Below are 61,329 nucleotides of genomic sequence, written 5' to 3' on the forward strand. Positions count from 1 at the left end.
CAATTATGCTAACCCAAGTTATAAGTCTAAAATAATAACTTTTACAGCGCCCAATGCGTATCTAAGCATGTCATGTACTTCCACATTAAATATATATCAAGAAATTATATTAACAAATTATCCAAGACAATTGGGCTCGGAGTTATACACGTTTAAAAATGCCTCTGAGAAAAGTCCGAAATTTCGAAGGTTCAAAATCCTGAACTGTATTGGAATTTTGAATTTACAAAATTGAATTTGGCAGTCAACAGTAGTGGGTAATCAATCTGTCGTTCGAAAGACTCAACTTTTTTTAATGGTATTTCAATTGTACATTATTTTTATCCAGAAATATTAAGTTTAGACCGCATCCTTCATACAATATCTGTTTTATCATGTACTCTTTCAGCTTATCTGACGATGAATTAAAACTTGAATTACACAGATTTATCGAAAAATAATGATCTTTAAGAGGATGTCATTAGGAAATTATTCTTGGAGAGCTGCTCGGAAATGAATTTCTCGTTATCGAATCTTCCGCCTGTTTGCCACTACATCTAGGCTGTCATACCGGAAATAAATGCTTTATCATGATATGACAGAGTTTAATGGGGATGGGTTGAGGGTACATGCGGTTATCTTTACTATCAATGACTGTCATTTATTATACTTCAACCTTTTTATTGTGCGTCTGACAATTTGAAGAGGGCACTCGTTGGAATCTCAAAGCCACTTTTAAGCTAACATCACGATATCTTTAAAGAGAAGTATGGGTATTTTTTGAAAAACAATGACACTAACTTCGCAATACTACCCCAATTTTTATTTTTTTTAATTACTTAAATTTGTTTGGGTTTTTTGCTAATGGTCGCATGCAAGATTATTTTCCCCTACGAGGGTGAGCGATTAATTATTGAATTAAACTGAATATGCCCTATGAATTGCTAAAAATTGAATAGTTCATGTACTATGTATTGCTAATATGAAATGTTGAGAAGCTCTCCAACGCTTGATTTTAGAGTAATGTATGGTTTGAATATAAACTACTTTATATATATGAACTTCATTAGTTTACCATTATGATAAGATCGAATATTGAAATGTGCAAATTGACTTATCTAATCGCTAGGCTAAATCGCATACAAGGAACGAAAATGTCAATTTTTAAAGTGGGAAATTTCTTGTTCGGTCGCGTATACGCGCCCTGCATAAACATGATAAAAGCAGCTTTCATCATTTGAGGGAAGTCGACATTTCATCCACCTTCTCTTTACCAGACTGTATTCTGTATTATAATGCCAAGTTTCAGAGTTTAAATTTTCTGCTCGGTCGCTACCCTGCCTCGCATGAATATGAATAACATCCATTTAAAGAAGTCGAAGTAACAGCCACTCTGCTCTCTCTCCCTCTCTCTCTGTTATACCAAAGTTGTCCTGTATCCATATGCATGCTTACAACAGGTAAATCAGTAAACTAAACAAATAAACCAAATTGTTTCAGTTCGCGCGTTTCCATTTCGATTGATTTATTTCAGTTTATGAGACATGTCCCGAAGAGATGTGCATCGTCTTATGGATTTTAAAACGTGCTTAGAATAACCTTGGATCGCTTTCGCACAATATCTTTAGCGGGACTCTTGTCTTGCTCATGAATTTCTGCAAATTTCTTTTAAATCGTACTCTGTATTCCTACTTTCCGTTCTTGATTGTTTTAAAGTCGCATGAATTCATCAACATTTTCGGTTGTCAGATTTGACAATTGTCCCTGATTTTGATTGATTGGGAGGCACTATTACGGTGATAACTGTCGATATAAGCAGACATTGTCGGATAAAACGTCAGACTATAGTGACTTCATGAAATGCTTTCCAGAATGATTCCCCTCTCACGTGCACACACCCTCTCGCACGTACGCAATGTAGCTCCCCCTAACTCAATTTTGTCTAATCCCCCCCTCATAGCCTGTTAATCGTTGAACCTTAAAAAAAACAAGGTGGGAGAGAAATTATTTTAGTCTACTTCATATCATTAACCTATTACAACACCTACCCTGAAAAAAACTAAACATGTTTTCGATATTTATATGCAGAGAAAGGGCGGCTCCACAGAAGAGGGGGGTGTACCCTAATTTTTTCAAGTAAAGACAAATAGGGGAAGAGTAAAAAGAAAAAAAGAGAAGCGAAAGGACGACAATGAAATAGTGTAAAAGAGATAGATGTGCCTCGTGTAATTCAACTAATAACAAAAATACGTCATCTTTAATTCGTCTTACATCCCCACCCTATGATCTTCATAGGTAAATAATCAATTTAATATAATACTTGGGTAAGCTTGCTGGGTAAACCATTTCTTTTTTTTAGAATAGTGGCCTAGTAAACTTGCACCCTATTATTAACGCCCCCGGCTTTGACTTGCTTTGTTGAAGCTAACTTTCAACAAGTAGTATTTGTGCTTGACATTATCAAGACTTATTTATTGAGTAAAAAATTCATTGATGGTATGTACGCGTCTGCAGACTATACAGCATATAATAATTATATACAAATTATCCCGACCAACTCGAACAGGAAATGGAATAATCGCAAATCAAATCATTATTGGTATTTGCTTTTATTTTTTATTTAAAGAATTACTGCAGAAATTATTCTGTTTAAATGATCAAATTTATTGTCAATGCAATATTTTCTTTAAAATAACTTTTCCATTCAATGGTAACTTCTATATTTCCATGACCAATCCTTGATTTTAATTAACTAATGAGCTATACTAGCATTGCAGTACCATTGGATGAAATCGTTGTCAAACAACTTTAATGCAAATAGGGCTTTAATATTTTCCAAATTGCTATATCAATCATAAATGTAAATTTAAAGCAAATCAGAGAATTTTAAAGTAAAATGAATATATAAAGAATATTTACAATACTTACCATAACACTGTATTTTAAAAGATAATAAATCAATTTCCTTCGAAAATCTAACGAATACTATTAGTTATAGCTTTCAGAAATAGAATTAGTAATAACTAAACACTGCATTAATATGTAGGTAGTTCTTTCTTTGAGTAAAAGTTCATAAAATATCAGAAACATAATCTCCGTTAATTAATTTGTTGAATTTTCAATCTTTATAGTTTTTAAAATCCAAATTTTCTTTTTGAAAAGATTCAAGTAGCGATGACTCACAGCAGTGAAATTAAAAAATCATATCTTGTTTGTTATATCGGAGAGAAAATATAGAATAGGCCGTTATACTCTTTTTGGTTATCAAGTTCGAAATTTCTTCAGCTTAATTCATTATTTTGCGAATATTCGTTTTATTTTTATATAATAATAATAATAGTGAATTATATGTGAATACAACGTTGAATTGAAGTGAAAGGGCAGAGAAGTTAAACTTAAAAAAAAAATCTTTAATGAATGAATATAGAATAAACGAATCATTTTGAAAATGATGTGTTCTTTCATTTGTCATTTATTGTTATGACGATAATTGGCGTTTTTACTGCATGTTTGACGCAAAAAACTTTAACCGACTAAACACTGACTAGTCTTCATGATTTCAAGATACTTGAAAACTTAATTTAGTTTGTTATTAAATGGCAATATTCTCTGCATATGCATCTGAGTCTCAAATAGCATGTTCAATTGAAATAAGGCAAAAGGCATATAACTTCAAATGTGTTTTTAAAAGTTATATTGAAAAAAGTGAAAAGAGGAAACCATTTGATATCTCTTGAAATACAGTGTTTGTCTACATCACCCTCTCGAGCTCGTCGACTGGTAGGTCGGCAAAGATGGGTGTTCTGCCGACAGATGTTCCCTATAGCGGTGAGATCGGCGGTGTTCGCACGATCTCCCATCAGGGTCAACAGACGGCCGAACTGGAACAAGTCGCTCGAGACAGAGATCTGATGGTAATCGAGGGCGCATTCTGGGGCAATGTGGGCATAAGATCTCCTGTATAAATTTAAAATATAAAAAAGTATAAATTAATAACACGATTATATAATTTATTTACAAAATCATCTCATTACAGTTTGGCTTATGTTTAATCAAATTAGACAGAAAACAATGCAAAAATTTGTATTGAATTAGATAAATAAAGAGATTACTAGTATCAATAAAACACCATCAATGTTTCGATGAATTTTAAGGTTACCGACATGATGAACTTACCTTTCGTTGGTACTTCTCCTTATCCTCGATGGAAAAGGAGAAGGGTTCGGTTCGAGTACAAGCCAGCCCAAAGTCTACTATAACTGCTTGCCATCGTCCAGTTGTAGCCTTACGAAGCAAGCAGTTGTCTTCCTTGAGGTCGTTCATCAATAAGCCTCTCTCGTGAATCACCCCAAATGACTTGGCAATGTCGAGAGCCAGACTGAACCTACAAGAAACGAAAAGACCGGGAGAAAGGAAAGATATAAGTAATAAAACATGAAAACATCCAAATGAATATCTATAAAGGCCTTATGTTGAAAAGTTGGAATAAATCATCCCACTTACCATTCTTGTTGACTCAGTACTAACTCTCTCATGCCACGGCTGAGTGTCCAGGTCTCTCCCGTAGTCGTGTCTCCGATGAAATCCATCGCAAGGCCAATCGTACCTGTGCTGATCTCCAATCATCCAAGGAAAGTCGGGAAGCACTCCTCTCTGCCAAGAACGTCGAGGATGAAAGCTTCGGACTGGATGACTTTGACCTACGAAAATGCAAAACATTGCAAAGATCACATTTAAATTACATTATTTTTCTAGTAGAATAAAAACATATTCTTTGAGCACGTTTTTTTTTTAATGATTGCATTGTATGGCCCTATAAATTATGACCCTGTCTAATGCAATCCTTTAGCTATTTTATGGGTTTAACCAACCTTCTTAGTCATCTCCTCAAAGTCGTTAGGGAGCTCGAATGTCTTCAAAGCGATGGGATGGTCGGTCACACCATGGTAATAGGTCCATGGTCTCACGATGACGGAAGAGATGCACTGTTCCGTTTACTCCACTGCCCAGGAAGACGTCCCCACCCCCTGGAAGGAAGGACTGCAGATCGCCCATTGCCTGGAACAAGGAAGATGCCTGGACAAGGGCAGGGCCAGTTGAACCGCTGGAAGGAGGTGTGGCAACACCAACAGCTGTGCTCACTGACACTGATATAGGTCTACAAAAATGGGATAACAATTATGATTTTTGAATATACGATTTGAATTTCCTAATGATCTTTCGAAGGGGAGTGGATACGACCTTTGAACTATTCTGTACAATACGTTACCCTCCAAACCATGAGGCACTGTTTATTATTATTGTTATTATTATTATTATTGTGATTATTATTATTATTGTGATTATTATTATTATCATCATCATCATCATCAGTGGCGGACCGTGACCCGGAGGAGACAAAGCATTGGAGGGGCACAGCATTGTTCACAAAGAATACAGTGCCCCTCCAATCATTTGTCTCATTCGGGTCACTGTCCGCTACTGATCATCATCATTATTATCATTATCTTCGTTTTATTTACGATTTATATTCAGGGTACCTATATTTCAACCAGAAAATGAAAAGTAAGCAGCATATACCAGTGATCGGATAGTTATATGCCTGTTCAATATTGTCCTACCACTTATGTTTCAGTGAGGTTTCATCTACTTACCGTGAGGTTGTATTCGGTGTATGATGGTCAACCACTGAAGGGGCTTGAGCAGATAGTGGTACTGTTGGAGGGGTACCAACTGCTTCAGAACCACTGGTCAGATGGCTAGGTGTTGGTTGTCTACAATTGACAAATTGTGAAGAATGGAATGTTAAATATTCATTCCCTCTAAGTCTTGTTTTTTATTAGGTTCGAGTGGTTATTACAGAGTTTAAGAGAGAAAAAAAAATATGTTATATGATACATGTATAACTGATTTATGTTTTTTTTTTTTTTGGGGGGGGAGGGTTAATCTTTTACAATATTTTAATTTATAAAAGTTTAGTATAACTTTATGCTTACGCAAGGGGTAATAACATGGTGTCAACAGGGGCTGTGTCTGGTGTAGACGGGTTGTATGGTGCTGTGTCTGGTGTAGATGGGTTGTAAGGTGCTGCGTCTGGTGTCGATGGGTTGTAAGGTGCTGTGTCTGGTGTCGATGGGTTGTAAGGTGATGTGTCTGGTGTAGATGGGTTGAACAAAAGGATGGGTGCTACTTCATGGTCTAATGGTGCTGAAGACAGTGGCTGGGGGTTGTCTCCAGAAAACCTATACAGGCAACAACATTACAACAATACTTAACTTTAATCTAAATGTTTAAGTATCATTAGTGTAATAAACAAATCTGTATACGTCTGTCAGCTTTAAAATGATATGATTCTTAAAGTAGTAGGCCCTATACAGTGCGTCCCAGAAAAAAACGAAACCGAGTTTTATCGATGATTTATCATAACTTAATCACAAATACAATAAACACATGACCTACCATCGTAAAGCTTAGAATTTCCTCTTTCATCTGAAATTACTTAGATTATTTCTCATTTACGCATGAGTGAGCAAAAACAATTTGAAGAGGGGATACCAAAAAGTCATTTGGCGGGCTGTATCTGGGTTTCAAAAAGAAAACCACATTTTTAAAAAGTTCAATATCTGCTCTTTAATTTGCTACCTCAATTACAGAAATGGTCAAGAATTAAGAAAGTTCTGGTTATTTGAAATAAGGCTTGAATTTCAATAATTTCATAAGATTAAGAGGTTCTACAGGCTAGCGTTCAAACTCACTCGACGCTCCGCTTTGTTGACGATCAGCCATGCATTAAGTATTTTGTTAACCATGCGATAGCTTCTGTGGGAAACCGGTGAAAACACGTTTATTTAATGAAATTATGGAAATACAAGCATTGTTTCGAGGGAAAATAACTTTTTTACTTCTTGACCATTTTTTGTGATTAAGGTATCAAATAAAAGAGCAGATATTGAACTTTTTAGGCATGTGATTTTCTTTTTGAAATTCAGATACCCCCCGCCAAATGAGTTTTTGGTATCCTTTCTTCAAATTGTTTTTGCTCATTCATGCGTGAATGAGGAATAATCTAAGTGATTTCAGATTAAAGAGGAGATTCTAAGCTTTACACTGGTAGGTCATTTGTCTATTGTATTTGTGATAAGTTATGATAAATCATCGCTTAATCTCGGTTTCGTTTTTTCTGGGACGCACTGTATATTTCGTGTACTTTTCATTGTTTGAAAAAATAGATGAAAGAATAATTTTTTCACCGCGCGATAAAGTAAATAAATACACATTTTTGCAATAACTTTAATTTCCTTATATTCATATCGCTTTGTTTGAATTTGATATTAAAAGCTTTTATCAACTTATTTGACATTTACCAAGAGCCTCCGGTAGCTGCTCCATCGGCAGGAGAAGAGCTCTCAACTGGCTCCCAAGTCAAATCCTTGGAAAAGAAAATAAAATTCTTAACAAAATTAATCACTGGATAGATTCTCATTTATAAATTGTTTGATGAAAATCGAAAATTTGAAAATTTTGTGATTTTATTCTGCGCTAAGCATTATACCATTACAGTAAGGTTGCTGTACAACAAAATATGAAAGACATTCTATCCAAATATCGTAAGTCCATTAAAACTTTACATCCCTTCAGGTAAAGTCTTTTTTTTTTAAAGGAAGATATTTACTTGAAGATTCTTTAAAGCAGCATCTCTCTGCTTTCTGGTCTCTGCCAGTTCCATCTTCAAGACCTGGACTTCGGTGGCCGAGTCCAGGAACCGATCTTGGAAAGCCTTGGCCTTCTTCTCTGCCTGTTGCCTCCTTCTCTCTGATTCTGTCACCAGAGAGTTGATCTTAGCGAGGAGGTCTGCGCTGTCTCCATCAGGCCCAACACCAAGCTGGGAAGCCAGGTTCTGTGATTTGAATGAAAGAAATTAATTCTTTTTTTCACGTTGCAAGAATAAAACAAGAAATATATCATTATAAGTATAGTATATTCCTTGTAACTTGTTTGTTTTATGTCATGTAGTTCTTAGGCATAATCAAACAATGATGAATTCTCCACAATTCGTAGAAATATGCCAATATATATTTTTGTTCAAAATATTATTTCTCAAGTTTATTTTTTTGTATGTATATATGCTTTGGATATTAAATTTTGAAAAATTTCCTCCTGAAATTTGAAAAGGACAAGTGAAAATGTACTTGAGAGAATGTAAATAGACGTACAACAATCTTTTCCCGAAGTTGTTGTTTATCAAGGGAATGTTGCAAGAACTGCAGAAGCAGCTTGCCCAACATGTTGCCAGCTGATGTGTTAGGAGAGATGGTGGATGTGGAGAAAGTTGGATCCCGGTGAGACCAACACAGCTCCTGTTTAGAATTGATCAGTTATTTATTTTTTTCTGGGGGGTCGACAATACTACTTTTTCAATTTAGACATTTTTTTTAATGTGAATTTTCCCTATAGATCTAATCTGACAATGAATTCAATCTTTGAAAATAAATATTTGTATATCTACCCAATCTAAATGAAAGCTATAACAACATTTTAGAAATCTCTTTCTGTTTGAAAATTGTTATAATTGTTCTGTTATATGAATAACAATTTGCTAAGTGATCATTTATTCCAGAATATGGTGACACTAAAATTTCATCATTGTTCACTAATAATCTGCGTACAGTTAGATTTATATGATACTTGTTTCGATATTTTTGCTTTGTTTCATTTAATTTTATTTCATTTGGATATTCTAACTGCATATAATTTGCTTACATCCATGGAATTAACCATCGGTGATCTGATGGCAGGAGAAGCTGACCCAGTACGGGGAAGAGGTCTCAGGACCCAGGGGGTATATAGGGGGTGTACAAGTCGATTGCAATACATCGCCAAAATGTTTCCCGTGATCAAACTAAAAGAAACGGTGTTCTAATCAGAGTGAAATTGAAAAGAGTAGAATTAAAAAGGAAAAAGAGAAATAGAAATCACAGGTGTGCTCCGGTCACTAGAATGGCCGTGGGGTAGATGTCTCAAACTAACGTTAAAGAAAAATATTTCTTTTGGGGGTTAGATTTGTCAAAATTTAACCTATGTATCAAATATTAGATTCTCTACAGATATTAAAATTTGACATGTTGTCAGACATTACTCAACAATTTATGAAATATCACTTGCACATTCTTGAAATATATTTCAGACGTCGATCTACAGACTACACACTGATCGATTAAGCATGACGGTTACCGAAAACGTGAAATTTGACATTTTTATCACGTCACATTTTTGTTCATTGTGTTTAGAATATTCGTCATTTCTTCTCCAAACTTGCTCTAGTTATCAAGAAATATCTAATGATATGATACTGACCTGACAATTGGCAAAAGTGACTTGAAAGTGCAAGCAGAATTGGTCAAAAACTGTCAAAAATTGGCAGTGGGTTCTCAAGATAGCAAATTTGCAAAGAGAATGGGGTTTGTTTACAAACACTGTTACCAGGGCGTGGTCACTTCGATTGCGCATGTATTTTAAGGCGCTGCGCGCGCAGTTATTCAGCAGTCGGTTGGCTTTGTACTTTTTGCAACAGGTTGACTTTTTATTATTACGTCATCTTCGTCAGACGTAATAATATAAATGACCCATATCATCTTATCCAATGTAACTTTGGTTCAACTTCAATTCAATCATACATCCTTAAAATGTTGGGCAACACATATACTATCCACACAACAATTGGTTACAAAAATTATCCAACTCTGGGTAGTTTTCAACCAATTCTCACCCAAAGCACGCAGACGTAATTGGTTCAAAACTAGCCAGCATTGAAGTTTTAACCGAAAAGTTGTGTGGACTATGTTGCCCAACATTTTTTAAGAGTGTACAGTACTTTCAAAACTGTCACATCTGCCTCCTTTTAAAAGGGGAAAATCGGGGGGGGGGGGGGAGTATTCAATTAATATTTTCATCCGACAAGTTGTCAAATCTGAAAATTTTCCTTGATTTGATTGGCTGAAAAGCACTGTTACTATGGTAACTGCCGAATAAAACGTCTGACAAGCCCTTTAATGGAAAGCTCCACTGGCTACATGGAATAAGCTATATCACAATCTCATAGTGTGATATTTGAAAAAGGATAAAAGCAGTTGTGAATCTACCTAGAACTTATTGTTATTATATTTTTCCTTTCTTTTCTTTACTTTCCTTTCTCTTTCTTTTCCTTTCCTTTGTTTTGTTTAAATTTCTTGTCTTTTCCCCTTTCTTTTCTTTTCTGTTCTGTTTTTTTTCTTTTCTCTATTTCTCTTTTTTTTAAGTTGGTCCCAATGGAATACGAGTTTCACACATTGGTGCGGCTGATAATGGGCTTTCCAACCGTCTTTTCTCTTTAGCCTTTTGTCTTTTCTTTTTTAGATCATTAATTGTGTACAATTGTCAATGTCAAACATTTTCCTTTTTAGGTCTGATATTAATCAGTTTTAAAGCACGCGCATCGATTCGCGCTCCCATTAGGCCGATTTGACGTACCCTTTTTCAGCAATTCCCACATCAGTCCTTGAAGGACAAGTCTACCCCAACAAAGAGTTGATTTGAAAAAAAGGAGAAAATCCAACAAGCAAAACACTGAAAATTTCATAAAAATCGGATGTAAAATAAGAAAGTTTCGCTTCATTTCACAAAACAATTATATGCACATCCTGGTCGGCATGGTCGGTGTGCAAATTGGCAGACTGATGACGTCACCCACTCACTATTTCTTTTGTATTTTATTATATGAAATATGAATTATTCTAATTTTCTCCTCTTTGTCAAGTGAAACAAATTTTTATTTCTCCCTGAACATGTGCAATTACCATTATTTTAACAGTTTATGGTTAAGTTAAGTTGGTCCTTATTGTCAAATCTGTAAAAATTGAAATATTGTCTTATTCAAACAATAACAAACAAAAGAAATAGTGAGTGATGGACATCATCGACTCTCTCATTTGCACATCGCTGAGTTGCGCATTGAACTGTTTTGTGAAAAATAAGCGAAATTTAAAAATGTCATAACTTTCTAGACTTATTTTACATCCGATTTCGATTAAATTTGCAGCGTTGTGTTTGTTTGATTTTTCTCTATCGATTCAAATCAACAATTTTCTGGGGTGGAGTTGACCTTTAAAGGTGTACTCCGGGCTGAAAAATAATTGCACTAAATAAATGGAGGGAAATTTACTAAACAAAATGCTGAAGATTTAATGAAAATCGGATATAAAATAAAAAAGATATTGAACATGTTAAATATTAGATTTTAAGCAATATTTTGTGAAAAAAAAAATTCTACAAAATAGTCCTAAAAGTGTCCACTTTTCAGTTCAGTTGATAACTTAATTTACTCGCTGTTCGCGCTTGCTCTATTTGTTGATTGAAATTTTTATCCTGTTCGTGAAATCAAACGGTGCTTAAAATTTTCCCTCTTATAGGGACGCAAATAGGAAATTTGGAAATAGAGCTAGGGGCGCAAATTACCATTTTCATAGATTTAGCTATATTAACATGCAAGTTTAATGGGCAATTCTTATAGGACAAGTCCCCCCAACAATAATTTGATTTGAATAAAAAGAGAAAAAGTCAAAAAGCATAACACTGAAAATTTCATCGAAATCGGATGTAAAATAAGAAAGTTATGACATTTAAAACTTTCGCTTAATTTAAAGAAACATCCTGATCGGTATGCAAATGAGGAGACTGATGACGTCATCCATTATGTATTTCTTTATTCAATTAAAACAAAATTACCAAATGACGTCACATTTGATTCATTTTGTCTCCCTATCAAAATACAGTGATTTCATACCACATGAGATATATACATCATTGTAATCATCTCTGATTGAAGAAAATTATTCAAACGCTTGCACAAAACAATAGAAAACGTGCAAAAAGTTACGTGCAAAACAAAGGGGTGCAAAAGCTAGCTGCTTTGCATAATACGTGATACAAATGTACGTTCATAAATTTCTGTCAAATTCCAACGGAGCAACGTCATTGGTAAACACGTTTGAGTTTATAACAGAACAAGTCAGAGGTTGTGGATGGAGCTATTTTTTTCTTCTTCTCTCTGTCTGTTCCCCGTGAGAGACAGGCACTTCGACCTCCGTTCATTTTAAAACTGTCAGTGTGCCCTTGAAAAACATGCGCATCAATTTATTTCGGGCGGAGAATGCGTGGTTTATCACCCCTATGTCAAGTGGAGTGATGAATGATGATCTCTCCTCTTGTTTTTCGCCCTGGCGTAGCGGCGTAGATTTCTAGGAATTAGGGGGCGGGGTAACATATCCCAAATTTACTGAAACCTTATTATCTTTTATTGAAAATTCGTAGTTGCAGTTGCATGTTTATCATCATGAAGTACGCGTATCATTAATTGTATCTAAAATAAGCTAATGGATATTTGGATGATTGCCTGAATCGGTCAACAAGCATTAAGAAGAAGAGGTACCTGTTGGATACCTTTCTGTTAAACATCGGAGTAGATGAATAGTTCATACCCTGTATGATATTGAAACTGGTAGTAAATTGAATGAAGTGACGATGCCTTTCTGCTATAATGATGATCAGCATGTTTACGGTCATCCGCGACCACACGACATTCGCCCATGCACCTTCAACATTTTCCGGGACATATGCATGATTATAGTAGCCATAATTTTAGCATAAATTATTGACATCATGCACATCCTCTTTACCCCTTACGCCTTTAAGTTATCCTAACGAGCATGTTTTCAATTTCTTTGACAACCCAACACACTATACTTTCTCATGACGCCCTACATTCTGTGAGTGGTTCCATTTCCGGAATCTTCCGAAACCCCCTGATGACGACGGAACAGGAACATACCGGATTATCTCTCTGGCAAGCGTTCAAAACGGTGAGACAGAAGGGGGAGGGAGAATGTGGAGACAGTTGGGTAATCTTTAGAAGGTTGTCGGAATAACCTCTTTCATCGTTACCACGATTCCTGGATCTTGTCATTTCCAAGTGTCACATATTTCAATAAACAATCTAGTTGACACCCGTGACCCGGTGCGTCGACGACAGCGGACGAACGGACGTACTGCCGAAGTGAGACCAAGTTCATTGCGACTAGCTCCTTCAATTCTCGAGGATCAAATTCACCGCATTGAATAGATGATAGAAACAGACATAAGCACATCTGAATACTTTACTCAGGATGCGGGATACCATATCATCACACCTCTTTCTCAGCATGGGATTACCTCACACATCAACCCAGATCCACTTCTCGACAATTTACCGACGCCTGGCAATGTTGACGCTGAAATTCCTTCTCATTCTGTTTTACATCCAGATTTCTCACGCTCTGACTGAACATCAACAAGGTGGTAAGGACGAAAACAAAAGTTTTACAACTTCGAAATGGCATCTTCTTCGGGATAAGCTTATGCTTGTTAGTCATAAGTTTCTGTCACTTTCTCAATCGTTACTGATAAATTTACCGCGTTAATGATATTTAGATTTCGCACGTTTTATATAAATGTACGTACTTGTACTTTTTTTACATTGTATATTTGCACATTTTTAAAAAAGCCAAGTCCAGTGGCGAGATCAGTGTATACCACCAGTGATATGGGATCGAAAAATACTACCTATTTTCGATTTCACGATCAATACTTCTGTCTCTCCTTTTTATGATTTTGTTTCCTCTCCTTTCCTTTATATTCCTTTATTTCTTCCGTGTGTCCACCTTTCATTTTGTATCACTTTATTGAAATATTCATAAAGGATCAGATGACATGAAATATAACATTTACATTTAATTCCTTGGAAAATTATAGGGGTCGCCCCCCCCCCCTTGCACCCTGTACAGCCGCCCCTTCGAATGTCTATGGGGAATAGGCCTATTACAGGTTCTAAATTCACCAGATATTTTCTTCCTCCTTTTTTTTACATCAAGAATAAATCGATATTCATATATCGCCATGACCGATACGTACCTTGGACGAGCAACATATTTTATGTTGAATATTTTGATGACACCTTTCAATTTCTTCTCTTGTGGATAAACACAATACGGGCTCCCACCCCCCCCCCCCCCACCGTCTCACACACATTCACACCCTCACTCACCCAATACACACACGCAAACACGCGCACTCTCAAACACAAAACCCACACACGCACGCAACCCTTAACCCTCATGCATCCCCTGATGCATTCCAATCTACTCTAATACACTCTTTCTTCTCTGTCCACCCCACACACCCTCACACACATGCACGAACAACACAAATCATGCATGTGTTATTAAAGCATGTACAAACGCCTCCATTGGTCCATTCAAAATAAAGAATTTGATATATATGTTTTTCATAGACAAACATCCGTCCGATTTTGAAATCGTGCACCCGCGCGTTGTCCACGACTTCGACAGCCGTCATCGTCGATCACCATCTTCATCGACATCGCATCATCACAAAAACCTTCAATATCAATTCGCAACGAAGGGGGCCGAGTTCCATTTGATACTGACTCTGAACGAAGGTCTCATTTCGCCCGATTTTGTCCTTGAGCGGCGGTCGTCGTCGAACGTGTCTCGATCACGGTTTCAATCAGCGTATCAACGCCATCGCCATTGCTCTTATCACGGTGTGGTTCGTGGACATGAGAAGTCTCAGGTCGCTGTCAACGTATGTCGAGGATTGGTGAGTCATTTTCTCTTTCTATTGTGATATCATGGACACGCGAATGCCTCAGTCATATTGGCGATACTGACACTAGACCTGTGGCAGCTATTACATTATTTCAATTGTCATATCATTGGTCGGCTGGGAGTCTGTGTGGCGGTGTGATTGAGGAATCTGCTAATAGATTTAAAGGGGAAAATCACAACGACCACAACCCGATATTTTATTTCAATCATCGATACCCAAAGCCAATTCTGTCAATCAATGTGCTATCATTTCTGAGCCCCGTCTTACAAAATACAAAGGAGTGAAAATTGATCCTAACAATCACAGCTGTAGAAATATTTTAAGACTAACAAATATAAAATGCAAACGTCTGTTTACTAGATCATCTTCCAAAAATGAAGTTATGATTATAAACTCGCGCATGCTTCATTGTCTAGACAACTCAGTGTGGACTTTGATAGATTTCATGGGGACAGGTGGTAGACCCCCAGCCCTTCCATCCGGAAAGAATTTTGATGATATATTTCTCATAAAAAAAATGACCTTCTTGACGAGATTTTTCAGGTACGCTAGTTAGGAGTCTTAGGGTGTTTCAAGATTTTTCAATTTGATAATTTACAATTGATATATCAATTGCATCCATAACACTTTTATTTTTCCTTCTTGATGCAAGAAGCTAGCAAACAATTGCGAATTTACAATTTATTGACGTAACTGACTGATTTTGTGAGAAGAATTTGATGACTTACAATTGATTTCAAGTTCCTTTTATCTCCTTTTGTCATATGTACATGAAAAAGAGAGGGCTGATTTCGCTTGGAGGGGACAATGATTTCTTCATCGAACCGGTCAACGCATTGGTGTATAATGAGGTGGTTGATGATGGCTCACATATCATCTACAAGCCTTCCCTAAACAGAGGAAAGACCGATCAAATTTCTAATGGTTCCTTCTGTTCTCACACTGGTAAGTTTAGCCAATGTTCAATATCGATCACGCTGACAACACAACGATCATAATAGGATATTAAAGCCTTCTATCATGTTTGAAAGACATTTTCGGGGAAAGCTCCGTCAAAATAATGTGACAAATTACATAAGATTTTCAATTGGCAGTTATTACAATGAAGTATAGAAATATTTGTTACCAAATCAAAATTTAAAGTATGAATGTTGTTGTTTTAATATGTTATTGCGATATATACCATAGATCTCCGATGATTTACGGCAGGCTTGTGCGTGAGGGCTTTCGTCCTCAACGTTTTAAGTTGCAATGTTTCAGGTATTTCAATGACATGCAATTCAACCAGTATACCACCGATAGGTCTGTCTCTGCCAAAGCACGGAAGCCCCTCTCTCCTTGGCCTGGTTCGAGAATCATGATATATCTCCATGCAATTACAGTATACAATAACAGAGTTACTGATTTTCTTCTCCGAGCAAGGCTGTTTGACCTCGATTGAGACGCGTGGACATTCCTCGCTTACGTAATAAAGTAATCTGTCAGCGGCCATTTGTCGCATGTGACCTTGAATGACCCCTTCCACCTGTCAACCGTGACATAACGTCCTTGTCCTCGATAAGGTCGCGAAGTGTTTTGTTTTGATGCACGAGTCTAGTCACACAGACACCGATTGGAGAAAATCGGATAGACTATGCATCGCTATGTTTTTGAGTCGGATTTGACAATTTTTCACTGTCGTCTAGATAGGGGTGCCGGGAGCAGCCCCGTCAGCAAATGACAAAAAAGGGGGAAGAAAGGGCGGGGGTAGCGTGAAATGTGATATTTTCTAAATATACTAATCAAGATATTTAACAAAATTCAATTGTCGTTTTTAAAAGTCAAACATTATCCCTAACGCGCGATTTTTCAAATTTTATTTATTTGTTATTCTATTTTATTTGTTTTTGTTCAGATGTTTTGTTTTGCCCCATACGCCTCGCTCTGCCCCCTTAAATGCTGTTGCTTCATCGCGTCACTCTATATAGTCTAACATACACTGCAGGGGCCGCGGAACGGTTTTCAAAGTGGGGGGGGGGCTGAGCCAAAAGTGGGGGGGGCTGACCATGCTAAAAATCACAATCATATGGTAATTTTTACATTTTTGTACACGGTTTTGGAAAAAAGAGCCCCCCCCCCCCGGTTCCGCGGCCCCTGCACTGGTATCACACTCTTGATTTGTCAAAAACTAAATCTTTTTCTCTGCTAAGGCCCGTGCTAAGGTTAAATAAATAGTAAAGTTGCAAATTACTTCTACGTTGTATACTCAATTGACACCAACGCTATATACGTCCATGCAGTTCTCACTGCGTCAAAAAAATTGCCATGACGCACTACAGCGCATTGAGAGCGGAGTGAGAACGACGTGGCATATAATCTGCATGATCTTCGGAGACCCATTTTCCGCTACGTGGGCTTTGAACAGGCATTAATGAATCTATTTAAAAATGTGTTCACCATGTAAACTTTGGCAATGTTTGGTGTCCCCAAAATCAGCTTCATAGGTAACACTGACTTTTGAGTGTAGAATCCATATTACCCTTCCAAAGCGAGAGATTTGAGTTTTTCGATTGCCTTAACATAGTTGTAAATATTCTTAAAGAATAATAAGCAAAAATTTAGAAAATTATGGAAATATGGTTATTATTATTTGCAGATGATTTTAGTGTCCCCCCAAATGTTATGTTTACGTTGTGACAAAACAATGCTTCCATTTTCTTATCTTATCATATGTTATTTGCTAAAAAATTGACTTAATTTATGTCTTATTTTTGGTTTATAAACATGCATTATTAAAAAGTGACTACCTTAAAGCACACTTTAAAAAATGGAAAATAAATAATTGGTGTCCACACTTACACGTAAACATTGAGATATCATTTTCCAGCATTCCATTAAAAAAATTATTTTGTTTATTAGCTGAATGGCTTACTGACTTGCATTATGACCACTCTTTCTGAAATAAACATACAAAATGCACTTGTTCTGGAGTGCTCAATTGTAAATTTTACATTTTGGTATATCCCCCTAGAGAAATACAATTTTGCAAGGCAAGTATGGTGATTGTTTTTTCTGTTCTGATTATAGTTATGTCTTATTTGGTTTATTCCTATTATTTTGATTTTAGGGCCAAAATAAGCGTGTCACAAAGTGGATCCCTTATTTTAAATACCCATGTAAATGTATACATTAGTATATGCCGGCGTATATCGGCTTATCAGCTTTTCTGCCCCCCCCAAAAAAAAAAAGGGAGCAGCAAGATACAACAATGATAGAGTACAATAAGTAATACATACCCCAGCACAAAGAAAGATAAACCCTTAAAATATTAATCAACAGATAATACTTCAATGGTTTTCATACCCAGTGGTGCCCATTATTTTTCATTACTTTATTTCATTTGATATTAGGGAAGCTGTCTCTTGATGAGCCTGCTTCGAGTACATGGCGTAATCGTGTACGAGATCGTGTACGGAAGTCGGTTAGCATGGAACGAACTGTGGAAGCCTTGGTTGTCGTCGACCAATCCATGGTTGACTACCACAAAGACGAGGATATCGAGACGTACGTCCTCACCATCATGAATCTTGTGGGTATCAAACTAATCTGAAGACTTCTTAATTGGTGTATGTCTCAGAAAATGAAGCAAATCCAACGTTCATTTCCTTCGATCAGTGACAAAAAATCATGTCATAAAATTACATCTCATGCATTCGAAATTTCGAATGGTATCTTAGTGGTGCTTGTCGTTGGGCCATGCATATATCTGCATTTCTATGGCACATTGATGCATTGGAAAATGAAAGTAACATAAGCATATAGTCATCTCAGCACTTGTTTCTGTCTAACGATTTTTGTTTGGTTTCATAGTGGCTAATTTGATAACTCGCTTTTAAAAAAATTATGAAAGCTGTGTTACCTTTTTTATTGATGCACACACAGTCTAAGAAATGGGTTGATAGAAAGTGATTCCAATAACATTCGCAAGGAAAATGACTTGTAGTGAAAGAAAGAAAATGAAAATCCATTTGAAAATTATAAGTAATAAGTTGATAAATCAAATTGACTTTATATTTGGCAAAAGGTTAATTTGTTTGTTCTTTTTTCTCGATTTTTCATGCACAGGTGGCGAAATTTTACCGTGACCCAAGCATTGGGAACTTGGTGAACATCGCCCTCGTGCGGCTTATCCTACTGGAAGATGAACAGGTTACTGAAAATAAAAACTTATGATTTTGTTTTCCCTGAGGGGGGATATATAAATTTTGAGAGATAGAAGGATGCAAAGTCAGATGAGATAGAGAGGTATGGAGATAGATAGGTATAGATAGGTTAATAAATAGATAGATAGATACATAGATAGATAGATAGATACATAGATTTATAGATACATAGATAGATAGATAGATAGATAGATAGATAGATAGATAGATAGATAGATAGATAGATAGATAGATAGATAGATAGATAAATAAATAAAATTTTCATCTGTTTCTCAATTTTATCTCCTCTGAAAACTGGCCACCTTTATGATTTTCTCTTTGAAGAATATTGAAATTCAGAACCTATACTGATTGTATTTACTTTAGGAATTGAATAAAGTTGATCTTTATAATGTATTTTCCCATCATTAATTAGTCCCTATGTCAACCGGACCCAGAGTTTTCTTAGTATAACCATGAGAATGACAATGCACTGGGCCATGTTTGTTTGATAGGACGACCTAGAGATATCTACCGACGCAGACATCACATTGAACAGCTTCTGCGCATGGCAAGACACTTTAAACTCGGAAAGGAGTGAACATCAAAATCACCATGACAACGCAATACTTCTTACCAGGTAACCATAATCTATATAATACTTGATTTTAAAAAGCATCAATGATTAACATCATTCAATTAAAACTTAGAATACCCATGAAAATTTATAGACTGTATCCCAATTATCAATTTCGTCTATTGACTATAGGCCCATATGTGAATGACATTTTTAACCTTGGTAATAATGCATGATAAAGACAGCCTTTCTATTTCACCATCGAGCTACAGAACTAGTACGCCTATTCCTAGGCGCTGAAAAAGAAGTTAAAAGAATAAAGAAATAGAATGGAATACCAAATTTATCTGTACATTTGTGGTGTAACCATTTTATAGCTCCATGGTGTAACGATAATTTTCATTTTTACTCGTTTTGTAAACCTAGTTCTTGCCATGGTTTTACTCCAGGTTATCATGATCGTTGAGAGACACACAAACATTTCCCATTTGAAATATTTTATTCCTTATTCATTTTCGAATATAGTTGCAAAGTAGGGTCTGCATCCATGCTTTATTTCCATAATCCAAGCGTCTATTTTCTTACGTAGGGCTATGGAAAAGGTTAATGAAAAAATAATAATTTACATCATGTTATGCTGGGCCCTCGAGAAGAAAAGTTTTTGAATTGGCTTCCCTGGGCAAATAGGAACTATGATCATTATGTATATTGTTTATGTGATTTACTGGTATTTTTGTTTGTTTGTTTGTTTTTGTCCAAAGGAAGAACCTGTGTCGTGGTCCTGATAACAGCAATGCCTGTATTACGGTAGGATTGGCACATGTATCGGGAATGTGTAACGAGAAAAAAAGTTGTAGCATCAATGAAGATACTGGCCTTGTTGTTGGATTCACCGTGGCGCACGAAATGGGACACAAGTGAGAATGAATATCATTACTTTAAAAAAATTATAGTTACGAAAATCTTCACTTTATGAAGAATGAATTTAAAGTGAATTTGGAGCGAGAAACTTGAAGATTCTATGTACAATAATAATATGCAACCTCTATCATTTTCTTATTACTGCCCGTTCACTTTGTCGTTGCCATCGTGTTCTCTTAATTGGAACTATCATTATCACTCAGATATTTAGTCCAGAAACTAGTGACACAAAGTATGTGATGGATTGCAGATACGAAGGGACATTGCTGATTGGCTACTGGTCAGAGTTTTAAACAAAATGGTCTTGATTATCCATTGATATTTATCGATTAATCGCAAATAAATGTGTTACGAAGTTCATGGGTTATTTTGAGGAAGCGACAAAGACCGCTTTTCTTTAAAAAAACATAAAAATGCCATGGCAATGAAATTTGTAAAACCATTTTACATCACATGGTTATCAGGGACGTGTTTCATGAAAGGACTTGTCAGACATTTTATCCGACAGTTACCATCGTAACAGTGCTTGTCAGCCAATCAACATTCTGGAAAATTGTCAGATCCGACAACTTGTCGAACAGAAAGGTTGATGAAACGCTCCCCTGATTACTGAAATCGATAGGTCTTTTATTTACATATACATGTACCTGGATGGTGTTTCATAGAACTTTTCGTAAAGCTGCGCATGCACGGCTGGAACATATTATTCTTAGCTTAATGTAGCGCAATAAAGGGTCACCCGTCTTGCGTGAAATCATGTTTTAATGACAGCTTTGTGAAACGGGTCCAGAACAGTAAAAAAAATAAAATAAGAATCATAAAAAAATATTGTTATTTCCGTTCATATAGTCTTGGCATGCTTCACGATGGAGAAGAAAACATATGCGACTCGAGTGGCCCATATGTGATGGCTCCACGGGTTCCCACTGGTCTCACACCAACATCATGGTCATTCTGTAGCAGAGAATACATCACTCGCTTCCTTGAGTAGGTATACAATCTGTTGTATGCATGACCCGGCCCTTAAAGGGGAATTAAACCTTTGGAACAAGTAGGGTTGTGTTGAAACAGAAAAATCAAAGAATAAGAACAAAGAAAGTTTGAGAAAAATCGGACAAATAATGAGAAAGTTATGAGCATTTGAATATTGCAATCACTAATGCCATGGAGATCCTCCTATTGGCAATGCGACAAGGATGTGTGATGTCACATGTGAACAACATTCCCTTTGATGGACTATAAAATACCCCCTAAATGTCTCTTTTTGCTTTTTTTATGGTGATACAAACTCTTTATCCATGATGTATTCTTTGAAAATCTGTATTACTTGCCCTCCTATAGAAAGATCACATGATCTACGGATAGATGTGATAAAAGAGGCAGTTTAAGTGAAATATATACTAAAGTAATGGGGAGAGTTGTTCACAAGTGACATCACACGTCTTTGTCGCATTGCCAATGTGAGGATCTCCATAGCATTGGTGATCGCAATATTCAAATTCTCATAACTTTCTCATTATTTGTCCGATTTTTCTCAAACTTTCATTGATCTGTTTCTTTGATATTTCTGTTTTCACACAAGCTATCTTACCCTCACAGATCCCACCGCTGCCATAAGAATCATCCTTCATGCACACTTTGGTCGAGATTATCAACGAACAATGATCTTAATCATTTTCAAACTATGAAGACGTCAAATCATGGCATACTGATACACTAGAACACTCATTTTATCTTTATTATGATGAAATATTTAATCTACTCTGACGCAGTTACGTAATGAGCCAAACATTTTGAGGGGTCACAACACTGTGTCTGTGACAAAATTTCTTGAAAGTCCCAAATGAGTGATGCAAGCACAATTATACTTCGACCTTTTTGTAACAAAAATCTAATTTTGTGATTGATTCTAACATAATATTCAGAAATAAACACCTCACATATCCCATTTTCATTTCTTTTTTTTTTCTCCTTCGTTTCTTTCTTTCCCTCGGACCTTGAACTTTTTTTGGGAGGGAACATGGCCATAAGCCCCCCCCCCCCCTCCTGTACGCCAGTGCTCTGAAGAGTATCCCCAAATGTACCTGTTTGATACAGACTTAGCGATTAATATGATAACTTGACCACCACTTGCGCCAATTACCATGGTAGCAGGGCTCGGCCGCCGATCAAAATCAAGATAGTAAAGTTATCTTGATCATGAATCTTTATAAAAACATACCCCAGGGTGGCAACGGTATGATGATAATGGATTTCTGGTTCAATACCCATCATATGTAATCAAATTTTGCATCATACTAATACTTTCAAAGGATCTTACATCGATTTCAAGGGTAAACTCTACCAAGGGAAGTAGGATAGATACTTATGGTGGCAGCGGTGGGATCTACTAGAGAGTTCCGGTTTGAACGCCAAGTCCATTCGAATATTAAGACCAATTAGTAAAATTGAACAGCCATTGACAAAATCATGTATATCTTCAACCTGGAACATGCATAACTGCGGTAGAATTGGTCGGTGATTACGAATCATTAGTTTGAATATGGATAACCTTTGTTCTGAATTATAAAATGAATCCTATTGTCTGATAAGGTACTTTACTATCAATCCTGTTTACTATGTTTACAGTAGTGGACGTGGGAGCTGTCTTGAGGATATGCCATCTTCCACACCATACAACTATCCTAAGGTTCTACCAGGTGTCATGTATACAGCTGATCACCAATGTCGACTTCAATACGGACCAAATGCTACTGTCAGCCCCATGTTTGAAGTAAAAAAAAATATTTATGTATCTGAAATATTGTATTAAATGAGGATAGTGTGTTTTATCTATCATCTACCTGCAATTTATATGACTTTGCTACGTTAAGTTATTTAAATGTCCTAATGTAAACATTTCTGTACTCTTGAAATGGGCCAAAAACCAACCCTGGGCAACATAGTGTCCACACAACTATTGGGTTAAATCTGTCCACATTGGGTAATAAAAATAATACCGGTAATTGGGTAATAAATTTGCTCGATTGAGTAATGATTGCCAAGATATTTATACATATATATATATATATACATATACATATATATATATATATACATAATATATAAATATATATATTACATATTTTACCCAACATAGTGGACACTATGTGTACATGCTACATTACCATTATACCGACAGATCCAATCAATTGTAATTTATTTTATTGTGTTTCTTTACCTTCCAGAGCCATGGTGGATGAACATAAGGCTCAATTCCATTAAATTCATTTATTTTTAAATATTCCCATATAAATTGGACGATAACACAATCATGTAAGTTTCGGGTTGTTTTACAGACGCAAAGTGGGGCAAAGATTGATCTGTCATTATTATTTACTGTATTTTATGTAGGCTCAATTTAACACATTTTTTTAAAAATAAGTATCTTTAATGTATATTTGAAAATGTAGGTTGTAAAATAGATACGACAAACACTGGTTTAAAACGTATCGTTATTGTAAACTTACAGAAACTTAAAAGGTTTAATTACCTTGCAAATCTATTCCAAATCATTGCTAAACATTGGAAAACATCATCTTTTAATTTGGTACCTGGATGCTACTTGCCATCAAAGCTACATTAGCTTATGTTACTTCTATCACAACGATGAAGGAAATTTCTTTTTTTTTTCTTTTCTTGTGCTCTCTTCATTCCCTTGTTTAATCTTTCTGCCCCCTTTCAAACCTTTAATTCCATTTTCCATGCTTTCTGTTTTTTTCTGCGAATTCTTCTTATACTCTGGCCTCAACTCATGTTACCATTTCCAGTCTGATCTGTGTAGCACTCTCTGGTGTGTCGTTGGGACTATGAGAAAATCACGGATGATTCCTGCTCAACAGGGTACTCGCTGTGGAAAGGACAAGGTTTGAGAAGTTTCATTTCATTTTTTTAAAGAAACCATGAACCTCTTTTTCCTTTGTAGTTTGTAAAGGTTTCTATCTCATAGAGTAAGAAGATTCCAGTATGAACTGTTGCTAATGTCCTCAAGGATTTAATAATGTAAGAGCTCTCAGATTTTATAAGTTGAGTGGCAAAACCAAGATCTTAAGGCCGATGCGTTCAGACCTCCGAGGCCAGGACCAAGAACCCGAGTCTAAGAACAATGTCTCCTAATTTACCAGCGTTAACTTGCAAGATCACAGTACTGCAATGAACATGAAAATATCCCATTGACATCAAGGATGATTTTCTTCGACAGCATTTTCTCAAACATGATATGAATGTATCATTTCCATTGCTACAGTGGTGTATATCTGGAGAGTGTATCGACATCGACGAACATCCCGTGGTCATCGATGGCGGATGGGGTCCGTGGAGTGAATATTCCGAGTGCTCCCTGACATGTGGACGGGCCGTCAAATCTAAGGAGAGACATTGTAATAATCCAAGGTAACCTTTGTTGATTTGTCCCAGTCACACCAACGATACCAGATGGAGACCAATAAAAGCTATTACGTTAAATTAAATGTCAAACCATTAGTCGATATGAAGAAGGTTCCTTGGGTATGACTGTGGCATTAGGGTGAATTTTATTTATCAATCTTTTTTTTTTAGGGTATAATTTCGAATTATGTTTATGCAGCATTCTTATGAGGAGGGCAGGACAGGGCAGGAGGGGCTTAAAGGCATATTTGAGATTATTTCCCTTGAAATTAAATGTATAATTTGTATGAAATAAAATTGCCTCAAAGATTTTTTTCTAATTCTTCCGAAGTTTCTAGTCCCCGTGTTCTTTTTGTGGTGATAGTTTATTAATAATTCTTAGTTAACTATTTCTATATCGTTGGCAATGACATTCATTCTTGCTAATTACATAATGTACGCAACGACTGATTTTTTTAATTTTTTTTTTGGGGGGGGGTGAATGGAAGTAAAAATAAAAAGTCTTGAATAGGATCTTAAAAATAGTCAGGCTATGAAAAATTACTTACATTTATACACTCTAAAAAAGTTTACTTAATATTTGGTAAAATGGGAACATGCATGTTTGTTGGGTAAAAAGATACCAAATATTTTGTAAATTTTACGCAATGTTGCGTTGAAATTTACCCTTCAACCATGCCTTGTGTCAAATAATGGGGGAAAAAATTATCAAGCGAACATGCATGTTCCCTTTCTACCCAATATTGGGTAAATTTTTACTCTCTGTTTTTAGAGTGTATGACACTGTCTGTAATTAATAAAATCAAGTGTGAATATGTGTGTAATACATGAAGTTTGTGTGCGGGGAGAGGGGTGGATGGGTGGCTTTGTGGCGTATTTATTTGTCTATGGTTGGTGGGTATGTGTGCGCCGGTCATGCCGGTGAGTGTGTGTGGGTGCGTATGGGTGATAATGAGTGTGTGTGTGTGGGTGTGTGTAAAGGGAAGGGTATTATCGAATCTAGGAGTAAATGATTTTAAAATATTTGTTTTCCTTCAGCCCATCACACGGGGGAAGATACTGCGTTGGCGAGAGAAAGAAGTATACCATGTGTAAACTTCAGGTATATTTGATATTACATCCCCTACCAATTGTCTATAAAAGAACATTTATCTTCTTTCTCCACTTTGTTCACTTTTTCGTAATGTCGCATGCTGCATGAGGAAGAGAACGCAATAAAGAATATCCTTTGGTGTATGCCGACTGTGTCTGATCTAAATACCGACACTTTTGGAATGATCGGCTTTATCATATTAGCATGATTCTATGGATTGTCTCTTAGAAATGTTGGGCAACATACTTTCCACATAACAATTGGTTAAAACTTTATCCAATTCTGGGTAGTTTTAAACCAATAATGTGTGCTCTTTTGGTAAAAACTACACAGTATTGGTTGAGAATGACCCAGAGTTGGATAATTTTGTTAACCATTTGTTGTGTGGACAGTATGTTGCCCAACATTTAAAGAGTGTAGCCAATCAACTATACCCCCACCATTAACCAACCATTAACCCTACCACTTTCATCACAATAACCACTAACATTTGCCTTTAGCATTATTACCTCTACCACCAAGATTAAGCCTCCCATTACAACCATTACTATTACCAATTACAATTGGACCAGTAATTGGCATTCACAGGAAAAAATCACTATGAAATAAGCCATATAAAGAAAACGTTTCGTTTACTCCTATATACCATTAGCATTAAAACTTCATCAATGCAACTACCTTTCATGCAAGTGTGTAAGATTTTCAACCACACCTTTTTTTTTTATTATAATAGATACTGAGTTTATTTAACATTATATTTCGATTTTGCAAGGGATATATGGAGGGGGTCGTTCCTTGTAAATAAGTCTTTCATTTATTTTCTTTTACTAGGATTGTGATCCCCAATCGGTGAGTGTCCGTGCAGTCCAATGCAGCTCATACGACTCGATACAGACGAATGGAACCCAACTAACATGGATCCCCGTAGAGTTGGAAGGTGTGTGGTTATGATTCTGATTCGTTCATTCATTCAGAGTTTGATCCTAGCTTATTAGCAGGATAGATAGATGATTTATTTGATAAAAGTCATACATCATGGCGGCCAAGCCGAATTGTGATGTATTTACCTATAAATTGAAGTGAATCAATACATTAAAATGAAATACATAGTATTGAAATGAATAATAGTTATTGAGCGCAAATATATTGTATTGATAGGGAAAGTTTGAGCCATGCGGTCCATGCTTACAGCTGTAGAAGAAACCAACAGTATACTGGTCAACTGGTACAGACGATTAATGCTGAGAGATTTTATGACATTAAAAAATTGTAATTCTCCTAACCATAACCCTTCATCGCAGGGACATATTTAAAATCAGAACTTATAATCCTCGAAAGGGAACTTTGTCTCTGCATTACCGAATAAAACAGGCCCTACTGTTACTAAATAATGTCATTTTCTGAAAATGATTGGTTACTCTTTGCATCGATAGTGACAATTAATACATTGGAAAAACACAGAAATAACCCTGGAGAAGGTTTAATGGATATTAAAAACTATAGGCCTACTTTTGCCCCTTCCGATCTTTTATTACTTATTCATCTTGGTGGTTATTTGCAATCAGTTTTTAAAGACTTCAAGTGATAAAACCTGAATTTCTCTCATCGTTTCTGATTTCCCTTCGTAGAAAAACCCTGTGCATTATTTTGCCGACGTCGTGATGAAGCAGTGGTCAATAAGAAATCCGATCAGGTGGCCAATGGAACCCCGTGTACTCGATTCTCACGTGATATATGCATTGACGGGATATGCCAGGTATGAGTTCTTGTATCAGTACACTCTGACTGATATCCCAATGGTTATTAATTAAATCAGATTTGCAACACGTTTCTTTATTTCATATAAAGTATTGGTACGAGAGGAGTAGCGGAAGAGAGAACGCTTCCGAATTCAGTGCTAATTAAAGGTCGGACATATATTTTAATATGAAACCATTGAAATGATTTTAGTCGTGCATGTATCTATTTTTGTCACTCACGCATTTCATTATAAACCAATACTAGGCAAGAGTCATTTAAGTGTAGAATAATTTAAGAATGATTTTTTGTCATCTAGATGTTTATACTAATTTTTATATCCGCATAAAAGTAACTGTGGTACAAAATATGGCCACATAGAGCGTCTGCATTGCTTGAGCGCCTATATGGCGTCTCGGCTACAGCCGGGGTGATAGTTGTGATACCAAATGTCAAGCGCAGTAGACTATATTCATATAGTAGCTGCGCTGTATAAATGGTTCATATTATTATTATTGTAAAGCTCAAACATACTCGGTACATTTGTGGCCTGACAAGGACAGTTTCCATTTAGGCCTACACAAACTAATAGGCCTATACAAGCTAGGCGGCCAATATTTTCAAGCTTTATATTTGTACAACAGACAGTGACAGAAATGAAGTTTATTTGCATTTGCCACTCTCCACCCGGGTGTAGTTAATGGGAACCCGGGTAAGTAATTCCTCGAATACTCTAGCGATCAATAAAGGTAGCCATGCTAAAGCATCAGTGAGTAATAGTATGCAGCGCTTATAGAAACATTCTCTCAAGCTCTATATAAACAATGCATAATTATTGTTGGTATTAATGACGTTGAATTTGAAAATACTTGTTTGATTTTTCTCTAGATGGTAGGTTGTGATAATGTTGTAAGTTCTGGAGCAGTTGAGGATAGGTGTGGTGTTTGCCATGGTGATGGTTCATCGTGTTTGACTATTAAGGATACTTTCAACACAAAGTATGGACGAGGTATGTACAGATCAAAATAAATGAATTGTTTTAATAGAATATCATGATGCGTTCTTCTGTTATGATGTGTATTTTTATATGAAACTTCCGTCATTGGTCAATTGGTTGCTTTTATGTGGTGTAGGCGCCTTAAGGAGGTCGTTTAGTTGGGAACGTTTTTGGTCGCCACTTTAAAAGCCCAATGAAACGGTAACAAAAGTTAGAAATTACTTAAAGGTCAAGTCCACCCAAGATAAATATTGATTTGAATAAATAGAGAAAAATAAAACTAACATAACACTGAAATTTTTATCAAAATCGGATGTAAAATAAAGTTATGACATTTTAAAGTTTCGCGTATTTTTCACAAAACAGTGATATGCACAACTCAGTGATGACATGCAAATGAAACAGTCGATGATGTCCCTCACTCATTATTTCTTTTGTTTTTTGTTGTTTGAGTTATACAGTATATCATTTTTTTTTACAGATTTGACAATAAAGACCAACTTGACCGAACCATATCTGCGTATAGTATTTAAAAAAAAATGCTATTTCCACATGTTCAGGGAGGAATTAATCATTGTGTCACTTGGCAATGAGGCGAAAATCTGAATATTTCATATAATAAAATACAAACGAAATAGTGAGTGGATGACGTCATCAGTTTCCTCATTAGCATACCGACTAGGATGTGCATATAACTGTTATGCGAAATTAAGCGAAACTTTGAAATGTCTTAGCTTTCTTATTTTACATCAGATTTTGATGAAATTTTCAACCGAAGATGCACATTTCGATTTGGTGACCAATAATTACGAATTGTTCGAAGATGTCTTGTCCTTGTTTTGATTATCGACACAGTCGCGATCCATTCATGTTTTTATAAAGGCTAGGCTAGACGATCAGAGTTACGATTGATCAAATCAACATTAAGTATATGAAATCCGTCCATGTCATAATTTTTTTCTTCAGGAAATTTGCACAATGTCCTTTGTAAACAAAAAGAAGCACACTGAATTTTTAAGAAAAATATGTATCCATAAATATACATCATATCTAGAAAATATTCTAAACATAAATTTATTTTAGATGTTGACGTTGCTGGCTTTCCATAGTTGTGGTTGATTGGATCAATCGTAACTCTTCGTAAAACGAGGCCCATGTGTCACTATCATGGTGATATAGCTGGGGTTTGTTCTCCAGAAGCCCCTCCAGAAGCGTTCGGTTCTTATTTTGGATGTTATCCAACAATATTTTTGTTGCAATTCAGTTTCTTTTGATGCGATTTAAAATGACTTAGAAATGTTTGCGTTTTATATTCAAGTCTTTCGTAAATATCTTCTGTCATGACGTATATGGCAAGCCGTTTGTGTAAAAACTAGATAAACTCGCCCTGGTTTTCCTATTAGTTGTTTTACGTCACTTCGCAGTGCACGCTTTGTGTCCTTACTTTTGGGGTTCAGAAATAAACTGCAGAGAAAAGTAAATGTACGATTGAGGCCCATACGAAACGTACTCTGGTAATTTTGCGATTATGGCAACTACCATGGTAACAAGATTCAGCATCAGGCACATATAGTAACAATAATTGCAAAGGTAACATGTACAAGTCACGAAGTTCTTACAGGGGCCCGTTTCAACTAAGCGCTCGGGCTCAGCAGCCAATCACAATCAAACTTATCACGGTAGATCGGTAAAGTTACCATATAGTTGTAACTATTTATGAAACGGGGCCCAGATCAGATTCTGATCAAGTTGATTGTGGTTGTTCCAGAAGGTTACGTAGAGATCACCACCATCCCTGCTGGTGCCAGGAACATCGTGATAGAGGAACTGGTACCTTCGAACAACTACTTGGCCATCAGCAATGACTTGGGCCATGACCTACTGAACATGGATTGGGTTATTGAGTGGAGCGGGGAATATCGGGCCGCAGGGACCATCATCAGCTACCAGAGGATAGACAATAAAGAACAGGTGGAGATCTTAGGACCCCTCAGCGAACCAATACACATCTATGTAAGTAATGGCTTTGTAGGAATTTTCTTCCAAGGGATATTGTTTCTAGAATTCCTATAGATTTTAACTCTGTAAAAGGACTTTACTGCCTCCTATTCCTGAAAACTAACTTCGTAAAGATTGGTCTAGATCTGACTATGAATAATCCATAATAATAATCGTACTACGTAAGGAAAACAAACAACGATGTGAAGTATAAACTTTTCTTTAAAGAAATACATGCATAGACCTATGTAGGCCTATAAAAAAAACTACCAATGAACGCAGGAGACTGCCATCGTGAGCGGTAATTAGGCTTGAATTTAATTGGGGCCTCATAAATCATATATGTTTAGAATGTAAATATAACATTATCTTCTGTCACATTGCAGCTTATATTCGGACGACGGGTCCAGAACCCTGGCATAGCTTACCAGTATACCATGGCGAGGGACGTGAACCAGACTGCTGTTTTGCCGCAGTATTTCTCTTGGGTCTATTCCGATTGGTCCCCGTGTTCTGCGTCCTGCGGCATCGGTAAGGCACCTCTAGACCTCACACTCTTTATTTCATCAAGAAGGGAAAACAATACCAGTTCGACCAACCCTTTCCAAGGATATATACCTGACTGACTATAAATGACAAAAGTATTAAGATATTCGCCATATTACTCTGATTTTAGGAAGGGCAGTCACTGAACTTCCTTTGTCACTCTTCTTTTGGAACTAATTGGTGAAAGAATCTCGGCTATTTTTTTTAAGGTGATAAAAGAGATCTCGTCACGAAATGTTTCCATACATGTTTATTCATTTCCCAAGTTAGCCGTTCAACATACCCTTTGATGGTCAGATATGAAATCTCAGATGTGTTTGCTATATATCTACAGGTAGTAAACATTTAAGTTCCCCCAATTTAATCCAATCTATGTTTTATATGAATTTGTGTTTATCGATATCTTGCGTGTCTATGGGAAAAGATTTACCGGTATGATACCTAAAGATTTGTGATAAGCATGTAATATAAATTGTGTAAGTGGAAAGGACAGAGTAGTCATACCATGACTACCACACATTAGGAGAACTGTGATCGAAACGAGTCCTAATACCTTGATTACAGGCTCATTGATATTCTACAGATAATGGCCTGTATTCTGAAGGAGACTCTGTGCTAACACTATGGGAAGCCAAAAATTTCAAAATTGTGTTTACATTGTATGTTTCTTATGTTTACAGTGCTCTTTCCTAAGTCTTTGATGGTGAAGACAACATTCTTTATTTATCCTTCCTAAACAGTTAAGAATGATTTGAGAGAAAAATGAGCTGATACATTGAAATTCTACTGTGAGAGATCTATGCCACTATTGGCTATCCATAGTTAAATTACAACTTTGACAAGTGTTTAAAGTAAGCCCGACCAAAGTGTTATCAAAGATCCGCCTAAGTTGTTTTTTTGTATTCAGTATGCTTCCTATCAAGAGGAGGAATAAATATGCCTTTGTGCGTCCGTCCATCCCGTTTTCATTCTTGCCATCTCTAAGGAACCGTTCTATGGATCAACTTGGTCCAAGTATGCATAAAGATTAGTTTATAATTCTTACAATATCTTACTCTGTAAAGCGCATAGAAAGAAGTTTCATCTATTGTATGCTTTATAAGGTTGTTTTTATTGTTATTATTAATATAAAAAGGCCCAAGTCGTCCAAAATAGCCTTGCTATGTTTACATGGCGAGATAATCTTGCCAGGTCGACTTATAAAGAGTTGTATGTCGACTTGGTGTGATACATCAACTGGCCATGTCAACTTCTAAAAATGTTTAATGTCATTGATGGCGAGATAAGTCGCCTTAATATCAGTTGTATTTCAACATGGCTAGATACTTTAGTGGACGTATGACATATCTCGCTATACCAATGAATTTATTTTCATAGGTCAGTACATTCATGAAGATGAATGCACCAATATTTTGCTGTGGAAATTTTTAAAGATAGCGTGTTTGTACCAAGGTGTAATTTAAAGCCTGCTATGTCAGGATTTACTCCACAATTTTTGTTTCAATGATCATTTGACAGAATATCTTCTCACCATTCTAATATAGTTTAGTATCGTTGTAGTGCATTGTTCATATATTTTCCATTGATTTTCTGTGAACTACCAGGCTATCAGCGTTCGAGCGTTGTCTGCAAGGAATTGATTGCGGGTATGGTCGATGACCGATACTGTGAAGGTATGAAACCTGATGATATGCAACAGACGTGTAACGAACAACAATGTCCTGCAACGTAAGTCTATTTTCATTCAAAAAATATATAGATCCATATAAAGGACAGTTCTGTGCTTGGATCCAGTTGGATGAAATTATTATTCAATAGGGTTTTTAAATATTTTTCCACAGAATATTTTTATGTGCATTTTACATTCCTTCTTGTAAACGTCAATATATTATTTTCAAGGTGTGCTCTGTTTTAAATAGAATCAGAACTTTGTAATATTAGTTTATTAATGAAAAGATAAGTTTAGAGGTCACTATGTTAGGAAATTATTGATTCTAGGGTGTTTCATAAACTGTGCATAAAGATTTTTTGAACAGAGCTTAGAATAAATAGAATATTGCAAGTCAAGTGAATTCCTCTAAACACTTCATAATATAGTCGTTCATAAAGTTATGCGACAACTTTTTCAAGGGACATCCCTTTACGGCTCATAATTCATCGACGTGCAATGTAGTCGAATAGGAGTAAGGAAACGTCATGATTTTATTAATCAAAATAATTCATCAAAATTATAAAAAAATATTTTTATATCACAACACAAATGATAAACTTAATTCCATATTCATTTCATAATTTGGCAGTTTGGTAAAACCAGACTGTACTTTTTTGTTTTGATAACTATTTGAGCATTGTCGGCTTTCTTGCTGGAAACTGACCGAAAATATGGCTATAATCATGATAATATAGTCTTGATCCGTTGGTCTGTGGATTTGGGATTCCTCTCTGTAATTTTAGCTGATTTTAAATTATTTTTTAATGAGTTATGATTGAACACAATGGAAGTGTGAATGGGTGCCCTTTATGACTGCAGATGGTGGGAAGGGCCTTGGCAACACTGCACAGGAATGTGCGGGGAGGACGGACAAAAGCAGAGAAGTGTCTTCTGCATACGAGGCGCCCTCAACGGTGAACAGACTGTCCTTGATGACAACGATTGTCTCAGTCAGGGCCAAGAGAAACCCGCCACAGAGGCCTCGTGTCAGGTTGACCATCTACTTTGTGAGTCCAATGACAACTGGAAAACAGGCGAATGGTCTCAGGTGAGTCAAACGAATGTGATATTTTGTTCTCTGTGAGGAACTGTTTTTTTTTTACATTATGGAGGAGGGGGGGTCAGTGGTGTAATGAGTCTTTGGGGGCAGTCATGGCATAGAGGACAACATTAATAAACAGCTGCAAGCGAAGGAAGCAAGTGGGCAAAACGTTTTACTTTTAATACAAAAATCTAATTTGTGACAGATATTGAGATAATTATTTCTAAAAATGTCACATTTCACCTTTATTCCTTTCCTTTTCTTTCTTTTCTCCTTTCTTTATCGTGAAACTTTAGGGGTTATGGCCCCAAGCCCAACATAATGTACTGAGTTTTGGGGTATGTGTTAGTTATATTCGTACAAAAAGACTAAGTACCTCCATGGACCTAATAGGTCCATGGTACCTCGTACATGAACTAGAGCTGAAGCTTTTTAGAAAATTGTACTAGAAATGAACCATTTTGAGGGCTGTAGTACCTCCTTATCATCATAATCACACTTGTCATGATTTATCATGAATGCTATAATTTTCAACCGTATTATTGGGGGATGATAACACAGACCATACCCACCTGAAATATTGGGGGATATACCCCCACCACCACCCCCCCCCCCAGTCTTCTGTGCAAACCCTTAAGGGTTTGAATGTGCAGCCTATACTCATGCCTTGTGTACTGAAGGCCCTCTCGAAACAGCAAGTTTTGTATGTGCTAGTCTTTGCGTGGAGACACATTTATTGATCAAAGTTTCAATTAGGGGATTGTACTGGCAGACTACACCCCTCCCCCATGGCAGTGGAATATATCAATTAACCAATCTCAACACTAGAAGTACATAACTAGGAAAATCAATCCTTGGTTGTTTTAACTGAGACTTTCAAATATTAAGTAGGCCTATTAAGACATAAAATGGATTAGACACATTCAGACCGAAAAACCACGACTTCTTTAGATTAGTATGTTTTTATTATTGATATTTTGATGAGCTTTGACTGTATTGAGCGGAAATAAATATGTGCATAAAAAATATGATGACTCCTTTCTATGACTTGGTGTATTTATAAAATGATTTGATTATCTATTACTATTTTTCTCCCGTTATTCTGGTATATCGACCCACCACCTCCAGTGTTCCGTATCTTGTGGTGAAGGGTGGCATACTCGGTCAGTGATCTGCATGAACATCAACCGTCCTTGTGATGATACAGGAAAGCCCAATGACCGGAGACCTTGCTTATTGGACCAATGCCCTAGAGGGCAGTACTTCTACAACCCCGATCCACAGGCTCCTGAAAACCTTTCTTACGCAGACGAATCTTTGCTAGACCTATCCTCAGCAAGCATATACCCCAGCAGCGACTACGCGGTGAATTTTGGCGAGTGGGAGAAGAAGAAGATTGCCAGCAAGAAATATGAATCAGCAACCAATACCACAAATCTACATCCGTCTCTGCCACCTAAAGAAGTGCCTTCAAGGACAATCTTTGAACTGAATATTACTACCCATGATGTTGATGTCCAAGATCAAGATCAGACAGGTTCGAAGATGGATCAACGTCCAGTTATGCCAGATAATCCGTATATAAACTTTGTTTTATTTCCATCTGCCTTGAACGATAAGCGTCCTGCGAATCAAGATGCCACTCCTGGTCTCCATCATCGTTCTCAAGAACCTTTGATTGAATGGTCAAAACAACCTTGGCAGCCAGTAGGTCATAACTCTTTTATTGAAAAACTGAGAACTATATGGGTGTGATATTAACTATATACCAATAAAAAAGGTGTCTAAGAGTCATTGTGTTAACGTATGAACGCAATATCAAAACAGATTTTGAAATATGAAAGGGAACAGTACCTGAAATAAATCCGTTGGTTTTACCGACATGCTAACAACCTGTATGCTTACATAGAATATTTGAAAATCATGTAGGTCTCGGTTGCGGTTGTCGATTTTCTCGATACCGAAGATACTTTCATTATAAAACAATTATTAAATTTATTTACCCAGGGCAGCCATTTAAACTGCTAGCTGTTTTTTCAGCGTGTCCTAATACCCTTCTCCATTCTAGTAAACTCAGCGCCTGGTCTTACCAGGCGCTGAGGCGCTACCAGCCTTCTGCCTTCTTGGCAGAAGGTCCATTTTATAAATCATTTGAATTACACTGCTACCATCAAATCCGGGCATCGAACCCACGACGTCCCGCTCTAACCACTGAGCCATGATTGTACCACAACATAACGGATATTAAAAGTAGAGACTAACATCTGAAAGTGCCCTAATAAAGTAATTCTTGCATTCTTAGGACCGCCCTTGATGTGCTCTTATTACCGATTCTCACTTATATTTCGTTCCACAGTGTTCTATGACATGTGGCGATGGTATTCAACAACGAATAGTAGATTGTATCGATATAAATACTGGTGAAAGGACTTCGGGATGCTCCCAAGAAGACCAACCAATTTCATTGCAATCTTGTAACCTTGGAAGCTGTTCTCAAGGTATGAATGATACTATTAAATGATGATTACATTTAAACTTAACTGCTTTGAATTTCAATAATAACCTTGATAAAGCAAATTGCATGAGAAAATTGAAGCATTCTTCGAATCAATTATTCAATAAAAAATATGATCAGATACGAAACGAAGTCATATTGGTTAAAGGACAAGTCCACCCCAACAAAAAGTTGATTTGAATAAAAAGAGAAAAATCCAAAAAGCATAACACTGAAAATGTCATCAAAATCGGATGTAAAATAAGAAAGTTATGACATTTTAAAGTTTCGCTTAATTTCACAAAACAGTTCTATTCACATCCTGGTCGGTATGCAAATGAGGAGACTGATGACGTCATCCACTCACTATTTATTTTGTATTTTAATATAATTTATGAAATATGAAATATTCTAATTTTCTCCTCATTGTCAAGTGAAACATTGATTAATTCCTCCCTGAACATGTGTAGATAGCATTGTTTTATACTATATGGTTCAGTCAAGTTGGTCCTTATTGTCAAATCTGTAAAAAATTAAAAATAGTATAATTCAAACTATAAAAAACAAAATAAATAGTGAGTGATGGACATCATCGACTGACTCACTAATCGTGCATATCACAGTTTTGTGAAAAATAAGCAAAACTTTAAAATTCCATAACTTTCTTATTTTGCAACCGATTTTGATGAAATTTTCAGTGTTATACTTGTTTGATTTTTCTCTATTTATTCAAATCAAAATTTTTCTGGGGTGGACTTGACCTTTAAACATCGATCTTGGTGACCTTTTTTTCGATGATGTGAAATAGGGGCCTTCATGTAATTCTCTTAATTTATAGGGTTATTGTGTATTTTACTTTGTCAGTTTGCAGGAATACTCTAAGCACCACCATGTGCATGGTAATTGTCCAATCAGGAAGCTGCTCTCAAGCGCACTTTCGTGAAAGATGCTGCAGGACATGCTCAGAATTCAGATAGCGAGTTCTTTGCGCAACGTGGTCAGGAGAACTTTGGACAGTACTGTATTCTATTATTTCTCTGCAATGTTTTTATCAAGCAACAAGCCAATCACGTGAAAATCGCCTCGGTGTCTTCATTGGTAATTCAGATGACATATATATGATGGACATCGATTTTTTGACATCTGTATTCTGTAATATTTGTAATGTTTGTATTATGTAATATTCAAAGCAGCCTACAGATTGTTCAGGAAAGAAAATGATCAGGCGATCGATCGCCAAACAAAATGCATCTTGATGTCCAAGAATATTTTCGACACTGTGATTAATGGTTTGATATTCAACTCTTTTCCTGTTTCAAGTCTTTAAAAGATTGTAATTGTATTTGAGAGTATTTTTTAAAGTATTGTGAAGAATGACTGTGTATATACTACGTTGATGGTGTTAGACGCGTTAGGGTTTAGTGTTAGAGCGGGTGAGTGTTAGTACGCGCACGCGAACATTCATGTGCGAGTGCGCTTGTGGGGTTTGTACCATAGGTTTGTACGTGTGTATTTTTTTAAGCAAAGTTCCTCTTGAACCCTTCCAAATAGTAATGCATAATGCGTTGTACCCTTGAGCAAAAGAAAAAAATGTTGAATGTAGTCTCATGTTCCTTCAGTATAGAGCTGGTCACAAGCGAATCAACTCTTGCCGTAACGTATATGCAGCGATGGTATCTAAAAAAATCTCTGCTACCCCTACATTTCCTAAAATTCATGTACAATATATTCCATATATCGCACAAAAGCAAGCTTTTACAAGGATATCGCAACATCGTGAATTTGAAATTCCCGTTAACTGGGGGGCATCCATCTTGTTAACTATATGTGCCTTTATCATGCAGTTGATCGTTGTTTTCAATACATTAAAGTCATTGAAGGTCAATTCCACCCCAAAAATGTTAATTTGAATATATATATTTGTAATACACTTCTACACTAGAAATCGGACGCATCGAGAATGAATCAACAGTGGTACAGGATATATTATATATATATAAACTATAACACACACAAAATAAAAATAAAACAAAACAAAAAAGTAAAAGGTGAAGGAGCTGATTCAAAACGCATCTGCATAAGTTTTCACATGACGATAATTATTATCTTTTATAATCTTTGATTTATCATTATTGTTTTCAGTATCATTATGGTTACTATTATTATTATTATTATTATTATTATTATTATTATTATTATCATCATCATAATTATTGTTAAAAGTACTATACTACTAATACTAATTTCAATTATTCTATCCACATTAAGCTTTGTAGCAAGATAATCGCATATTTGATTTCTGTTGTTTGTTTGTTAAGTGAAATTGATGTATGATGATCAGTGAGATAACAGTTTGAAAAAACGAAGTCAGCAGGAGATAAAAAAAAAAACATAATAAAATAAGTACTAAAGTGTAAATTACTCAAACCTACGACAGGTAAAAAAAAAATTATTTCGTATGGTTTGATTTTAATTCATCAATTTTTTGCTTTTCCATATCTGTTTTGAGCTTTCAATGGCCCTGCATATTTTCTGTACATGTTAGAACTTTTCACACTTTACAGTAAATGTGAATCATATATATTTGACCAAAATTTTATCACATGATTTGAAAGAGCATTGTTGTTACATTGTCTCTAGCACAGAGTAAAGTCATTGTATATTTAAACAAAATGATAATTGTTGTTTACTATTTTAATCCAAGTCTTAGGAACTTCAGCACATTTATGAAAAATATATGATAATATATGTTTCTCTTTTCTATAGAAGGTGCATGTATTGGACTGCATTATACCAAACTGGTTCAGTTTATCATTACAAAATACGATGCTATGTAAAGCTTGTATTGAAATTCTCTTAGCTTCAAGTCTAGTGTTAACCCTGATAAGACAGGGGGCTGATTCAGCCCCCCTCGACATTTTCCCCGATAAATCCGCCGTGCAATTTTTTTTTACCGTGTCACTCGCTGACTGTTTACTTTTAAGTCTCGCGCAACTTTTGAGACCAAAATCGCGACCCCCGGGAATGGGGTTCCGAAATTGCGCAAAATTTTGTAAGTGCATGCAGATCCAAAATTGCTCATAAACGTGAATTCGTGTACAAATCAAATGTAAATAGTGATTTTAGCCAAAATTCTTAAATGTATAATCATATTTCCTTCTACTGATTAAACTCTATTAATTCAATCTTGTTTATGGTTAAAATAAAGTCTCCGACAATTTCCATTAAAAAAAACAAAAAAGTCGAAAAACAGATATACACAAGAAATTCAGAAAACAGTCAAATAGAAATGAAAATAAATGTGATGTTGATTTTTTAAGTACCAGATTCCTATAAAGAGTATGTGAACCAAAAATTAGCATTTTAGGGGCATTATTTATTTATTTAGAGCAAACTTTTGATTTTACGCAAAAAATAGCATAATCAATTAGCAATGAGATTTTTCGCAGAATTCGACCTTATATTTTTGTAGTTTATGCCATGGGTAACGCGCGTGCCAATTTGCGTCGCGCCGAGATCATAAGGGGGATGAATCATCCCCCCCCTGTCTTCTTAGGGGTTGAAATAGTTGCAAATACATCCGGGATGTTCAAAAGGTAATTAATCTTGTATATATTGTAGATCATTTTGGAAGACACAGAGATCAAAGGATACGCTCTCTTATTAATATCAAAATCAATTCGAAAAACAAATCAATATTATTATGCCGTGTGTTAGCGCTACCTGAGCATGATCTCTTGTTCTTCCATTCAATTAGCATCTTGTTGTACAACTCGTTAAGAGAAAATAAATCGTCTACATTTGGACCTTACCTAACGAAAAAAAAACCGTTCTCATTTTGCCTTCTCTATTAATAAGGTCTCTAACTTGAATAGTTTTAGCATTAAATATTAAAAGAAAAGGTCTTACCTTAAAAAAAGTTTTGGTATAGAAAATAATTGGCTGTCAATATGCGTTTTTCTGATGATAGGTTCCATTTTCTTTTAATTAATTACAAATATTAAAAAAAAAACAGGTAAAGATTAGGTGGATTGATGCTGAATGCTTTGGGATTGTAATTAAAAAGATATAATATACGTCTTCCTACCGATCGGAATACATGTTGGAAAAACTGTTAACATTTCATTTCCTTATTTCCATTAAGAAATATTTTTATCCACACACCGAGCAACTTGCCGCAACTGAGATTTTGCGACCATTGTCTCGCAGTCAGTCATGCATGTAAAGATCCATATGAAAATGGTACCAAGCGAGGGGAATAACTCCACCAGGACATATCAAAAAGTCAGTGACTTAATATTCATACTTTCGACAAGACAACTTCAAACTGATGGGACATTTTTTCTGACTCACTCTGTATAATTATATCGCGTGTATCTTTTAAGAAAATTGAACAATCGTCTGCATAAATTATCTATATCTCCATAATGGGTATTGAGATGCCTTTTAAAAGTTTGTTCATTCCAAGTAGCATGCACTGCTTATTATATATCTCTGTCCTTGGCTTCTACAGAAATATGAAAATAATTCTATTTTTTCCGTCGGGAATTGCATGTTGAATATGAAACAGTATCGAAAGCTATCAACTGCATCTAAAGGGCCTTTTCACACGTGAATCTTGAATCATCACTGTAATGATTAATGCAATTCGTCTTTACAATCATGGGACCTTTTACACGGAAAATTCGTACCTCAATTTTGAGTGAAACTTAAATGGAATTCACCTCCGGAGTAGAATTTGAATTCGTGATTGCGACTAGCGTTCGTGATTCTAGTTTGGTTTCACACGTGCTAAAAATTCGTCATTAGCCTTATTTTTCACTGAAATCATCATTCAAATTACGATTTTTTTTACCGTGTGTGAAAGGGCGGTAAATAACCCTCCACATTATATTTATTTGTATACAAAATGGTATCGTCCATAATTAGGACTGCTTCTCCATGCAAGATCCTTATCGAGCAGATATACCCAACTTTATCCACATATATCACTTTTCTGAAAACACGTTTTATTCTCTTAGCCAAGACTTTAGATAAAACAAAATACGCATTAATGAGGGCGATTGGTTTGTAATTTCGAATGTATAAAGCTTATTTCTCTTCTTCATCAATTACCGTTATTATACTCCCTGCATGGATGACCCCATTCTCAGAAGAGGCACAGAAAAGGTCTAAAACAAGGTGTCCAGTGACAGGCCAAAATATAGGCGATAAAATTTTGTCAGACCATCATTTCCAGGTGACTTATTTAAAGAAATTTTATTCAATATGACTTTTTTTAAAGCCATTTTATTCAATATTGAAAGACATACACCAGACGTTTCATATATTGTTTCACGTTTTGAGTACAGATGTTGATAAAAATGCTCTATTTATTTCAAGATTTATTTTGAATCGGTAGTTTCTTCATTCCTACCTTTTATTTCAATTCGTCTATACATTTCCCCCCATGGTAGATTCGAATAGTTGTTGAAGTTGAAATTATTAATGTGGTCAGTTAAATCGTTCATGAAATATATCTGTTCCCGCTTTTATCACGAACAGGGAAATAGCCATTGCGAGGAATGTATAATTGTGTTCTGTCCATCAATCTCCCGATATTATATACCCCCCTTCTGGGCCACATTCATATCTCGATACATTAAATTTCAGTTTATTTGAGATAAGAACGCAGACTCTCCAACTAAAATTCCCGACCTTTCGTTGGAAGAACGCGAACGCTTATTTACGACGTTAGTTGATTTTGGAAGAGACTTTTGGGCCCGTCGTCATGGTCTTAAAACTCTGTCCTGCAATGCAAATTGTGTGACATGAGATTTTTTTTCGTTTCGCATCTGGAACGGAAACATTCAATTTGCGGTTCGTGTGCAAAATTCTGGTTGCTACTATGGTAACAGCGATATACCCGATTAAGGACGACTTTCCAAATCCACATTTGGTTCCTCCCAGAGCTCGAGAGGCCGCCCGGGGGCCCACTTTCATTGAAGAGTGGATACCAGTCGCAACAACGCGTAAAAAGGGAAAGAGTGGGTAAGTACGTTACGTATAGGCCTATGTAACGTTATAAAGGTGTCAAAAACGATGATTAAAATACTGAAAAAAGGGATATATTCCCAATACTTGTAGGGTTTCACAAGCCAAATAATTGTTAAAAGATGCATTTTCATAATCTGGAAAAGACTTGCTTCTCTTGTTCAGGGTACTTTTCGAAACCCCATGGTCGTGCCTGGTATCCACTCATCAATGGAAGTGGTCCCCCCGGAATTTGAATCTAACCCCCATTTCTGGGGAAAGTTAAAAATAATACCCTTTACATCGTGTGCTAGAGGCGTATCGTTTGTGTTGAAGGAGTGAACAAAAGAAACAAAAGAAACCCGCATTTTCAAACGTATTGCATACGCTGTGTACATATGCGAAATGGGTTCGGCTAGAGAGGTGATCTGACCCATGGAATCAATTGCCAGTCATACACCAATAATCCACATTAAATGCAATATCGATTCGATGGACTGTAACTTGTAATGATCTATATCTAAGCCTTAATTTAGTAAGTTTTGCCTCACTCAATATGTACTCGATTCGTTTGAAAAACCACTTTCTTATCCATGTCATATTCTATTTTAGGTCCTGCATTTCGAATATCTCCAGCCATCAGTCGTAATACATGCATGTATGGCGCGCGGGTGTCGCGGGAAAGAATTCTGCACACGAAAAGCAGATATGTAGGGCCTGTAACCACCCTGTAACACAAATCTTAGCATTAATTGTAGAGCAGTTTTCTACGTTTGATTGTATTGACTATAATGTACAATCAATCTTAAAAATCAAGTGTATGATTAAGCGTCAACTTTTGTGTTAGGGGACCCTAATATTAGCGTCCGTGAGGATTGCGAAAGGTGGCAATTATCACTTCTATGACTCAAAAACATTTGTCCCCGTTCACATTGTGCATAATACTGTTATAGGGCCTTTTGCGGTCATGTTGAATATCAAAATACAGAATTTATCTTACATGACATATGAAATAAACCAAGCAATTAGCAATCATATTTTCAGACATTACTTCATTCATATATCACAATTACTTTCGTTTTAATAGTGCTCACTTTTGTGAAAATTAGTTCATATTGGACATAATATACCTACAGGGGTCTTTGACGGCCATTTTGAATGTCATAAAAATAAAGATTTTGTCAAAAATCCTGTTTTCAGATAGTATTATATTCCTGCGTCACAACTACATACATGCATTTCATTGTCAATTTTTGTGCAATTTTGTGATTTCCATGGGTAATTTGCATATTTTGGCGGCCAAATTGGATTTTTGCTAATTTACGGAACATGCTCAATGTTACACGGGTGGCATTATTCAGATTTGGAGTCTGCACCCTCGAATCGACCAGAAACCATTAAAAATAATAAAATAACAAGGTCATGCCTCTCCTAGCCGCTACTCTGCACTCCTACACGCATTCAACCCTCCTCGTTCCAATATTGTCAAAAATTCAAATTTTAATAAGAGAAGAAAGTGACAGTACATTATATTAATTTTTTTTCCACATCAGTATTTTAATAAATAGAAATGTACGATATATATATATATATATATATATATATATATATATATATATATATATATATATATATATACACAAAACAATGATAAAACCAAGAAATATACAAATAAAAACAATAACAAGTACTTTTAACAATGATTAAAAACAAAAAATCATTATTCTATCTCGGCTATTCCCTGTATTAACATTCACCCCAAAATATAAATTCATTAAAAACCAGCAAGCATATGTATAACAGTTTTATGTTGTTGGTGCTCCTCAATCTAACATATTTATACATTTTAAGATGGCAAGTGTTAAAAATTTATAAAAATTGATTGATTGATTGATTGATTGATTGACAACGAATTTATTCATTCCAAAATTTCAACAAAGTTACAAAGTAAAGCAAAATATAATATAACATTTTGAAATGAAATAGGAACCTTCTGGAAAGCAAAGCTTGTTATTGAAGGTTTCCTTCAATAAATAAGACTTAATGCAAAAAACAATATATATATATAATATACTAATCATATCGTTCTTGTTGAAGTTCAAAATAGATACAATAAACAAGTCATCATATCTTTCTTGTAAAAATTATATGTAAAAATTATATGTAAATCCTTGTTAAATGTATTTTTTTTTTTTACATATTCTCCCAAGTAAAAAATAAACAAGGCTGGATTATCTTACAAGATATGAAGAAAAAGTGAAAAGGACACACAAGACAAAACGTTACGAAACCAGGACGTGACAGAACGGTACAAGATCAAGACATGACAAAAAGTTATACCAAAACAAGACAGACGAAATATTACAAGAACAGACAAATTGAAAAAAAAAGACAACAACAACAACAAAACAAAGGACAAAAACGAGTAAAAGAAAGAAAGAAGAAGGAAAGAAAAAGAAAAAAAAAAACAGGTAGAGCGAAAGAAAGGAGACGGGAAAAGAAGCGAAATAAAGGCAGGGTGGGGGAGGAGGGGGGGGAATCCGGAAGAATAGAAGATCCACAAGATATCCTAAGTAGGATGAATGATGTGAGTGTTATAGTTATTGGTTAGATTTTTTTTAAGTGCTCTATTGAAGCTATGAATAGTAATTGGTAATCATTCTGCCCGTGAGAACTTCAAAATGGCCGCATTTGTGTTGTCATGGTGATGTAAGGCAAAGGCTACTCTTCCATGTACTCCAATAATAAAATGGCTAAAATGTGATTTTCTCAAAAGTTTTACTCTATAACATATTTTTCTTTCATGACATAAAACAAAATACACATAAACATAGTTATATAATAAACATGTTGTTTCCAACTCGTCATCAAGAATTGTGACTCCTACAAATTTAGTATATTTTGGCCTTTCTTATTTTCAGTATTATTAATATATCATGTTCTCTTCAAGTTTCTTATGTTGGGGCTGAAAAAATAAGATAACTACTTTGTTTGTATTTTTAGTCTGGTTGCTTGAAACAACAGCTAATTTTTTTACATATCAGAATTATTATTATCTAATTGAGTATCTAAATATAAAAACGGCCCTAGTCCAATTTTGGGCGAAATTGGGTTAGATAAGGGAAATTGTTCCTTATAAAATAACTCATCTTGTGTATAAGTGATAAAGCTGAAATCATCTAAGAAATGCCTTAAATAAAGCAGGAAAATCTGGTATGAGTGTAAGAAAAACCCAAGTCCAGGACCTAGGCTTTACTTACATTCATAATTATCATAGCGCCCTCTTTCATTACTACTACTTACTACAGAAGTGTACCAACGGAAATTTCCGTGAGTGTACTATGTATATGAATGTAAGAATGACCCAAGTCCATATGATTCTTAAAACGACCCAAGTCCACCAGACAAAAGGCCCCACAAGTAATGTGAATATTAATGTTCATTAAAAAATGTACACTTAAACTTGTTTTATGATGTTCTCTGATGTCTTTTGGCCAAATAAACTTTAATTGCCCAAATTTAAAAAATATCTTTCTTTTTTCGATTTTCTCGAAATGACTTCCTATGGACTTGGGCCTTTTTTATATTCATATACTCAATTATGTCCACCGGATTCTTACAAGAAAAAACTTCTATCACCTGCGAACAATGAAGATGTAATTAAAGACATCGCTTACTGGTTGGAGGTCATTCATGTACAATTGAAAAAAAGAGGTAGACCCAGATTCGACCCTTGGGGTACCCCTACTGTAATTGTAATTAGTAAAGGTGATTACAGAAACCTGGAGTATTTCTCGAGACAACGACTACTACAGATATAAAAGAAGTTTGCATTGATTTATATGAAATTCAATTGATAATTTAAAAATTAAATTAGGTACACTGTAATATAAATAACGCATTTAGGCACACACATACACACTCTCACACACCCTCATATCCCCCAGTCACACACGAAATCGACGGTTATGATTACCAGCCTGGCTCCATTGCATGATCATATATAAATAACAGTTAAACATGAACTGGCCTTGGTGACCGTCGTTATTTATGATTGCAAAGTGGAATTACCCGGTTCCATTCTTGTTTGACGACATCAACTTTTATTTTGGTATATAATGTAGAAAGTGAAATGTCGGCGGAACGTTCGTAACGGACCCTCGATAGTCCATCGTATTTTATCCGATTCAGTGCTTTTCCGTAAAGACACCTTCTGTATGTGGAGAGATCGAGATGGGGAGAAGAGAGTAAGAGAGAGATAGCAGAGAACAAAGAGAATCGATATAACTATCATCATCATTGTTATTATTATTATTGTTATCATTATCATTGTTGTTACTATTATTATCATTATTATTGTCATTATTATCATTGTTACTTTTATTATCATTACTATTATTATCATCATTATTATTATCATTATCATTACCATTGTCAATATTATTTATTACCATTATGGCATGGAATATTCAACTTATTCTGTTCTTCACCAAATGAGATTCTTCAACTCAGATTTATTCAAGTTCAACACAGTGTAGAGTAAAAAGGGAGAAGTGAGCTCAAGGTACAGGGGGCCTAATTATTGCAGATGGATTGACAGCCGTTTTCCTTTGAAGTTTATTATTCCATTACACTGGCGCACAAATGGGGGCTTGGGCCTTGGGGTCATGCTTCCCACTCCCCCTCCCCATCCCATCCAACCATAATAAAAAGAAAGAAAGGGAAGGGAAGGGAAAGAGTGGAATTTGTTATCATTTTCTCTTATCACTCTCTCGCATCTTTTTGAAATTATTTGCCCCATCTGCCTTACCACCCCACTCAGATTTGGCCCATTACCCCCACTTTTTCATAATGAAGCTGTAAGCTTGAATAATCTCCTGATGAACTTATGAGTTAACGTCTGTTGTTCGTGTCCTCGTATGAAATTGCAATTGTTTTATTTTCTGCTCTAAGAAAAAATATAAATTGACTTTCAATGTATACGATCATCAATGCTTTGTTAGCGGAATATATAATCGGTATATCCATGATCCATTATCTATCCCAAGCTTTCCAGTATTATTTTTCTTTATAATCATGATAATGGGAGGATTTGGGTTCAAACTCTTCTAAACGCATCAAATTTGGTTCAAACTTAGACCATAGCATATATTTCGATTCTCGATGGGCGATGACGTGGGTATTATTTTCAATTAAAAACTCTGAAATGATATAACTTTGGCACATGTGGGATTTACAAATTCTTGAGATCCAATTCTAATATTCAAAAAGTAATTTTAATTCAAGAAAAGCGTCCCCTTGGTATGTAATGGTAAAAATCATAATGGTTGCCATAAGACATTTTGGTTAGAGAAGAGTAATACAGCTTGAGTAATTTGGGCGGCAAACACCATGAAGAAGTCAACAATTGTCCCTTTCCCCCTTTTTAAATTAGATCTTATAAAGTTACAATTGTAAAAGGTGTCTTCTGCATGCCCTTTTTTCAAACTCCAAAGTGATCTCCGAATGAACTTCAATTTCATTATATGTTCTATCAATCGGGCCATAGTCAAGAAAACAAAATTTCAAAAACGTTCAACAAAGTTTAAAGGTTAAAGCTATAGAGAATGTGATTTTGGTATCAAATCAATGACAACAGTTCAAAAGATTGCCCCTCTCTTTCTACAAGCATTAGTTTCAAAACAAGTGGAATGCCTCTGGCGGTCTCACCTGCATCACGCGATTCAATATAGCAGCAGTGCTGACTTTGAAACCTACTATAACTCGCACAAGATGTTCAGTGATACTTGGTTACTCTTATGTCCACGTTTTATGAACTAGACCAATACACTTACAGAGATATGATGGAAATTCAACAAATACCCCCAATTTGGCCAAAGTTCATTGACCTTATATGACCTTTGACCTTGATCATGTGACCTGAAACTCGCACAGGATGTGCAGTGATAATTTATTACTCTTATGTCCAAGGGGTCCAAGTTTCATGAATCAGATCCATAAACTTTCAAAGTTATGATGGTAATTCAACAGATACCCCCATTCGGCCAAAGTTCATTGACCTTTGACCTTGGTCATGTGACCTGAAATGCGCACAGGATGTTCAGTGATACTTGATTACTCTTATTTCCAAGTTTAATGAACTAGACCAATATACTTTCAAAGTTATGATGGTAATTCAACAAATACTTGACCTTAAGTTTGATGAACATCGAGGATATTAAGATTTACCCCCCCCCCTCCCCCTCTGCATGATTGCAATTTGATGCACTTGCCCGAATTCCTGATGTTTTACCCCCTCCCCCATCCGCATTATTGACGCCCCTGTCATGCATGCCTTGATAAATACCCATAGAGGTGGATAACATCTATTGACAAAACACCCCACTTGTGGGTAAACCGCTGTACCTAATTGTCCAATGGAATCTGATATGGATTGATATCTTGGAAATCAATGCGTTCGAGGGCGATACTATGGTTCTACCAAGCAGAAATTTCGAAGTAAATTCAGTCGGCATGAGCTTTATTTATTAAACCCCAGAACATTCATATGTAAATTAGAGCTGTACTCACCTATGCACACTCATACCCTCATGTGTTTTCTTGTCATGGTTTAAGTTCCGGTAATATCCTAGACGAGCTTCGGTGACTTTAAACCTCTGACGTACTCTCCTGCCCAAGTCACTGTCCTCCCCGCCCCACCCCCAGTACATGTTAGAGTAGCCGTTGACCGTAATAAACTGCTCCCTGGTCAGCCCAACTATGCCTCCAAAATCCACCGAGTAGGGGTTCCTAATACAAATAAAAAGAAATTTGGATGATAGGCAGATATTACAAAAAAATTATGATTGATTATGATTGTAAAAAGATCTTTAAAATTCCTCCTGTTTCAGAAATGATGGATGTTTGTTTAAGGGGGAACTTACTTGTTTGTTGTGTATAGATGCCAGTATAAGAAACACCCGAAAAGGGTAATTTTTTTATTTTTATGATTATATAGGTTTTCACCCCCCCCCCCAAAAAAAAAAAAAAAAAAAAAAAAAATGCGAAAGTAAAATTTGCCTATTGTTTTTGTAATACCAGTGTTTTTGCCAATTATGTCGCAAATTCCTGGTCAAAAAACGCGCGAGATTTAATAAATAAACAAATGGAATGCCTTTGGCAGTCTCACCCAGGCGCGGATCCACGGGGGGGGGGCGAGGGGGCCTTGCCCCCCCCCCCCCCCCTTGGCAAAAAAAAAGAAGAGGGAAAGAAAGAGAAAAAAGAGGGGAAGAGGGGAAAGAAAAGAAGAAAGGAAGAGGGGGAAGAAGGGAAGAAAAAAGAGGAAAAGGAGGGAAAGAAAAGAGGAAAGGGGAGAGGGGGAAAGGAAAAGGAGAAAAAAAGAGAGAGGAAGGAGGAAAGAAGAGAAGAGAGAGAAAGGGGAAAAGAGAGAGGAAGAGGGGGAAGGAAGAAGAGGAGAAAAAAAGAGGAAGAGCAGGAAAGAAAATGATGTTCGAACCAAAAGGGCGCCGAAATGATGTTCGAAGGAATGTCAAAATGATGTTCGAATTGGGGGCCGAATTGATGTTCGAACGGGGGGGGGGGGGCGAATCGATGTTCGACGTTGGGGCGCCAAATTGATGTTCGAACTAGGGGGGCGCCAAATTGATACTCGAGCTAGGGGGGGGGCGAAATAATATTCGAACTAGGGGCGCCAAATTGATGTTTGACCTACATGTAGGGGTGCCGAATTGATATTCGAACTAGGAGGGCGCCGAAATGATGTTTGAAGGGATGTTAAAATGATGTTCGAACTGGGGGCGCCAGATTGATACTCGAACTAGGGGGAGAAGGGGGCCGAATCGATGTTCGAACTAGGGGGGGCGCCAAATTGATACTCGAACTAGGGGGGCGCCGAAATGATGTTTGAAGGGATGTTAAAATGATGTTCGAACTGGGGGCGCCAGATTGATACTCGAACTAGGGGGGGAAGGGGGCCGAATCGATGTTCGAACTAGGGGGGCGCCAAATTGATACTCGAACTAGGGGGGCTCAGAATTGATGTTGGAACTAGGGGGCGCCAAATTGATAATCGAACTATGGGGCGCCAAATTGATGTTGGACCTACATGTAGGGGCGCCGAATTGATATTCGAGCGCCGAAATGATGTTCGAAGGGATGTTAAAATGATGTTCGAACTGGGGGCGCCAAATTGATACTGGAACTGGGGGGGGGGGCGAATCGATGTTCGAGCTAGGGGGGCGCCAAACTGATACTCAAACTAGGGGGGCACCGAATTGATGTTCGAACTAGGGGGGCGCCAAATTGATACTCGAGCTGGGGGGGCGAAATGATATTCGAACGGGGGGGGGGGCGAATTGATGATCGACCTACATGTAGGGGCGCCGAATTGATGTTCGAACTAGGAGCACCACATTGATGTTTGAACTAGGGGGCGCCGAATTGATATTCGAACTAGGGGCGCCAATTTGATGTTCCAATTGGGGGCGCCAAATTGATGTTCGACCTAGTGAGGCCAAATAGATGTTCGACGTAGGGGGGGGTGCACCGAATTGATGTTCGACGTAGGGGCGCAAAATTTATGTTCGACATCGGGGAGCGCCGATTGAATGTTCGAACTAGGGGCGCCAAATTGCTATTCGAACTTGGGGCGCCAAATTGATGTTCGAACGAGGGGGGCGCCAAATTGATGTTAGAACTAGGGGGCGCTGAAATTGTGTATGGGTATGGCTTAAAAAGAATGCAACTAGTATAAGTTATACAAGTTGCATTCTTTTTAAGCCATATACCTATAATTGCATAGGTTACAAAGCACATGTTAACATCGTCACGTTCAACACCAATAACAAGCAAGCAATGACCCGCCGTGTAGCTAGTTGTAGGTCGGGATAACTTGCGCTCCATAGTTATTTGGAAAGTGGAAATTGTTAATAACCGTATCAGACCCCCTCGATCACATTACAAGAATTCGTGTTATTATTTCCGCATTCATACATTCCGTCCCGAAGTTACGAGCATGCGCATTATGGTCTGGAAAGCGGGCAAGGAGCGAATTCAAACTCGCCAGTCTGCAACTCATGGCGCCCAGGCGACCACGCCCAACTACAAAGTTCTCAAGTATCATGGCCAGCAAAAAATCTTCAGGTTGCGAAAATCGAAAAAGAAAAGCGGAGAGGCTAAAGCAAGCTGGCTCGATAGACAAGTACCTCCGCCCAAATTTGAGAGGTAGGAACACATGGTGAAACATGAACATATATCGATTGATAATTTGATGTCTCATTGAGAAGTTAGAATATAGTGAATCCCCAGAAAAAACGAAACCGTAATTCGGTGAAAGTTTTTGCTGCCATAATCATAATTTTTCCTCATGTGATATATTAATCGAAATATATAATTTCTTTCTGTCATTTAAAGACCATATCAATGGTCATAAAACATGCATGACTGAGTTAGAACAATGGAAATGGTGTTACCAAATTTTCGTTTGGACGAGCAATTTTACGATTTTTCTAGCTTTTACTGCTATCTATTCGGAAATCAAAGTTCATAACTGAAACATCCATTTTTTTTTTCATAATTATGAGACCCTCTTCGTAAAATATGAATGACGCACGGTCGAGAAAAAGTTGCATGAAACATACTTGATTCCCTACCTATTCGATGAATTGTTGGAAAAGAAACATTTCACGGCAAAAAATGTTCAGTTATGCCAAATTGAATATTTGTTTCCTTTGAATCATGGCTCAAATCTCATGACCAGTCGACCACAATAGTCATGAATGTATTTCTATCTTAGTGATGTCAGTATGTTATACATTGAACCCTAGGCTATGAGGATAATTGACTGACGGCTATTTTGTTATTTGGGGGCTATATCTATTTATTTAGTTCATATGGGGAGCTAAAAAATCGGCCTTAGAGCTGAGTTCCAGTGTATTTCCTACCCTGCTTTGGGGCCTTCTCATACAATAGTTGACATTAGTCCGGGTTATAACTGAGCAAGGTGCCACTTGGAGAAGGAGAAATTTTCATATAGTGCCTCTAGACCAGTTTTTTACGCTGAATATGAATATATGAGGTAAACAGGCTGTATCCTGAAAATTAACGTGTGAGGGCGCTTTTTTCAAAATGGCCGCCATATTTTCTGAGAATTTAAATTTTCGTACATAGATTTAGACATAAGCATTCAATTGCCATAATATTAGTGTCATATGAAAGCCAAATAAATTCCCTACAATTTGGTACTATTTATAGGGGATAAGTAGGTCATTTGGCTGAGATTTTAAGTAGAAAACTGCATTTTTTGTAATTTTTTCCCAAAAATTAAAAATTTTACAAATACATGATGTTACATAATTCTATGAAAAATTAATCAATTACCTTGAAATTGTCCTGAAAACTTTATTGATATACTATTATCATGTGGATGAAATTCCAATTCTGTATCATTCTTTTTAGCAAATTTATAAGGTATCAAACTTGAATACTTCAATTTCAGAAATGTCGCTTTTTGTATGCATTTCCATAGATTAATACGTATAACTTGTATAATACATGTATGTATAATGTATAGTTAAAACTTAAATGCTATTATCTCCACTAGGTAATCACTTGCAGAGTTAAGAGTAGGCTTTCCTTTATCAGCTACATAAACAAAATGTTTGCACATCGAAGCCTAACATTTTCAGGGGGTGGGGGTGTTGAAGTCCTCCCCCCCCCCCCCCCCCCGTTGCTATATCATGTTGTTGTATATTGCCTATTTGTTAGAAAAATAACTGTTTTTTTGAGCACCCATTGAGGTAAAAAGCATTTCTGTTATACACTAATACATCCACTTTAATTACTTTAAAACCACTTGGAGAGGAAAGGAGTAGGCTTTGATCTACCAGCTACATCAAAAGAAGTAGCACATCGAAGCCTACCCCTCTCGGGGGGGGGGGCTGTGGAAGTCACCCTTCCCTTTTGCTTATTGCTAATTTATTTGGAAATTCATCATTTTGGACCCAACATTGAGGCAAAAAAGCGTTTGTGCTTTATTATTTATTTTATTGATTTGAAAGAGTAGAGTTCGTTCTACCAGCTACATAAATAAGCGCAGCACATCGAACCCTAGCCCTCTCAGGTGCTGTCTAAGTCACCCCATCCCCCTCCTCTATATCATGTATATTGCCTATTTATTGGCTATTTCACCATTTTGGATCACCCATTGACATGATTGAGGCATAAGGGCATTTCTACTATATTTATTTTCTTGCTATTACTTGGAGAGGAAAGCATGGGCTTTGGTATATCAGCTACACATTAAGAAGCGCTTGCACATCGAAACCTAGCACTCTCAGGGGCTGTCTTAGTCAACCTCTCCCCCTCTATATTATGTTTATTGCCTGTGTATTGGAAATTACACCATTTTAAATCACCCATTGAGGCAAAAGGGCATTTCTACTATATAGTACAGCCAATTTTATTTTCTTGCAATGACTTGGATAGGAAAGAGTAGGCTTTGCTTTATCAGCCAAATATAAAGTGCTGGCAAATAAAAGCCTACCCCCTCCGGGTGGCTGTTGAAATCACCCAATCCCTTTTTCATTATCGCCTTTTTATTGGAAAATTCACCATTTTGGAGCCCCCATTTATGCAAAAAAGCGTTCTGATATATAGTTCTACCACTTTTACTGCCTTGAAACCACTTAGGGAGGAAAAATAGGTTTTGCCTTATCAGGCACATATAAAGAAGTGCCGGCAAATAAAAGCCTGCTCCCTTCAGGGGGCTGTCGAAATTACTCCCCCCCCCCCCCCTCTTGAAATTCACCATTTTGGAGCCCCAATGAGGCAAAAAGGCATTTCTGATATATAGTTCTGCCTTTTTTCACCCTTGAAACCATTTGGAGAGAAAAGAATAAAGGCTTTGCTTTAAACAGCTACATATAAAGACATGCTCGAAAATAAAAGCATATCCCCATGAGAGGGCTGTTGAAATCACCCCGCCCCTTTTTCATTATTGCTTACTTATTTGAAAATTCACAATTTTGGAGCCCTTATTGAGGCAAAAAGGCGGTTCTGATATATAGTTCTGCCACTATTACCGCCTTGAAACTACTTGGACAGGAAAGAGTAGGCTTTCCTCTATCAGCTATATATAAAGAAGTGGCTCTACTATATACCAGAAACACCTTTTTTGCCTCAATGGGGGCTCCAAAATGGCGAGTTTTCCAATGAATTGGCAAAAAATCGTAAAAAAGGTGGGGTAACATTTATAGTCCCCTGAAGTGGGTCAGGCTTCGATATGGCAGCAATTCGACATATATAGCTGAAAGAGGGGAATCTATACTCTCCAAATGGTTTCAAGAAAATGAAATCGGGTGTTTATACAGCAGAAGTGCATATTGCCTCAATGGGGGCTCACAAATTGTGAATTTTCCAATAAATAGGCAATAATGCAAAGGGGGAGGGGGTGATTTCGACAGACCCCAGAAGGGGGTAGGCATTTATTTGCCAGCACATCTTTATAGCTGATAAAGCAGATCCCATTCTTTCCTCTCTAAGCGGTTTCAAGGCAATAAAAGTGGCAGAACTATATATCAGAGACGCCTTTTTGCTTCAATGGGGGCTCCAAAATGGTGAATTTTCAACAAGTAGCCAAATACCGAAAATTAGTGGGGTAACTTTTACAGCCGCCTGAATGAGATAGGCTTCAATTTGCCAACACTTCTTTATATGGAGCTAATAGAGCAAAGCCTACTCTTTCCTCTCCAAGTCATTGCAAGAAAATAGAATTTGCTGTACTATATAGTAGAAACGCCCTTTCGCCTTAATGAGTGATCCAAAATTGTGAATGTCCAGTAGATAGTCAAATACCGAAAATTGGTGAGGTAAATTATACAGCCCCAGAACATTCTGAAGGGGATAGGCTTCGATTTGCCAACACTTCTTTACAGCTGATAGAGCAAAGCCTACTCTTTCTTCTCCGAGTCATTGCAAGAAAATAAAATTGGCTGTACTATATAGTAGAAACGCGCTTTTGCCTCAATGGGTGATCCAAAAATGGTGAAATATCCAATAAAATAGGCAATATACATGATATAGAGGAGGGGGCGGGTTGACTTAGACAGCCCCTGAGAGGGCTAGGGTTCGACGTGCCAGCGCTTATTTATATGTAGCTGGTAAACTCTACTCTACCCTACTCTTTCCTCTCTAAGTGGTCTCAAATCAATCAAATGGGGTGTACAAAAAAGCACAAATGCTTTTTGGCCTCAATGTTGTGAATTTTCAAATAAATTAGCAATATTAAGCAAAAGCTCCCCCTCCCCGAGAGGGGTAGGCTTTGATGTGCCACTTCTTTATATGTAGCTGGTAGATCAAAGCCTACTCTTTCCTCGCCAAGTGGTTTCAAAGCAATTAAAGTGGATTTACTGTATAACAGAAATGCCTTTTGCCTCAATGGGTGCTCCAAAAAACAGTTATTTTTCTAACAAATAGGCAATATACAACAACATGATATAGCAACGGGGGGGGGGAGGACTTCGACACCCCCACCCCCTGAAAATGTTTGGCTTCGATGTGCAAACATTTTGTTTATGTAGCTGATAAAGGAAAGCCTACTCTTAACTCTGCAAGTGATTACCTAGTGGAGATAATAGCATTTAAGTTTTAACTATACATTATACATACATGTATTATACATGTTATACGTATTAATCTATGGAAATGCATACAAAAAGCGACATTTCTGAAATTGAAGTATTCAAGTTTGATACCTTATAAATTTGCTAAAAAGAATGATACAGAGTTGAATTTCATCCACATGATAATAGTATATCAATAAAGTTTTCAGGACAATTTCAAGGTAATTGATTAATTTTTCATAGAATTATGTAAAATCATGTATTTGTAAAATTTTTAATTTTTGGGAAAAAATTACAAAAAATGCAGTTTTCTACTTAAAATCTCAGCCAAATGACCTACTTATCCCCTATAAATAGTACCAAATTGTAGGGAATTTATTTGGCTTTCATATGACACTAATTTTATGGCAATTAAATGCTTATGTCAAAATCTATGTACGAAAATTCAAATTCTCGGAAAATATGGCGGCCATTTTGAAAAACACGCCCTCACAGGTTAATTTTCAGGATACAGCCTGTTTACCTCATATATTCATATTCAGCGTAAAAAACTGGTCTAGAGGCACTATATGAAAATTTCTCCTTCTCCAAGTGGCACCTTGCTCAGTTATAATCCGGACTATATGATATTTGACATTTACCAAAAAGAAAGACTGGCACATTTTGTGCGCACGTCAACATTTCGTGTGTCACTCTGTGGATTTTGCTTGCCAACCGAATATCAACCCCCCCCCCCCAAAAAAAAAAAGAGCCGTTATTTGCCCACAAGGTCAAAACATTTCTATTGATGTATAATTACCATTACCATTACATACAAAATTTGGACCTAATGATTTCACAGATTCAAGTAATCTATTTCTATAACGGCTTTTGGGGTCATTTTCCAAACGATATTGGATTCGACGTTTTCTTTGTACACTGCAAAATCATGCAGTTTGCAGTCAGCTAGTCGGGTAATTCCATGGATAGAACAGGGGCCGAGGAAGCGGGGTTTGGGGGCTTCAGGCCCTCCCCACTTTTGTCAAAACCGTGTGCAAAAACGTAAAAATTACCATAATTTTATGAATGTGATTTTTTGCATGGTCAGCAGCCCCCCCCCCCCCCCTCCACTTTGAAAACCAATCCGCGGCCCCTGTACAAACTGATGAACCGGCAGAAAGTTAACTTCATTAATTTTGTACTTTGCAAAGCATGTGAACCAGTTAATGAGGGAACTGTCAATTGGTCTAGGTAAAATACTGTTAAATGAGAAGTCCCCAAAGAAAACGGCCAGTCACCGACTGGTGCATATTTCTTTCACAAGCAAACTAAAATCACTATCCCTACGGGGGGGGGCGTCAAGTAGATCTCAAACACTAAAGAAAAATTCTTAGCACGCCGTATCAACGGCAGGTAATGTTATTTTTAAGTTAGGCCCCCACAATCCCAAATCAACTAAATTAGATCTACTTCAAGTAGGTTTCCAAAAGTTTCAAAACTCCATAAACTCTACATATTATTTCACATACAACTAAATCTACATACAAGCTAAAGATCCATTGTATTTCAAGATTATGGTTGATGATTAACATAAACACAACGCCAAATAAATTCAAATTACTCAATTCATATATTGATATCAAAATAAATATTTACATTTAGCGCATGTTTCCAATTCAAAACACTTTATAATCATATACACTACATGATAGAAAACATCTCAATGTTACTTATACCATCGAACTTGTCAGATACACGGGTGTATCTGCCTATCTGCTAGTTTGTATAATACGACGTACATTTTTTATATTGTATTTTTTAAATTGAATACATCTAATGTGGGAGATTAACTTTAATCTTACACACGCTTTTGAATATCTGATTCTAGTTTTCAATTTTGCTAACAACAAAGGGTTGTTTGCGTTGTTTATTGGTATGAATCAGGCCGACGAAAATGTGATAATAAATAATTTTAAACTGAGATATCAAGCAAACGTTAACAATATCAGAAATTAAAACATAGCGGACGGGTCCCTTACCATTGATGAAATAAAAGTAAACGATAAAGGGGAGATTCAGCTCCTTCTCATCATTGAATCAGTCGTCCCTCTGATAATGTAAGACATGCAATTATCAATTAAACATTTTAAAATCTTTTTATTAACAGAGAGGACTCAAAGGAGTACTGGAACAGAACTTTTCAGAAGACGTCTGACGGAAAATCTCGCTACTTTCGGTCTTCGAATTATATTAGATGTGAAAGGGGATGGTGGCTGCTTCTTTCATGCAGTCCACCATCAACTAACAAAAAAAATTAAAGATAATAGCTACAACTTCAGAACATCCTCGAAAGATGAGGCTTTCCTGTGTCATTGATGATTCTAACGATGTATAACAAGTGAAACGCGTAACGTATAACAAATGGATATTTGATTGTTTTTTGGTCTAAATTTCATGAATTACTAGTAGATCCATAAACTATTTAATTTATGTCGACATTTCAAAAAATTAATTTTGGTAAGATTCTCCCAACATTTTTCTAAGTTCATTGACCCAGGCGGCCAGGCCTGCATTGACCCTAAATTACCTTTGACCTTGGTCATGTTACCTTAAACAAACGTAGTCAGGATATTTTGCTATACTTTATTACCCTTGTTTCCAAGTTTCATGAACTATGACATTTCACAAACTTAACTTTGGTTAAGATTTCAGTGTTGACGCCGTCCCCATCGTCAAAAAGAGGCGCCAATTATTGTCTCGCTCTGCTATGTAGGCGAGACAAAAATTATGTTCTGTCCTAGCGACTTTTGTAACTTGTTTTAGTAGGGGGCACGTTGGCAATTCGTCAATATTTTAATGAGTAATTCGTTAGCTTCACGAGCTGAGCACTCCATAACTCTATTCCTAACAAAAGTCGCTCTTGTTTATCAAAGGCTAAGAAACAAAATATGGATAAGAGTTGTGAATTCTTCTTGCATGAAGGGAAGCATTCTGCACTTTGACAAATGTATGAGAAGCGTCTGACTTTAACTGTTGTTTTTATATTGCTTGCAACACTTAAGCCACTAATCCCAAACGGATTGGAAAATATAATGTTAACAAGTGGAATATAATATTATATATAGGTCCTATATTTCAATTGGACGGTGAATGGAGTACACGGCCAACAATTATATAACTTTAGCAGTAGTGAGAGTACAATTCATTAATCTGAGCAGATTGAATAACCGATTTTCTTTGACATTTCTATTAATTTCAAATTACATTTTATGCTGACACTGTTTACATTTTGTACTGATACTCTTGATATTTATCAGATCAAATGAGGATTTCTATTCTTAGGTGAATGTTATCTTGTTATTTCTCTATTGGAAAGCCGTTTGAGTAAAAATCGGTCTAGTAGTATAGTCACTAGTTACTACATGTATACTAGTAAACGTTTTGCATGTTCTAGGTGGGTAGACATTCATACCACAACGCATATCACAGTCTGAAATAGGATGTGCAGTATACCACCATGTGAACTTAATTGTGTATGGATATATCAATATATGTTATTTACAGAAATGTTGAAGTTTACTTGCAATATGTAAAGGAATAAATGAAACTTTCATTGTAATGGTGAAAGTTTCGGATGCGTTTTTTATTTTTTGACGAATCGTCAAATACTCATATAACTGAAATAACTCTATGGTTTATATCGTTCCTATATTTTTGTTTCATGTAGTAATGCGTAAGACAGCTTGATACAGTTGATGATACGACACCTCTTCGTTTCCAACCTACAGTGGGAAATCGCGTTGTAATTTTTTTAAACGAATTCCACTGGAGCTATTACGTGGATTTGCTCAGGCCTAAACTGCATTGCTATCATTTACATTAATTGTTACATCTTGAAATAGTTGATGTATACAAGATACATGGGACCTTGGAATTCATGTTTCACTTGTATTGTATGAAAGAGAGAGATAAGAACATATCTTCCAAAATGATACGAACTTAAGAGCATTGTTGTCATATTTATATAGTCATTGCCAATAAAGTATATTTTTACAGCATATTTATCTTTAGTATCTTATATTTGTTTTATTCACACCGTTTACACGCATTCTGTTTCTTTTGAAAAATCTATTTGGAGTATATACAATTTGAGCAAGATTATAAGATACATAACCTTTTGATACTTGATATGATTGTTGCAAGAGCGGAAGAGCCAATGTTTGTTGAATAGGATTGACAAGACAACTCACTGTTTTGAATGGATATCAAGCGAATAACAAAAGATTATATGATATATTCAAACACTTACAGATCTAAGCAGTGCACTCCCAATTAGTAAATGCTGAGTGCTGACTACTGAGTCTACCTCAACTCTATAATAAAAAGCATGTATATCTTTTCAAGAATATATTACCCAAAATAAAACATTGATTTTCTTTCATGCAGAATATGCAATTTAGTTATTGCACAACCAGTGTTCATACGTGGCGATACAGGGGCGTCATCCCTGTAAGATTTTTCAAGCCCTGAAACAAAAAGTAGAAAAGATAAAAATGGGAGTACCCAGAAGAACGAAGTATGCCTATACAATGCAAGAGAGGTTTTCTGTGTGAAGTAAATGAAAAATGAAAGCAAAGAATGCAAGAACTATTCACTGCATCTTCTTTTCTATCTATATTATAATAGATGATAGAAAGCGAACTATTCAAGATGTCATGGTCGAAAACAACCTTTGATTTTCTAACAAAGCGAGGAATGCAATAACTAATCTTTGTTCTTTCTTCATTATTATAAAGTTATCATTAGAAAATGACCTGTGTGAGTTAAGTGAACAAATGGATGTTAATGTTGATGATGAAAATGTGCATAAAAACTATATTGATGTTAAAGATAAATTAGAGAAAATGTATGAACATGATTGTAAAGGAGCTGGTATTAGGGCTCGAGTAAGATGGATGGAAGAAGGAGAAAGAAGTAACAAATACTTTCTCGGGTTAGAAAGAAATAATGCTAAGAAAAAAGAAATTTCACAAATGAAACGTGAAAAGGATCAGAAAGTTATAACTAGAAATGAAGATATTTTAGAAGAGGTTGTAAATTTATATTCAGAATTATATAGAAAAGAATTATGTGAAGAAAATGACATTAATTGTATGAAAAATTACGTATCATCTAAAACTGTGCATCAATTAACAAATGAAAGTAAACAGATATGTGAAGGATTGTTAACACATGAAGAATGTAAACGTGCTATATTTGCAATGCAAAAAAATAAGGCACCCGGATCAGACGGACTTTCGATTGAATTTTATCAAATGTTT

General features: G+C 36.2%; 1 protein-coding gene and 1 long non-coding RNA gene across 3 annotated transcripts; one reads left to right on the plus strand and one right to left on the minus strand.

The window, feature by feature from the left end:
• The first annotated feature begins 12,987 nt into the window (after positions 1-12,987).
• LOC129261900 (A disintegrin and metalloproteinase with thrombospondin motifs 7-like) lies at positions 12,988-38,412 on the plus strand. 2 transcript variants are annotated; one of them, XM_064099679.1, is made up of 22 exons: positions 12,988-13,347; positions 14,339-14,667; positions 15,456-15,621; positions 18,066-18,244; positions 18,781-18,864; positions 19,373-19,497; positions 20,196-20,351; positions 21,205-21,342; positions 22,984-23,128; positions 24,165-24,260; positions 24,641-24,786; positions 25,819-25,882; positions 26,705-26,810; positions 27,502-27,629; positions 28,499-28,619; positions 30,379-30,620; positions 30,992-31,136; positions 32,756-32,879; positions 33,682-33,910; positions 35,033-35,611; positions 36,261-36,402; positions 37,263-38,412. In XM_064099679.1, the coding sequence occupies exons 1-22, from the start codon at positions 13,176-13,178 to the stop codon at positions 37,373-37,375; spliced, it is 3,729 nt and encodes a 1,242-aa protein (XP_063955749.1). In that variant the 5' UTR covers positions 12,988-13,175; the 3' UTR covers positions 37,376-38,412. The 2 variants fall into 2 exon arrangements, with proteins under 2 accessions (XP_063955749.1, XP_063955748.1); XM_064099678.1 differs by having other exon boundaries at positions 13,016-13,347; positions 30,376-30,620.
• Positions 38,413-44,655: 6,243 nt separating this feature from the next.
• Positions 44,656-58,132, minus strand: LOC135154224 (uncharacterized). The gene is made up of 3 exons (XR_010293594.1): positions 58,048-58,132; positions 48,981-49,199; positions 44,656-46,623 (listed from the first exon to the last, which is right to left on the minus strand). It is a non-coding gene; the product is annotated as an uncharacterized LOC135154224 (long non-coding RNA).
• Between the last annotated feature and the right edge of the window lie 3,197 nt (positions 58,133-61,329).

Source organism: Lytechinus pictus, chromosome 5 (genome assembly GCF_037042905.1).
Source record: "Lytechinus pictus isolate F3 Inbred chromosome 5, Lp3.0, whole genome shotgun sequence".
In the NCBI taxonomy this organism is placed as follows: domain Eukaryota; kingdom Metazoa; phylum Echinodermata; class Echinoidea; order Temnopleuroida; family Toxopneustidae; genus Lytechinus; species Lytechinus pictus.

What these genes read in the sequence shown, in the direction of transcription:
- LOC129261900 (XM_064099678.1), top strand. Translation starts at nt 13,176, where the DNA reads ATGCGGGATACCATATCATCACACCTCTTTCTCAGCATGGGATTACCT. An exon ending in TACATCACTCGCTTCCTTGA is followed by an intron (nt 21,343 to 22,983) that starts GTAGGTATACAA and finishes CTATGTTTACAG; the next exon opens with TAGTGGACGTGGGAGCTGTC. An exon ending in ATACCATGTGTAAACTTCAG is followed by an intron (nt 25,883 to 26,704) that starts GTATATTTGATA and finishes TTCTTTTACTAG; the next exon opens with GATTGTGATCCCCAATCGGT.